General features: G+C 43.1%; 2 protein-coding genes across 2 annotated transcripts in view; one reads left to right on the top strand and one right to left on the bottom strand.

Annotated features, from left to right (window-relative positions):
• Positions 1–5,922: 5,922 nt before the first annotated feature.
• Positions 5,923–43,436, bottom strand: LOC311130624 (growth factor receptor-bound protein 2-like). The gene is made up of 5 exons (XM_084163412.1): positions 43,030–43,436; positions 20,735–20,832; positions 16,355–16,477; positions 15,147–15,315; positions 5,923–6,667 (listed from the first exon to the last, which is right to left on the bottom strand). Exons 1-5 carry the CDS (start codon positions 43,105–43,107, stop codon positions 6,482–6,484), a joined length of 654 nt encoding a protein of 217 aa, XP_084019538.1. The 5' UTR covers positions 43,108–43,436; the 3' UTR covers positions 5,923–6,481.
• Positions 43,437–59,271: 15,835 nt separating this feature from the next.
• Positions 59,272–65,587, top strand: part of LOC311130333 (melanin-concentrating hormone receptor 1-like) — a gene marked incomplete at both ends in the record, with an annotated part of 7,069 nt that continues 753 nt past the window's right edge. The window contains 2 exons of the mRNA XM_084163062.1: positions 59,272–59,347; positions 65,316–65,587. The exon at positions 65,316–65,587 is cut by the window's right edge and continues 753 nt beyond it. Coding sequence (XP_084019188.1) covers positions 59,272–59,347; positions 65,316–65,587 — 348 coding nt within the window. The remainder of the gene's footprint in view (positions 59,348–65,315) is intronic.

Here is a 65,587-nt window from a genome sequence, read left to right as displayed (position 1 = left end):
ATTTTAGTTGTCACTGTATTAGACTAAGCATAGGTGATTAGATTATGCTGAAATGTTGCAGTTGAAATGGTGATGGAATAGTGGAGGCAGCTCCTGTTTTCTTTGCGACTTGCGGTAACTCTCTGTGGTTCTAAATCAATAGTTGTTTAGTAGTCTGAAAATGTCGGAAACATTACCTTGCTTGACCATGCTGTAGGTCATGTAACAGTTTGTTACATGCAATATGTTTTGTGGACTTCACCAGAGAGATACAGGACTATTAAAGGCCCAATGCACTGCTTTTGTGAAAAAATATTTTTTGCAAAATATATGTATATATATTTTTTATTATGATTTTTCAGGGGGTGCTGCAGCACCCTCAGCACCCGTACTTCCTGCTGCTATGGGTCAATGGATACCTGCCGATTGATGCTGGTGAGCATTGCACAAGTGGAGTGTCCTCTCACGAGATAGGGTGTAGTGTCTTTTTTTTGGCGCACAAATACACCAGATTATAATATATTGTTATCTTTGTACAGTTTTTAGAATAGGTTTCACTTAATTAGTTACCAGTTAAACTTTTCCTGTAGTCGCTGTGTTCCGTTGTTTTTGTACTGTAATTATGTTGTATTGCCAACAGATGGCGCTAATAGCACAGTATATAACCTATGACCACCTGCCGGCCTTACTGGAAAGAACCAGAGGACCAAAGCCTCACAAGAGCAAAACTCTAGATAGGGCCATTGGGTCATTCATTATGCAAATATGGTATGAGTACCAAGATGCAAATGCATGTACATCATAGATAGACAGCATGTCACCTTTACACTATAGTTGACTTCTAGAGCATCGGGATACACCAGTTCCCCTCTTCTTCAACATTCACTTATCTTCTGTTTAGGTGAGTAACCTTCTCCCTATGAACACTCTGAGGGGAGTGCCAATGTGTGAAAGAACAGCACAGTCTGTAACAGACTCAGATCAAAACCTCAGATTAGATTAGATCAGGCTGGGGTACAAAGACGCCAGTGTGAGGCAGTGTATGGGTTTTTGCATGTGTTTCAGCCAGGAAGTTCATGTCAGGGAGAAGTGGCTCCTCTACCCCACACACTCACTTTGATCTGGAGATGAGTCATACATATGACTGACAGCAGGATGGCCATGAGACAACCCCTCCCAACCCAGAGAGAGACAATCTCTATTACATACACTCCAGGTAGATGCAGTGGTGTGTATTCATTGATGCCAAGGGAAGCCAGGCTTCCACAAAAAATGGACTAAGAAAAAAACACAAAATAATGTTTATTTTGTCTCTCTGTGTTTCATAAATGTCCTTCAATTCGCAAGAGGCTGAATGTATCTCACCGGAGAAAGCATCCGAGCGAATGAAACAGCACACCTCTGTCTCAGTATGTGTAGCGTATCAATCTGATACTGTCTGGTCAAAAAAGTATGAAATTGTTGCCGCCCGTAGCATTGAATGCAAGGGAACCCAGCGAGCATTTGGCCTCCCTTGATAAATTTTAAAAAGAATAATAGCCAATCAGTGTTGAGCTAAACTGAGCGAGCTCAGCTGTGAAAGGTCCTGGTGCACCAAAAGAAAGTGTCAAGGGAAGCCAGTTCGGATTTGGCTTCAGACCAATCACATCAGAAGCCAAATGTCATTGACAGAAAATAATTTTTGCATCTCGTGTCATTGTCCTCCGGTGACTAGCTAGCGAGCTAAAATCGGCCCTTTCCTAAATTAGCCATTGATGGCGGTAGGGATTTGGACTTGTGGTTTTACTTCTCTGTACTGGCCAATGATTATAATGGCGATTCTGATCCAACCATAAATTAATACATTGTGCCCGTGGCCTGAGAGAATGGAAGTTCAACATGTAACTAGATGTATGTAGTATGCTAATGTTAACTAGCTGGCCTGGTGCATCGTTGCCCATGAAAGGAAGTTAGGCTAGCGAGCAGGCATTTTAGCCAGGTAGCCTAGAACAACAAAAGCTAAAAGCGTGTACTGTATGACAGAGTCATAGACCGTTTAGGCAACATGAAAGAGGAGGATGGTATTGGTGTTTCTCTACAAGTAGGGTGAGTCAACGTTTTTTCATACTTGCACGCACACACACACGCACGCACAGAAATCAGTACCATGGACAGCCACATCATATTTAGCTTACGTTGATTGGACTAAATGGTTTTGGGTATATTTTAGTTGTCACTGTATTAGACTAAGCAGAGGTGATTAGATTATGTTGAAATGTTGCAGTTGAAATGGTGATGGAATAGTGGAGGCAGCTCCTGTTTTCTTTGCGACTTGCGGTAACTCTCTGTGGTTCTAAATCAATAGTTGTTTAGTAGTTCGAAAATGTCGGAAACCTTACCTTGCTTGACCATGCTGTAGGTCATGTAACAGTTTGTTACATGCAATATGTTTTGTGGACTTCACCAGACAGATCTTGCTCTCCGGTTTTGTGATGAAACAAAGGTGTGGTTGAATTTATTCTGCCACTTTGTCTTCTTATTGTCTCGGCCTTAGGCCTATATATCACGGTCGCAAGGTATATGAACTAAGAGGTTATAGAGCAAACAACGCAATTATCACAACACATTGGTTTAATACGAAAAATGTTTAAGAAATGTTTAAGAAATGTTTAATACGGCTATTGTTTTTTCTTGGCTTGACTTCCCCAGTGATTTTATCCACTCAACGCTACTGGGTAGAGGGAGCCTATGGGCCTGTATTTATAAAGCGTCTCAGCGTTGGAGTGCTGATCTAGGATCAGGTCCCCCCACTGTCCATATAATCATATTAATTATCTAAAAGGCTAAACTGATCCTATATCAGCAATCTTACTGTCTGGGCTGTGAGCACAGATCTAGGATAAGACTTAACATACCCTGTTTCTAATAGTAACCATTAGTGGGTACATGTCAAACTGACCTTAGATCAGGACTTGGGCATATTATCTGACTACTTATGTCACCCAGTTAATCAGCATCTTTCTCTTTTGAAACATTGTGTCAGTGTGTTGAGTGTAACCCAAGCATGACCCTTGATAAGGGCCCAATCTGCTACATTGTGCCTCCATGCTCTGTGTAGGAACTCTCTCTGTTGTGCTACAGTGGTGAAATAGTTAGAGGAGTAACCAGAGATACAGGGCCAGTTTCCCGAATGAAGTCTTGGACTAAAAAAGCATTCTCAATGGAGAATCTACATTGAAAGCGTTTAGAATTTAATGACTAGGCTTAATCTGTGTCTGGGGTACTGGCCCATAATGTTCTAATTTCTATGCGTAGAACTTCCTCCAAAAAACATTTGATTGTTCTAATCTGAAACATACAGTACCCGCGACAACAGGAAGTAACCAAGGTCACAACAGTAGCTTTTTCATAGTGATTGTTTTATTATTCTGTCTATCTACGTTCAAAGGAAATCAAATGCTGTGACAGACATCAGGGGTGATCATCATCCTCCCGTTTGAAAAATTAAATGTTTTTTTTCTTCTCCAAATACACACACATCGTGAAATGACATCGTAAAGCAACCATGTCAGATAGATATACATACAAAGACTTTCCAGCATAATGTAAACAATCACATCATCTTAGGTGTCAACCACTGTCTGATACCACTCTGGAATAATACGAGTCAGACGGCTGCAATTGAGTGGACGAGGAAATAAACCATAGAATGATACCTGTAGACTGGTTAAACCAGACTGGAGACTATTGTCACTGAAGTGAATCAATAGTGAGTGCTGAGTGCAGCGTTACGTATTATTTAACTAGGCTTAATGAATGGTTCACTTGCTGGCGACCTTCGCACTGTAATGAATGACTGACTGACCGAGGAGAGAGTAAATATTGACAATGGGAGAGTGCAAGGCTGTCCAGGAACCTAGAGACAGCGTAATTAGACATCAAAATTTTGGACTGGGTCCTATTTATCAGCCCCTTGAGAGCAGCTAAATCTACAGTCTGGTAGAAGACTGAATGCAGCGTTCAATCTGGTTTAACCAGGCAAAGAGTCAACCAGTAGGGTACCAGTCTCAACTCTGAACCTGCAGAAACATTGACCTCTGCAATCACATAAAGTCAAGGGCCAGGAATTTTTCTTGAACACGTGACATGACTAGGAAATACTCCAGATCAGATGGTCAGGTGGGCAGGAAAATTTCAGGGTCATACATGTCATATGATTGGCTGAGAATTCAGACACACCTGAAGTATATACACAAGTCTCGTACAGACAATACATACACACGTCACATTTTCGTGCTTTTTTTGACATAGTGTGACATACTGAACTTTGAATGGGGGGGGGGGGCTTTGCAACAACAGCAAGATGACACATAGCAGGCTACAGTTCATAGCGGATCCACATAAGCAAGGTCTCCCCTGCCCTTGCATTCTCAAACACCTGCAAGTCAATCGGAGTATCAGTTCATTGGATTGGCTCATTGCAGTTCATTGCAGGCTAGAAATAACATTGAAAAACTTGCATGGTCCACTCCCTGCATATTCCCTTCAGACCTGCCTCTTTGTGTATTTCAACCATTTCACTTCAAATGACTAAAATGTAAGAAACCAAAAGCATAAGTGTAGATGGGGAATAACAAGCAGAGTGAAGGAGAGATAAGATGGAATTTCTTGCATTTGAGGTCCTCTTCAAGATTCTCAAAAGGTCCAAAGTAGAGAGTTGTGGACACAGAGTTCAGAGTTCAATAGAGGTCAATGACCCACCCGTTGCGCTTGTCGTCCTGATGTAGAGTCAGCATCGTTGGTCCTTTAATCTCTTTATCAAGATGGAGGATTCCATTCTGCCTCCGTCACAAGCAGACACTGACTGAAGGATAAATAGTTAAGATGTTGCCCAGATCAAGCACTTATATTGGTCTTCATGACAATTCATGTCCCCTCTTTCAGGAAATGCTAAAACTATATTTTCTGTGACTTATTTTCACCCGCTGTCACAAATGTCCCCCTTTCGACACAAACAAATCGACAGAGAATGTCATTGCATCTAATGTCATAGAATTCCAAAAGCCCTTTTGATACGTTCCATAATCAGAGATACAGACTGGGGTTTCCATAAGGTAGCCCCTAACCAATGGCAGGCATGTGTGGAAAATGGAGACATTTCATTGGTCCCCATATCTCTGCGATCTGCCGCTTAAAACCGCTCATTGGTCAACCTGGAGAGACAGAAAACACTAGAGATGGAAAAGGCACAATCCAACTTCAACAGACGCAGGGTGAAATCAGTGAGTGTAGCGCTCTCATCTGTACGCTATTCAATCCCTTCTTTCATAGAACTGATGATTATAAGGATACTGCCGTTTCACTAGCAATCTCCATACAGAACCCTTACAAGATGATTTAGCTACGTTTAGGTCACATTGAATCAGCCCCATCATCAGTTAAGTCTATTGTTTGCGGGTGGACATAAAACTCTATACCATTGTCTCTGATTTTATTGAGAAAGATGGCTACATTTAAGAATGCAGAAAGCCCCTAAATGTCTAAACGGGTTAAAAAGAAATGACAATTTGTTCCAGCTGATAGCCGAGCTTCCGCTTTCACACCAGAACAAAGTAGAAATCCGGACATTTTCCAAATTAGATTTCCACCTTAAATATGGTTGAAATATTATTCCTGTCTTGAGCGTATTGAATAACTCCCGATCACATGAAAACCATTTAGCTTCTTGTCTCAGAGCCTCTGTGCATGATCTGGGTCATATTCATTAGTGCACAGTTTCAAAACGTAGCAAAACGTTTTGCTACGGAAAACAAAAAACAAGTGTTTCTTATTCAGTTCAGATAGTTCCTCCCTGTTTCGGTCTGTTTCCTTCCATTTGGTACCAAATGAATGTGACAATATTTAGGCCTACAAATAGAGAAGAAATCAAGTAAATGAATGAAAAACACACACACTAAAACAGGCTCAAACTACAAATATTTATAGATATACATACACATCGAAAACAATAGAATTTCTCTCCAGTCCATGGTCCTTCTCTGAGAGCCCAAAGCTGGGTTGATATCAATAACACACTAGACTAGAGTCTTTGGTCTCTGACATCTTTTTCATTGTCTTTGTCTAATAGACTGAAACATAGGGTGGTGATGTCATGCATAAAAGAAAGAAAACAAAAAACGTATAGGCAGGGAGGCCGTTGCCGGAGTCTAGCTATATCCCTTGTGTTCCTTTGCAATGCTTCTCTGTTCCGTGCGTCTCCCTCATTGCATCAAAGAATCCACAGAGTCAACTGTAGAGTCTAAGTAATGAAATCTGCCCCTCTCTCTCTCTCTCTCTCTCTCTCTCTCTCTCTCTGTGTCTTTGCAGGGTTTATGCTCCTCTTCCCATTCCTCCATTCCTCATTTAGGTCTGTGTTTCTGAAGAGTCCCTCAGAAAGTCCTGAGGGGGTGTAAATGGGCCAATGGGGGACCATGTCATTATTCACTTAGCCAATCAAATGTTTTGGTTGACGGGCGTGACGTAATCACATGTTTTGGTTGACGGGCGTGACGTAGTTGCGCGGGAACATGCCCGTCTGGCCGTGGCACGCCCCTTTCCACCAGTTGGGGTCGGAGTTGTCCAGGACCTGGATGAAGTCGCCGCGTCGGAAGCCCAGCTCGCCATCCTCCTGAGGGTCGAAGTCGAACAGCGCCTGCACATACGTTGAATGCTGGAGAGACAAGAGAGGAGAAACACATTGGTTAGAATATGTGGCGTGTGTAGTCGGGCAGGTCACTTAGAAATGTCCTTGTTTTCCATGAAAACATTCATGAAATGAGTTGGAATAGGAAATATATCAAATGCAGTCATTGACAAGGTTAGAAATAATGATTTTTAATTGAAATAATAATTGTGTTCTTCAAACTTTGCTTTCGTCAAATAATCTTCCATTTGCAGCAATTACAGCCTTGCAGACCTTTGGCATTCTAGTTGTCAATTTGTTGAGGTAATCTGAAGAGATTTCACCCCATGCTTCCTGAAGCACCTCCCACAAGTTGGATTGGCTTGATGGGCACTTCTTACGTACCATACGGTCAAGCTGCTCCCACAACAGCTGAATAGGGTTGAGATCCGGTGACAGTGCTGGCCACTCCATTATAGACAGAATCCCAGCTGACTGCTTCTTCCCTAAATAGTTCTTGCATAGTTTGGAGCTGTGCTTTGGGTCATTGTCCTGTTGTAGGAGGAAATTGGCTCCAATCAAGTGCCGTCCACAGGGTATGGCATGGCATTGCAAAATTGACTGATACCCTTCCACTTCTACCCTGTACAAATCACCCACTTTACCACCACCAAAGCACCCCCAGACCATCACATTGCCTCCACCATGCTTGACAGATGGCATCAAGCACTCCTCCAGCATCTTTTCATTTGGTCTGCGTCTCAAAAATGTTCTTCTTTGTGATTCCGAACACCTCAAACCTCGATTCGTCTGTCCATAACACTTTTTTCCAGTCTTCATCTGTCCAGTGTCTGTGTTCTTTTGCCCATCTTAATCTTTTATTTTTATTGGCCAGTCTGAGATATGGCTTTTTCTTTGCAACTCTGCCTAGAAGGTCAGCATCCCGGAGTCGCCTCTTCACTGTTGACGTTGAGACTGGTGTTTTGCGGGTACTATTTAATGAAGCTGCCAGTTGAGGACCTGTGAGGCGTCTGTTTCTCAAACTAGACACTCTCAATGTATTTGTCCTCTTGCTCAGTTGTGCACCGGGGCCTCCCACTCCTCTTTCTATTCTGGTTAGAGCCAGTTTGCGCTGTTCACTGAAGGGAGTAGTACACAGCGTTGTACGAGATCTTCAGTTTCTTGGCAATTTCTCGCATAGAATAGCCTTCATTTCTCAGAACAAGAATAGACTGACGAGTTACAGAAGAAAGTTATTTGTTTCTGGACATTTTGAGCCTGTAATCGAACCCACAATTGCTGATGCTCCAGATACTCAACTAGTCTCAAGAAGGCCAGTTTTATTGCTTATTTAATCAGCACAACAGTTTTCAGCTGTGCTAACATAATTGCAAAAGGGTTTTCAATTAGCCTTTTAAAATGATAAACTTGGATTAGCAAACACAACGTGCCATTGGAACACAGGACTGATGGTTGCTGATAATGGGCCTCTGTACGCCTATGTAGATATTCCATTAAAAATCAGCCGTTTCCAGCTACAATAGCCATTTACAACATTAACAATGTCTACACTGTATTTCTGATCAATTTGATGTTATTTTAATGGCCAAAAAAATAGCTTTTCTTTCAAAAACAAGGACATTTCTAAGTGAACAGTAGTGTATTTGTCTGCAAAATTGCTTAGTGAACTGTCGTTGACTGATAATCGGCTAAGCTGTGTTTTTGCATGATTGCTTAGATGAGATTACGTGATGCAATCTCATTAAATGATTGTCGGAGATGAGGATTTCCCTGGTATTCCGTATGATGTGCAGCGCTGTGTATACATACAGTGCCTTCAGAACAAGTAATCCCACCCCTCAACTTTTTCCACATTTTGTTGTGTTACAGCCTGAATTTTAAATTGATTAAATTGATATGTTTTCTTTGTCCTTGGCCTACACACAGACACAATACTCCATAATGTCAAAGTGGAATTATGTTTTCGAAATTTTAACAAATTCATTAAATAAATGAAAAGCTGAAATGTCTTGAGTGAATAAGTATTCAACCCCTTTGTTATGGCAAGCCTAAATAAGTTCAGGAGTACAAATGTGCTTAAGAAGTCACATAATAAGTTGAATGTACTCACTCTGGGTGCAATAATAGTTTTTTTTTTTATGACTACCTCATCTCTGTACCCCACACATACAGATAATTGTAAGGTCCCTGAGTCGAGTGGTGAATTTCAAACAGATTCAACCACAGAGACCAGGGAGGTTTTCCAATGCCTCGCAAAGGGTATCTATTGGTAGATGGGTAGAAAATTAAATAAAAGCAGACATTGATTTTTTATTTTTTTATTTTTTTATTTCACCTTTATTTAACCAGGTAAGCCAGTTGAGAACAGGTTCTCATTTACAACTGCGACCTGGCCAAGATAAAGCAAAGTAGTGCAATAAAAAACAACACAGAGTTACATATGGGGTAAAAAACATAAAGTCAGAAATACAACAGAAAATATATATACAGTGTGTGCAAATGTAGCAAGTTATGGAGGTAAGGCAATAAATAGGCTATAGTGCAGAATAATTACAATAGTATTAACACTGGAATGCTAGATGTGCAAGAGATTATGTGCAAATAGAGATACTGGGGTGCAAAAGAGCAAAATAAATAACAATATAGGGATGAGGTAGTTGGGTGGGCTAATTTCAGATGGGCTGTGTACAGGTGCAGTGATCGGTAAGGTGCTCTGACAACTGATGCTTAAAGTTATTGAGGGAGATAAGAGTCTCCAGCTTCAGAGATTTTTGCAATTCGTTCCAGTCATTGGCAGCAGAGAACTGGAAGGAATGGCGGCCAAAGGAGGTGTTGGCTTTGGGAATGACCAGTGAGATATACCTGCTGGAGCGCAGACTACGGGTGGGTGCTGCTATGGTGACCAATGAGCTAAGATAAGGCGGGGATTTGCCTAGCAGGGATTTATAGATGGCCTGGAGCCAGTGGGTTTGACGACGAACATGTAGTGAGGACCAGCCAACAAGAGCGTACAGGTCACAGTGGTGGGTAGTGTATGGGGCTTTGGAGACAAAACGGATGGCACTGTGATAGACTACATCCAATTTGCTGAGTAGAGTGTTGGAGGCTATTTTGTAAATGACATCGCCGAAGTCAAGGATCGGTAGGATAGTCAGTTTTACGAGGGCATGTTTGGCAGCATGAGTGAAGGAGGCTTTGTTGCGAAATAGGAAGCCGATTCTAGATTTAACTTTGGATTGGAGATTCTTTATGTGAGTCTGGAAGTTGAGTTTACAGTCTAACCAGACACCTAGGTATTTGTAGTTGTCCACATACTCTAGGTCAGACCCGTCGAGAGTGGTGATTCTAGTCGGGTGGGCGGGTGCCAGCAGCGTTCGATTGAAAAGCATGCATTTAGTTTTACTAGTGTTTAAGAGCAGTTGGAGGCTACTGAAGGATTGTTGTATGGCATTGAAGCTCGTTTGGAGGTTTGTTAACACAGTGTCCAATGAAGGGCCAGGTGTATACAAAATGGTGTCGTCTGCGTAGAGGTGGATCTGAGAGTCACCAGCAGCAAGAGCGACATCATTGATATACACGGAGAAAAGTGTCGGCCCAAGAATTGAACCCTGTGGCACCCCCATAGAGACTGCCATAGGTCCAGACAACAGGCCCTCCGATTTGACACACTGAACTCTATCTGAGAAGTAGTTGGTGAACCAGGCGAGGCAGTCATTTGAGAAACCAAGGCTATTTAGTCTGCCAATAAGAATGCGGTGGTTGACAGAGTCGAAAGCCTTGGCCAGGTCGATGAAGACGGCTGCACAGTACTGTCTATTATCAATCGCGGTTATAATATCGTTTAGGACCTTGAGCGTGGCTGAAGTGCACCCGTGACCAGCTCGGAAACCGGATTGCATAGCGGAGAAGGTACGGTGGTATTCGAAATGGTCGATGATCTGTTTGTTAACTTGGCTTTCGAATACTTTCGAAGGGCAGGGCAGGATGGATATAGGTCTGTAGCAATTTGGATCTAGAGTGTCACCCCCTTTGAAGAGGGGGATGACCGCGGCAGCTTTCCAATCTCTGGGGATCTCAGACGTTATGAAAGAGAGGTTGAACAGACTAGTAATAGGGGTAGCGACAATTTCGGCGGCTAGTTTTAGAAAGAAAGGGTCCAGATTGTCTAGCCCAGCTGATTTGTAGGGGTCCAGATTTTGCAGCGCTTTCAAAACATCAGCTGTCTGAATTTGTGTGAAGGAGAAGCGGGGGGGGGCATGGGCAAGTTGCAGCAGAGGGTGCAGAGTTGGTGGCCGGGTTAGTGGTAGCCAGATGGAAAGCATGGCCAGCTGTAGCAAAATGCTTGTTGAAATTCTCGATTATTGTAGATTTATCGGTGGTGATAGTGTTTCCTAGCCTCAGTGCAGTGGGCAGCTGGGAGGAAGTGCTCTTATTCTCCATGGACTTTACAGTGTCCCAAAACTTTTTGGAGTTAGTGCTACAGGATGCAAATTTCTGTTTGAAAAAGTTAGCCTTTGCTTTCCTGACTGCTTGTGTATATTGGTTCCTAACTTCCCTGAAAAGTTGCATATCGCGGGGGCTATTTGATGCTAATGCTGTACGCCACAGGATGTTTTTGTGCTGGTCAAGGGCAGTCAAGTCTGAGGAGAACCAGGGGCTATATCGGTTCTTAGTTCTGTATTTTTTGAATGGGGCATGTTTATTTAAGATTGAGAGGAAATTACTTTTAAGGAACAACCAGGCATCCTCTACTGACGGAATGAGATCTTTATCCATCCAGGATACCTGGGCCAGGTCAATTAGGAAGGCCTCCTCGCTAAAGTGTTTTAGGGAGCGTTTGACAGTGATGAGGGGTGGTCGTTTGACCGCGGACCCGTTACGGACGCAGGCAATAAGGCAGTGATCGCTGAGATCCTGGTTGAAGACAGCTGAGGTGTATTTAGAGGGTATGTTAGTCAGGATGATATCTATGAGGGTACCCATGTTTACGGATTTAGGGTTGTACCTGGTAGGTTCGTTGATAATTTGCATGAGGTTGAGGGCATCTAGCTTGGATTGTAGGATGGCTGGGGTATTAAGCATATCCCAATTTAGGTCACCAAGCAGTACAAACTCTGAGGATAAATGGGGGGCAATCAATTCACATATGGTGTCCAGGGCACAGCTGGGGGCTGAGGGGGGTCTGTAGCAAGCGGCAACAGTGAGAGACTTATTTCTGGAAAGGTGGATTTTTAGAAGTAGAAGCTCAAACTGTTTGGGCACAGACCTGGATAGTATGATAGAGCTCTGCAGGCTATCTCTACAGTAGATTGCAACTCCACCCCCTTTGGCAGTTCTATCTAGACGGAAAATGTTATAGTTGGGGATGGAAATTTCAGAATTTTTGGTGGCCTTCCTGAGCCAGGATTCAGACACTGCTAGAACATCAGGGTTGGCAGAGTGTGCTAACGCAGTGATATTTATGTGCAAGAAACCAAGACTTTTGCGATTACAGAAGTCATCAAATGATAGCGCCTGGGGAGTAGGAGTGATACTGAGGGCTGCAGGGCCTGGGTTAGCCTCTACATCACCAGAGGAACAGAGGAGGACTAGAATAAGGATACGGCTAAAGGCTTTAAGAACTGGTCTTCTAGTGCGTTGGGTACATAGAATAAAGGGGGCAGATTTCCGGGTGTTATAGAAAAGATTCAGGGCATTATGTACAGACAAGGATATGGAAGGATATGAGTAAAGTGGAGGTAAACCTAAGCGTTGGGTAACAATGAAAGAGATAGCATCGCTGGAGGCATCAATTGAGTCGGTCTCCGCGTGTATAGGGGGAGGGGCAAAGGAGCTATCTAAGGCAGGTTTAGCTAGGCTGGGGGGTCTACAGTGATATAGTACAATTAGAAATAACCGAAACAACAATAAACTAACCATGTTTGGGCTGAGGCTAAACATAAACAGGATGTAGTACCGTAAAAAGGAACAGTCCAGCAGATATCAGCTGTATAGCTGAGTTATCATAAGGTCCGGTGGTGAAGCACTAGTAAGAGGCCACGGCTAGCGTGTGCTAGCGGGCCAGGGATAGCAGATGGATGGAATCTTCGTAGTTAACGTCGTAACCACATCAGACGATTTCGTCGGCAGACCAGTCGTGTAGGATCGGCGGGGCTCCGTGTCAACACTAGGTGGTCCCGTCCGGTTGACAGAGAGGTAGATAGCCGGGAGATGGGCCTAGCTCAGGATGATTAGCCAGACCACAGCGTCCGTTTTGTTGTAGCTGGCTGGTGGTAGCTAGCTGGTAGCGATGAATCCGGAGTTAAAGGTCCAGTGATTCAGTGATTCCGGCGGAAAAACTGATATGTTCTGGGTCGATAACGCGCTGTGCAGACTGGCCGAATATCCGGTGATCAATGTCCAGTGATTAAAATTAATCCCGCAGAAAAAAATCCAATGTTCTGGGTGAAACACCGCTAGCTGTGGCTAATAGCAAATAGCAAGTAGCTAGTTAGCTGGCTAGCTAGTTTCAACTGGAGATTCTAGATTCTAGATAAAGGTAAGTCAATAATAGAATCCGTTCCACATTGAGTGAGGCGGGTTGCAGGAAAGTATATCTTGTAGAAGGATGAAAAGTCTGATAGGGAAATATGTACGAAAAATAGGGTATTTACAGGCTATTTACAGACAGACGATAAAAACACAACTGCACTACTACGCCATCTTGGACTGCAGAGTCCAAGAAGAATATCCCTTTGAGCACGGTGAAGTTTTTTTATTACACTTTGGATGGTGTACCAGTCACTACAAAGATACAGGCATCCTTCCTAACTCAGTTGCCGGAGAGGAAGGAAACCGCTCAGGAATTTCACCATGAGGCCAATGGTGACTTTAAAACAGTTAGACTTTAATGGTTCTGATAGCAGAAAACTGAGGATGGATCAACAACATTGTAGTTACTCCACAATACTAACCTAATTGACAGAGTGAAAAGAAGGAAGCCTGTATAGATTTTAAAAAATTCCAAAACATGTATCCTGTTTGCAACAAGGTACTAAATACTGCAAAGAAATTAACTTTTTGTCCTGAATACAAAGTGTTATGTTTCGGGCATATCCAATACAACACATTACTGAGTACCACTCTCCATATTTTCAAGCATAGTGGTGGCTGCGTCATGTTATGGATATGCTTGTTATCGTTAAGGACTGGGGAGTTTTTCAGGATAAAAAAATTAACTCAATGGAGCTAAGAACAGGCAAAATATTAGAGATAAACCTGGTTCAGTCTGCTTTCCACCAGACACTGGGAGAGGAATTCACCTTTCAGCAAAAAAAACGGAACAAATATACACTATTGCTTACCAGGAAGACAGTGAATGTTCCTGAGTAGCCGAGTTACAGTTGACTTAAATCTACTTGGAAAATCTATGGCAAGACCTGAAAATGGTTGTCTAGCAATGATCAACCACCAATTTGACAGAGCTTGAAGGATTTTGAAAAGAATAATGGGTAAATGTTGCACAGTCCAGGTGTGGAAAGCTCTTAGAGACTTACCCAGAAAGACTCACAGCTGTAATCGTTCCCAAAAGGTGATTCTACAAAGTATTGACTCAGGGGTGTGAATACGTACAATACCAGTCAAAAGTTTGGACACACCTACTCATTCAAAGGTTTTTCTTTTCAAGAGTGTGCAAAGCTGTCATCAAGGCAAAGGGTGGCTATTTTAAGAATCTCAAATATAAAATATATTTTGTTTTGTTTAACACTTTTTTCGTTACTACATGATTCCATATGTGTTATTTCATGGTTTTGATGTCTTCACTGTTATTCTACAATGTAAAAATTGTACAAAATAAAGAAAAACCCTTGAATGAGTAAGTGTCCAACCTTTTGACTGGTACTGTATTTAAATGAGATATTTCTGTATTTCATTTTGAATACATTTGCAAACATTTCTAAAAACATGTTTTCGTTTTGTCATTATGGGGTATTGTGTGTAGATGGGTGAGGAAAAAAATAAATGTAATACATTTTTAATTCAGGCTGTAACACAACAAAATGTGGAATAAGTCAATGGGTGTGAATACTTTCTGAAGGCACTGTACATGTATTTGTGTGTGTGTGTGTCCCCCTATGTGTGTGTGTCCGTCTGTGTGTGTGTGTCCCTCTGTGTGTGTGTCCCCTGTGTGTGTGTCCCCTGTGTGTGTGTCCCTCTGTGTCCCCCTGTGTGTGTGTCCCTCTGTGTGTGTGTGTCCCTCTGTGTGTGTGTGTGTGTGTGTGTGTCCCTCTGTGTGTGTGTGTCCCTCTGTGTTTGTGCGTGTCCCTCTGTGTCCCTGGGTGTGTGTCCCTGGGTGTGTGTCCCTGTGTGTCCCTGTGTGTGTGTGTGTCCCTGTGTGTGTGTGTGTGTGTGTGTGTGTGTTCCTGTGTGTGTGTGTGTGTTTGTCCCTGTGTGTGTGTGTCCCCCTGTGTGTGTGTCCCTCCCTGTGTGTGTGTCCCTCCCTGTGTGTGTGTCCCTCCCTCCTCACCTGTGGGACCTGCTCGATGTCTCTGAGGAAGATGGGCTGGTTGCGGGACACAGAGGTGGAACGGTGGTAGTCCACCAGGGAGTTGAGAGAGTTGAACTTGACCACCCACAGGAAGTACTTCCCAGCCCCGTCACGCAGGACCTTGAAGTGCTGCACGTCATTACCAAACCTGGGGAGAAGAAGCATAGATCTATAAGTGATTGGTTCACTTTAAACAAGGTGACCACCCTACTACTTCTATCAATCCAACCATTCCAGATCTGTGATTACCAAACCTGTGGCGGAGGAGGAGGAAGAGGAGGAGGAGGAGGAGGAGGAGGAGAAGAAGAAGAAGAAGAAGAAGAGGGAGAGAAGGATAGAATAAACAGAAAGTGAGTGATGACATTTACCATGGTAACCATCTGGGGACAGCAGTGAAAACACTGTTAAATCTACATGACGTGGAAGAGAAGGTGGCCTGTTTTTTGTGTGCACTAGTTTCATAACCATCTGTGTCAGCGCTTCCATTAATGATTTAAGCCCAGTTGGCCCAGTTTCTTTCTCCCCGCATGATAACATGAGTTTGGGATTTTTAGAGAAATACAACGCAGAAGACACACTTGTATAGCCTACTTCATTAGATTGCATTACAAATGCATTAGACAGGGATGGTTGTTTGGTACACAGCTGTGACACTAGGACAACGCAATTGTAGCAGTAGCGACACACACACACACACACACACACACACACACACACACACAGAGAGAGACAGAGAGCCTGGGACTAGGGAAAGTGACAGCTTGCAAAGCTTTGATAACAGGCAGCAGTGCCCACACCGGAGCTATCTGACAGAGACCAAAGTGCTGTAGTAGCGGATGACTGTTGGTTAGCCCCAGGTGAGTCAGAGATGACACAGCCAATTAACTTGATATGGATCTGTGGATCTGCACAGCGACTTTCCATAAAGACTAGAGTGGGAACAGGGTGGCCAGACACTGCTAGACTTAGAACAGACAGTACTTCCCAGGTCAAGCTGGCTAGACGCCACCCTGGCAAACCAAGATGGGAGCTGTGCATGAGAAAGCAAGCACTTAGCACAGAGTTGGAACAATGATTTAAACAGAGGACTGATATTGGAGAGAAATGTATGTAATAAAAAGGGAAAACGGATATGATGGGTCGATCAGTGATACAATGATTGAACTGAGTGTGTGCGTGTGACATACTTGACAGAGAGTGAGAAGTCTCCCGGTGCGCTCTCTGACTCTCGGATGAGGAAGGCCCCATCGTGCCTCTGTTTGTTCAGCATCTCCTCTGCCTTGGCCCGGGGGATCTTACCATAGAACCACCTGGGACACAACAACAACAACAAATCATTACAAACCACTAATAACTCATTCAAAATAATATAAAAACAAAGTTGCAAGTAACAGTGATAAGTGCTGTTTAACTGCAAATTAAGAAGAAAATACACCCTGCGGGCAAAACTGGTTGAAATAAGGTTATTACATGGTTGTCATTTGATTGTAATGACATTGTTTCAACCAGCTCTACCACACTGGGTGTTTTTTCTTCTTCTTAATTTGTAGGAAAAGCAGCACTTACCAGAATTTGATTGTGGTGTGGTTGTGACAGGTAGCTAGTTAGCGTTGACCTTTGAGTAACCTCAAAGCGTAGGGTCATTGGTATGACTCAATGTCATAGGAACATGGCCTTAAGCAGAGCTTGACCTCAAACCTGACCCCTGTTATTGACCGTTGTAGTGGTTGTTGTGTCTGTTGGGGAAGTGCATAGCGACCAATAACACTACTAAACAATTATATCAAAATCATAATATCACATCTATTTTGCATGCCAAATAGAATGAAATCAATGCAGTAAGTGAGTACCGGTGGGCCATTTAATTTGTCTCTTTGCATTTGTCCTAGTAGGTTGTAATTACAGGGAGGTTCCTGGTCTGATAAAAGAGCTGGTGGAGCCTTGGGTCAAGACAATGACAACTCTGTGTGGTGCCATGCCAACCGCACCTGCTACCTACTCCTCTGGCTCTGACTGGTGCCCAATACCAGCGGTCAGTCACCAACCCCCACAGATACTCCATACAGAGTGTGTGTGTGTGTGTGTGTGTGTGTGTGTGTGTGTGTGTGTGTGTGTGTGTGTGTGTGTGCGCATGCGTGTACATTGTGTGGTGGTGTGTGGGACCTCCCTTTGCTTCTGTGACTAGTCAGGTGTGGAATTTTACTGTCCAGATAAAGGTGTTATGTCACAATGTGCCAACAAAGGTGTTGCAACACACAATGTTTGCCTCCTCTATCTCCAGTGAAAGCATACACACACTGAGCTTTATCTATATAGCTTAATTTAGCAATATAGCTTAGCATTACCATATACTGTAGCTTATCTGAGCGATAGCATACCCTTGACTTACGCTTTGAACACACTGACTGCGTCATTGCGCAAAATAGTATGCAGCATCATCTAGATATGTGTGCAACAAAACTTCAACATTCACCTTCTGCTACCATTTCTGTCAACCCGTTTATGCATACAGTTTGACGCATACGTTCGATAAATCCAACGTATGCACAACACAGAACGCACTGCAACTGCCTCTGCAACACAATGCTGCAAGGCAAACGCAGCGTTCCATTGGAAATGAATGTACTAGTGGTGTACCAAAACGCAATGACGCAGTCGGTGTGTTCAAAGCGTTAGGCAATAGCCATAGCATTTGCACTAGGGCATGGCAGTGCAGGTGAACGCTAGCTCTAAGCCTCTTAGCTTGTTCGTTTGGGAACTCAGACAACATGACAAGACCTGATCAACTCCAGCTGTTCCTCATAAGGGAATGATAATTCAGCCAGGTCTCCCATCCAGTATCACCATCGGGGCAGAGTCCTCAAACAGTGTCACAAGCCGATAGTCATATAAAGATGGCAGATATGAGTAGAACAAGTTATCTGTTTATTACATGTGTATACACATATTGACCTGTTAGGTAACACTAGCATCTCTAAGCCATCGGTTTCAGACCCATATAGGTTTCAACCCACAAGCCTTTAGCATTTAGCAATGCTATTCTTTGTGCCTGGTGTTCACACAAACAGGCTTAGGGATGACAGAAGTCCAACCCCCTCATCCACAGTGCTCTGATCTCCCTGAGGTAACACCCTGAGGTAACAGTAACACTGTGGGTAGAGAGATAATGTGGATATCCTCCTATTATCCTGGTCCTTCCTGCTTTGTGGTCGAGTGCTGCTCTTTGATGTGGTAGCACTGACATCCACGGCTACCAGGCTTCCATAAGGGAGTCAAAGCCCTTTCCACAACATCGAGCCGAACCAAACCATACTGTGCTGACTTGGATATCTTCTCCTCACATGATCCTTTCCAGCATGATAACAGCAACCATGGTGGATGTAACCAGGCCAAGGCCAGCCCCATAGTGAAGTGAGTACTGTTTTTTTCATATCCAGCGCCACCATCTGCCTGCTTGCTATCCTGGACCCTCCTCCACCATCTGCTCCTCCATAGAGCAGGTGATTCCCTCCCTCCTGTATTTAGGCCCAGCTGACCAATCAGTCATAGGAACTTTAAGGCTAATGGACAGTCTCTTCCTGACTGCTATAATAGGGCCCTCTGTCTCTGATTGGTTGCAGTGTGTAATGGGCCTTTCACGTGAGAGCCCTCGCAGCCCTGAGAGCAGGTGGCGATGGTGGGGAAGGCGTTCTCACACAGCTGACGACTATACAGGACAAAGCCCCTCTTTGCTACTGTTGCGTCTGTAGAATATAAAGTACAATCCATCTCTATTTAGTGGCTCCCTCAGAATAGGATCCATTTAGTAACCTTTAAGAACAGTTTATGTAGAAAGAGCTTCTGTAGGACAGTTACAGTACAATCCATCTCCTATCTGACAGTTACACAAAAGCCCTGTGGCTCTTTACAAAATATAGCATGTTACAAACGGTGCCACATATTGATACAATAGGGCCTACAGTGCATTTGGAAAGTATTCAGACCCCTTCGCTTTATCCACATTTTGTTATGTTACAGCCTTATTCAAAAATGTATTAAAATTATTTTTTCCCCCTCATCAATCTACACACTTCCCCATAACGACAAACGAAAACAGGTTTTAAGACATTTTTGCAAATGTATTAAAGGCACATGACAGCCCGCTTGGAGTTTGCCAAAAGGCACCAAAGACTCTCAGACCATGAGAAACAAGATTTTCTGTTCTGATGAAACCAAGATTGAACTCTTTGGCCTGAATGCCAAGCGTCACGTCTGCAGGAAACCTGGCACCATCCCTACGGTGAAGCATGGTGGTGAAGCATTATGATTTTCAGCGGCAGGGACTGGGAGACTAGTCAGGATCGAGGGAAAGATGAACAGAGCAAAGTACAGAGAGATATTTGATGAAAAAGTGCTCCAAAGCGACCTCAGACTGAGGCGAAGGTTCACCTTCCAACAAGACAACGTCCCTAAGCACACATCCAAGACAACGCAGGAGTAGCTTCGGGACAAGTCTCTGAATGTCCTTGAGTGGCCCAGCCAGAGCCCGGACTTGAACCCGATCGAACATCTCTGGAGAGACCTGAAAATAGCTGTGCAGCGACGCTCCCCATCCAACCTGACAGAGCTTGTGAGGATCTGCAGAGAAGAATGGGAGAAACTCCCCAAATACAGGTGTGCCAAGCTTGTAGCGTCATACCCAAGAAGACTCGAGGCTGTAATCGCTGCCAAAAGGTGCTTCAACAAACTACTGAGTAAAAGGTCTGAATACTTGTGTGATATTTCCGTTTTTTTATTCTTTATAAAATTTGCAAAAATTTCTAAAAACCTGTTTTTGCTTTGTCATTATGGGGTATTGTGTGTAGATTGATTAGGGGAAAAAACAATTTCATCAATTTTAGAATCAGGCTGAAACGTAACAAAATGTGGAAAGAGTCAAGGGGTCTGACTACTTTCCGACTGCACTGTATGTTAAGTGGAGGGTATGTAGAAATATCCAAATAGACGAAATTGGGCCAGAGGGCGATTGTGGAGGTCTGACGCAGCAGAAACAGACTCAGAAGTCAAGACTGACGATGCCACTTGATGAGGGATTATGGGATGCCAAACCGACAACCCAGCGACCACATGGATCTCAGAGGCCTATAACCCACAAATCAGCTCTAGAAAGCAGGGCCGCTTCCAGGCTAGCTTCCAGACCACAGCAGCAGCATGAGGAGTCCTTTATCCACCTTATCTTCAGACCAGAGGAGCATTTATCCTAGCCACAGGATTTAGCTAGACTCTGGCTCAAGAGTCTTCCGAATGGTTCTAACCATGGGAACTAGGGAAGCAAAACTGTCTATGAAGTTACTTTTCATCTGATATTTAGCACAAAGAAATGCCCTTTGGAAAAAAGACATTTGACAAACTAGTACTGGAACCTTCCAACATTAGAACCTCACGTTTGATACCCCAATTTTGAGCTCCAGGTTAAACATGAGGTAATTTGGGGGAGGTGAACGTCGCCATTTTGGCTCTCCAGTTTCATGTGGACTTGTGGCAGGCTCATATAAGGCAACTGGTATCTAAGGCTGGCTCATACTTACGGGTGTCCCTTCATTTCTATGTAGTTCTTGGGGATGAAGCCTTCCTTCCCATTCAGCTCTGCCTTGTACCAGTTCTGGTCGCATTCTTCATTCAAAACCTGAAGACACAAAACAGAGGGAAGAGAGTTGAGTCAAATAGTCACAAATGGTTTTAAGCATGGTCGTGACAAACATAAGACAACAAGACTACACTACAAAAACCCACTGACATTAGAGTGGGTACATGAAAGCCAACATAATGATGTGGAAACCATTGGAAGAGCTTACCACAAATATTGTTTAAGGAAGTATCATGCAGATCCTTTATATTAATGTATTGCCATGTACATCCACTGACTGTACAAACATTAGGAACACCTACTCTTTCCATGACATAACCTGACCAGGTGAATCCAGGTGAACGCTATGATCCCTTATTGATGTCATTTGTTAAATCCACTTCAATCAGTATAGATGAAGGAGAGGAGACAGGTTAAATAATTATTTTTAAGCCTTGAGACAATTGAAACATGGATTGTGTAAAACAAAAGATTTAAGTATGGTAGTAAGTGCCAGGCGCACTGGTTTGAGTGTGTCAAGAACTGCAACGCTGCTGGGTTTTTCACGCTCAACAGTTTCCCGTGTGTATCAAGAATGGTCCACCACCCAAAGGACATCCAGCCAACTTGACACAACTGTGGGAAGCATTGGAGTCAACATGTGCCAGCATCCCTGTGGAACGCTTTCGAAATCTTGTAAAGTCCATGCCACGGTGGATTGAGGCTGCTCTGAGGGCAAAAAAGGGTGCAACTCAATATTAGGATGGTGTTCCTAATGTTTTGTACACTCAGTGTATTTCCCCCATATGCAATGGGGAAAATACTGCTTAGAATACACCATACATCTCATAACTGCCATGTACCATACATATTTCCCCCCTAATCTCCCATACGTCCATTCACAAAGCCAGGTGAAAGGATATTCCAGACAGACTGCCCCAACCCAGGCCCCATGCGTCCTAGTCTAGGTCAGTCAACCTGAACGTGATCATCTGGAGGCTCCACAGTGGGACCTGACCAGACTGCCACCACACCACACCAGCACTACACCAGACCCAGACCCCCTCCTGTCCCCACAGAGACACCATCTGTCACAACCACTCTGTTTCCGGATCCATCAACATCAATGGCTGACACTAACACTCCGTAACCGGGCCAGAGAGCTCCCTGAGAGACAACGACCAAACACTCAGTGGAGTTAAATGGGTTTTTAGGGTTGGATGGAAGAGGATTCCGGTTGATAGAACATGAATTGGATTTTAGGTGTGAGTGGGAGAAGTTGTAGTATGAGTCTTGGTGGAATTGCTCTTTCTGGATGAGTTTGTTTTGGAGTGAAAAATTGCTTATATTGTCTATAAAGGCAACTTCTACCTAGACAGATTAGTTCAAACATATGAACTTACACCTCCACTCTTTATTTCCTTGTCTATGTCTGATGCCAAACCAACTCAGCTTCAGCACGGGAGTGGGGCCTGCATCGTCTCCTACAGTGTCTCCACACTCTATGGTGGATGACCCGTCATCTTAGTGGAGAGAAATGACCTGGCTCAGTCTCTTAGCCTTCGCTGGTCTCAGTAAACACCCATTAATCTTAGCTTTCTTTCGTTCTCTCTCTGTCTCTGCCATGGGGCTATGGCGCCACTCTTCCCAGGCCACAAGTGAAATGGACTGCCACTGTAAACACGGGAAACAATGTGCACCAAGCAGGAAGAAAAGACATGGGTTATATTTTAGGCTTACTAATGTAAATAATAGTGGGTTATAAATGTATAAGCAGTTGTGATATGTCACATATTGGCCAATTTTTAAATGGAGCTAACCGCGCTAGTGATCTTCATCAACTCTACTACTGGGCAATTTGACGGTAACAGAATGATGCTGAGACTCAGAATTTTCACTTTAAAATGAATGTCAAACAAAAACCAATGATTGCTTAGTTAAACAAACCCTACAACTCTATTCACAAGGAGGACTTCTAACAATTTCCACTGAAAATGTTACAAAAACACATTTACTTGAAGAACAGTGCAGATTCAAAGTTTGGTAACAGAATGACTGCAAAGTTTGGTAACAGAATGATGGTTTGTGTCGTCATTCTGTTACCAAACTTTGAATCTGCACTGTTCTTCAAGTAAATGTGTTTTTGTCAAATGTTCTGTGGAAATTGTTAAAAGTTGTCCTTGTGCAAAGAGTTGAATGCTTTTGTTTGACACACATTTTAAAGTGAAAAATCGGAGTCTCAGCATCATTCTGTTACCGTGGAATTGCCCCACTGTATACCATAGATATTTGTTCCAAAAATAACTATAACCTGGAACCAGTGTTGTACTAGCTGACCTCCTTTTCCTGTGGAGGGAAATCTGCATATATGCAAAATATGCCCCAATTTCTGTTCTATTGAATTCAAATCCCCCATTGGCAGAGAGGAGGGGTTTAAGAGAGATAAGCAAGCATACAACACACACACACAGAAAGTGACAGATTATGAGGAGGTGGATACCCCTATTTGTTCTGAGGGAGGCTGGTGTGTGTGTGTCTCTACTGTTGGCCTCTGACTGCTTCCCAATCTGCCAATCACACACACACACACACATCTACCAGCTCTCCCTCAGTCAGTACCTCCCATAGCATGGCCAGTACAATGTGTGTGTGGCACATGCCTCTTTCGAATACTGGCCGGCTGTCCCTCTAAACTCTGCATGACCTCACACTCCAAAACACGGTAATAACCACTCACACAGGTTGAGAGCGCAGAAGATACACATACACACACAGAGAGAGAGACACTCACACACACACACACACACAGTTCCACCCCCCTCCCCCCTTCAAACACACACGCCCAGCTGCTCAGTCCTGGTGACTCACCCAGTGCTCCGTCACAGCCAGTCTGTACCCTGGGGGCTGTGTTGGCCTGAGCATGATTCTAAAGTGATAGCTACTGCTAGTGATAAAGAGAGAGTGGTGCTGTAACCTTGTGAAGAGTCAGAGCCTGTAGTATGACTCACTGTGGGCCAAGTGGCTATGACTGCATGCTGCTCATACATGAATCTCTGAGGGAGAGGGAGAGCTAATGTCTCTGTGCCAGTGTAAGTGTGTGTGTGTGTGTGTGTGTGTGTGTGTGTGTGTGTGTGTGTGTGTGTGTCTGTGGGAGTGAGTACATCCATATGTGTGTGTGCCTGTCTGTGCACTCTCATGTCTGTGTGGAAATGTGCAACAGTGTCTCTGTGTGTCTCTGTGTGTGTGTGTCTGTCTCTGTGTCTGTAGGAGGCTGGTGGGAAGGAAATGAGGGAGATAATGACTCTCCTCTGCGAGACAGGAGCTCCGGCTGCTGATAAAAGTAATTAAGCTAATGCTAGGAAACAAGGAGCTAGTGCTTTGACGAAGAGAGAGAGAGAGAGAGAGAGAGAGAGAGAGAGAGAGAGAGAGAGAGAGAGAGAGAGAGAGAGAGAGAGAGAGAGAGGAAGAGGAAGAGGAAGAGGAAGAGAAGGATAAGTAGAGAGAGGAAACGACAGAGGGGGAAAGAGAGAGACATGTACACAGAAGTAGAGGGTGTGTCCTGTATGTGAGTGTGTGTGGTTTGGGGGGCTGTATGAGGGTCATAACAGGTGGAACAACAGTAGAGTACTGGACTCTATACTGGAAGCAATGTGGTCGCTCTCCCCCTTCATATTAACCCTTCCAACCCAACCATAACAGTAAGACGTAAGAGAGAGAGTTTCTCTTAAGACACATCTAATCCATGGTCTGGAAGGCTATAACTTTGTTATCATTGTTTTTCATTCCTATAAAGACTTTGAGAGCATGTTATGAAAAAATCAAGGCCATGCATTTGGCACTATAGCAAAGTGAATTTGAGCCAGGGATTTGTAAAAGCCAAATAAAGACAAGCGCACTTCAAAGAATGAGACAATCAAAACAGACTAGTAAAACCTATCTGACACTGCATTGGGACAGTGTCAGTCAATGTCTGTTTTCTGGCTACCATTAACAGTACATTTTGTTGTACAGTACATTGTTTCATCAGTGGCTGTCTAATTCAGTTTGGACTTCCCATAACAGAGGCCGGTAATGTATTTTCAAGCTGGAAAAACATAAAACTGTCGACTTGAAATTAAATGAGACCACACCACTCAGTGCTATAATAGCATCTGCTAGTTTGATCATATCAGGCCTAGGGGCAGAAACAGAGAGGTATCCTAGCTGTCACAATAGGCTGACTGGCTGGGGCAAAGACATGCACACACATCTGTCTCTCTTAGCTCTTTCTTCCTGTCTCACACATTGATGCATTCTCTCTCTCTGTCTCCACCTTTCTTGATACCTCTCTGTATCCCGATTCATCGCAATCTCTCCCTTTTCTCACTGTACTACCTCTCCTTTTCTCTCTGTACTACCTCTCCTTTTCCCTTCAGTCTCCACTGCTCTCTCTCTATTTTCTATACAGAAGCACAATGACATGTATAGGCTATGTTATCAGCAACCATATCACAGTGCTAACGGAGGGTGAAGCTATAAGCTCCTGCTTCCCATTCAGCATGCAGAACCATAGACAGTGGCTGTATTGAATTATATATATATATAATATATATATATATATATATATCAGTATGGTAATCGCCTCACAGAGTGTTAGTGGTCGTGGCTGAGGCAAATTCTTCTGGACTGATGTCGTTGCCTTGTTGTAAACCTCTGTAAGGGCATTGAGGCTGTTACATTTACAAAATCAGGCCCCGGAGTCATCTCGTTCACAGCTGCCACACACACACACACACACAGACACACAGACACACACACACAGACACCATCATGATCATCCCAAATCCTCATTCTGCCATCTCCTAAACCAGACGTGATAGTCTTGTGATGGCCCCATTACTGCTGCAGCCACCGTGCCCTGAGGAACTAAGTGTGTGTGTGTGTGTGTGTGTGTGTGTGTGTGTGTGTGTGTGTGTGTGTGTGTGTGAAGAACCACTGTGGTTTTTCAGGAGGAAAGGACACCAGATAGGGCTGTACGTGACATGAGATAAAATGACCTGGGAGGAAGGTCCCTGTTAACACGCTTCACCATGGGAGTGGAACACTCCTGTCAATGGCTGTGGGTGGCAAAACCACATGCATGGACGCATACTAACACACATAGAGACACAAACACACTCCCACAGGCATGCACACGCACGGTTTCGCATTGAATTCACATGCACGCACACACACACACACACACACACACACCTTGCACGCCTATCCACATCTAAATATAGGACACCAATGCTACTGCACCATGTTCTCTCATATTTAAATAAAAGAAGGTCTCATACAAGAGCATGAGAGAGGAGGGGTAGAAGGAAGAGAAGAAGACTGAGGGCAGTAGAGAAGAAGGATGGAAGAGAGGGAGGGAGGGAGATGGAAGAGGGGTATTTTGCCACTGCAGAGTGTAGTCCAGAGGGGATTGGGAAGGAATCAAACTACAGGATTATAACCACGGGTGTGAATTCAATCTAGGCAAGAACTCAGCAGACACCATGCTCTTAAATCTAAAGCATATCCACAGGGGGTTCCTCTCCTCGATTCCTCTGCTCCTTCACTCCGTCGACACACTTACTGCCTTCTGCCTCCTAATTGCCCGCACTGGCAAAAACAAGAGAGACTTGTGTGTGGTGTGTGAGTGTGGAGAATTTGTGTGTGTGTGTGTTTCAGTGTGTGTGTGTATGTATACATGTGTTTCAGTGTATGTGTGTGAGTGTGTTCTGTATCCACAACCAGCCAGGAAACAAGGCATTCAGGGCGAATACTGGTTGCTGGTGCGTCATGAATATACATGAGATGGGAGACGAGAAGGAAGGAGAGAAAAAAATAGAGCATAATGAAAGAGAGAAATACAGAGAGAGAGAAATACAGAGAGAGAGAGAGAGAGAAAGCAAGAGAGAGAGAAACACAGAGAGAGAGAGAGAGAGAAAGCAAGAGAGAGAGAAATACAGAGAGAGAGAGAGAGAAAGCAAGAGAGAGAAACACAGAGAGAGAGAGAGAGAGAGAAAGCAAGAGAGAGAGAAATACAGATAGAGAGAGAGAGAGAGAGAGAAAGCAAGAGAGCAAGAGAGAGAGAAACACAGAGAGAGAGAGAGAGAGAAAGCAAGAGAGAGAGAAACACAGAGAGAGAGCGAGAGAGAAAGCAAGAGAGAGAGAAATACAGAGAGAGAGAGAGACACACACACAGGAGGCAGGCTTATCTTTCTCCCTGAGAGGTAAACAGGCGAGGTGTCTGTGGAGGCGTGTGGGGAAACAGACGGGCGATACCTGACAGAAAACTTAATGAACTATGTGAGGGGAATCAGAGTGTGTGTGTGTGTGTGTGTGTGTTGGGAATCAGAGCAGACAACAACATTGATCAACTGCAGAGGGGAACGTGCAAAAGGAATTCATTTATATCTACACTGAACAAAAATATAAACGCAGCAATCAACAATTTCAAAGATTTTACTGAGTTATAGTTCATATAAGGAAATCAGTCAATTGAAAAAAATCATTAGGCCCTAATCTATGGATTTCACATGACTGGGAATAAAGATATGCATCTGTTGGTCACATACCTTAAAAAAAAAAAGGTAGGGGCGTGGATCAGAAAACTAGTCAGTATCTGGTGACCACCATTTGCCTCATGCAGCGCGACACATCTCCTTCGCATAGAGTTGATCAGGCTGTTGATTGTGGCCTGTGGAATGTTGTCCCACTCCTCTTCAATGGCTCTGCGAAGTTGCTGGATATTGGCAGGAACTGGAACACGCTGTCGTACACGTCGATCCAGAGCATCCCAAACATGCTCAATGGGTGACATGTCTGGTGAGTATGCAGGCCATGGAAGAACTGGGATATTTTCAGCTTCCAGGAATTGTGTACAGATCCTTGCGACATGGGGCTGTGCATTATCATGCTGAAACATGAGGTGATGGCGGCGGATGAATGGCATGACAATGGGCCTCAGGATCTCATCACGGGTATCTCTGTGCATTCAAATTGCCATTGATAAAATGCAATTGTGTTCGTTGTCCATAGCTTATGCCTGCCCATATCATAACCCCACTGCCACCAAGGAGCACTCTGTTCACAATGTTCCGCAAACCGCTCGCTCACACATAGCCATCTGCCCGGCACAGTTGAAACCATGATTCATCCGTGAAGAGCACACTTCTCCAGCATGCCAGTGGCCATCGAAGGTGAGCATTTGCCCACTGAAGTCGGTTAAGACCCTGAACTGCAGTCAGGTAAAGACCCTGGTGAGGACGACGCGCACGCAGATAAGCTTCCCTGAGAGAGCATGCAGATGAGCTTCCGTGAGACGGTTTCTGCCAGTTTGTGCAGAAATTATTCGGTTGTGCAAACCCACAGCTTCATCAGCTGTCCGGGTGGCTGGTCTCAGACGATCCCCCAGGTGAAGAAGCCGGATGTGGAGGTCCTGGGCTGGCGTGGTTACACGTGATCTACAGTTGTGAGGCCGGTTGGACGTACTGCCAAATTCTCTAAAATGACGTTGGAGGCAGCTTATGGTAGAGAAATGAACATTCAATTCTCTGGCAACAGCTCTGGTGGACATTCCTGCAGTCAGCATGCCAATTGTACACTCCCTCAAAACTTGAGACGTCTGTGGCATTGTGTTGTGTGACAAAACTGCACATTTGAGTGTGGCCTTTTATTGTCCCCAAGGTGACCTATGTAATGATCATGCTGTTTAAATCAGCTTCTTGATATGCCACACCTGTCAGGTGGATGGTTTATCTTGGCAAAGGATAAATACTTACCAAAAGGGATGTAAATATATTTGTGCACAACATTTTAGAGAAATAAGCTTTTTGTGCGTTTGGAACATTTCTGGGATCTTTTATTTTTGTTCAGTATATTTCCGAATTTCACGAAGAAGCTCTACATAAACGCACAAGCATCTGCTTTGTCTCCATAACAACTTACAAATAGTTCTTTAAGCTCCGATTTATAGTAGCATACTGTAGGAATTGGTATTGTGAACAAAGTGGTGCATTTCCATGTACAGTACAGTGATTTGCATCCATTTAGACCTCTGAAACAAACAACTATGACATGTCTACAACATTATCCAACCCACTGCTTTATGAAAATAGCAACATTAAGCATTGATGCATACTTTGCATAGTAACATGGTACCTAGCGTGTCTACAACATCATCCAAACTACTGCTTTACATAAATAGCAACACTAAACATTGATGCATAGTATAATAGCATGGTGTACAAAGCAGCGGTGTATGCCCCTTACATCACAGTCACACTACAACATTACACAATCCTCTAGTTGGAATTAATCTTGCATTGCCAGTTGCCACACTTCCAAGACATTCAAGACTTCACTTGGATAAAGTCAGTGGTAATCGAGGTTCATTACGCAACCCTCTAGTTTTCTGGGATTTTGGATGGTGCCAAGAGCCTAGCATGTAGCAGCTGGGGCCTTGCTATCCTGGAGAGATGTGTGCTGTTGTGTCCCTCTCTGCCACTGTCCTGGTCCTGCCCAGTTGGCCCCGGTTCCAGCCTCTGTTTTTGTAGGGCTAATCCATGAAGTCTATTTATCCTGTGTCGGAGGAAGGGATAAAGGGTGCGACAGCTAAACCGCTAATCCAGCTTCAGCCCTGGGACACTTTTAACGATATCCCAGATTGGGGCTGTCTGGATTAGAAAGGAGAGAGAGTCTGGCTGATGTCTAGTCAAACACAATCTGGACTGCAGGAACTCCAGGGAGAGAGAGAGAGAAATAGAACGAGTGTGTGAAAGAGCAGGCCCGCTAGGTTCAGACAGGCAGTCACAACAGAGCCCACTCAGACTAGACTGGAGAGAGGCTCAGTGTAGGGGACAGGGCTCTGAGGGCCTAGTCTGCCCAGATGGCCCCTCTCAGACACTCTCTCTCCCTGGGAGGGCTTTCTATCTATGTCTGCAAACTGTCAACAACAGTAGAGTTTCAGGGTCAGCGCAGAGAGAGAGAGAGAGAGAGAGAGAGAGAGAGAGAGAGAGAGACACACAGAGAGGCGAGAGAGAGAGAGACAGAGAGGCGAGTGAGAGAGAGACAGAGAGGCGAGAGAGAGAGAGAGAGAGAGAGAGAGAGAGAGAGAGAGAGAGACAGAGGCGAGAGAGAGAGAGACAGAGAGGCGAGAGAGAGAGACAGAGAGGCGAGTAAGAGAGAGACAGAGAGGCGAGTGAGAGAGAGAGAGAGGCGAGAGAGAGAGAGACAGAGAGGCGAGAGAGAGAGAGACAGAGAGGAGAGAGAGACAGAGAGGCGAGTGAGAGAGAGACAGAGAGGCGAGTGAGAGAGAGAGGCGAGAGAGAGAGACAGAGAGGCGAGAGAGAGAGAGACAGAGAGGCGAGAGAGAGAGAGACAGAGAGGCGAGAGAGAGAGAGAGAGAGAGAGAGAGACGAGAGAGAGAGACAGAGAGGCGAGAGAGAGAGAGACAGAGAGGCGAGAGAGAGAGAGACAGAGAGGCGAGAGAGAGAGAAGAATCAACAGGAGCTTTTAGTGCAGGAGAAGAAAGCATACACGAACAAACACATGCACGTCACAAGCTAACCCCTCTACCCTGCTCTCTGCCTGCTTCACTGACAGGTGTAGTGAGTGGTATGACATCTTCTGCTTGTGAAGGAGCGCAGGGGTTACTTGGTGGAGGAATGAGTCACTCTGATACTCTGGCTGGGAAGATGAAGAGAAGATGAGTGTCCCTGGTGTATCGCTAACGCTAACTATGTCTCTCGCCTCACAGGAGACACAGCGGGCAGCCGGGCCTGGGCACGTTAGCGCTAACGTAAACAAGTTAGCGCGGTAATGCTAACTGACAAGCAGACGCTACAGAGGTAATTGCAACTGATCCTATTTTGAGGAGAACTATTGAACTAGGCTATGCTTTAGTGCAGGAGAAAGCACACATATCACGATCTGGCCCTGCTCTGCTGTGAGGTATGACATCTTCTGTGGTACTATGCTCAGTGTTTTCCACTAGCGCTGTCTATCGGCTATACAGCCGATTACTGACAAATTTTCAGCCGGCTAGCTTAAACTAGTTAGGCTACTTTCAATTCGCTAGTCAGAAAAAAAAAGTATGCAGCGCCCTCTCTCGCTACAATGAACGATATGCATCTTCTAGCGATCTATTGATAAGACAGGCAACTGTCAGTCACAAAGTGAGCGATGACGCTGAAACACTGCTGATTTGACAGTCTGCGGTCTGTCCCGCCTCTCGGTACTTGGGGGTGTGTGTTGTGTGCGCTGTGGTTGCAGTCACATTTCTTTACACGGAGGGAGAGCATGAATTTGCATGTCCCATATAATGTGAGTGAATTTGCACATCCTATATAATGTGCTAACGATGAGTCTAAATCCACTTTTAGTGAAAGTGATTTACAAAAGTAAACCTTCAATAGTGAACATACTAGCAATATGCTGGCTACTGTTGATAGTCTGTAAAAAGAAAGCTACAAAAAGAAAACTAGCATTAGCCTTGGCTAGCCTACTGTAGCCATGTCGATATGTCTTTTGGAACATTTGTCTTAAAGGGACAGTGTCCCTCTTCTCAAAATGACACACTTTAGAAACAAAAATGTATGCAATTAATACAATGCAATTCTAAGGAATAGCTTAACGACTTGCATTGCCAAATTATATTACACAGCTTTTTAATACATATAATAACCAAACGTATCCTATTAATAGCTGAATATAAAGAGAAAGCATGCCAACCTATAGGCCCTGCATGACCCCAGCGCATTTAAAGGGATACTTCGGGGTTTTGGCAATGAAGGAAGATGGAGTTAGTTTTGCAAGCTAATGCTAGGTACCAACTAGCATGCTAGCAGTTACCATAGACTTACATTTACATTTTAGTCATTTAGCAGACGCTCTTATCCAGAGCGACTTACATTATTTATATATAATTGTTTTTTTCCCTACCCCCTGTGGGAATCGAACCCACAACCCTGGCGTTGCAAACGCCATGCTCTATCAACTGAGCTACATCCCTGCCGGCCATTCCCTCCCCTACCCTGGACGACGCTGGGCCAATTGCGCGCCGCCCCATGGGTCTCCTGGTCACGGCCGGCTACGACAGAGCCTGGATTCGAACCAGGATCTCTAGTGGCACAGCTAGCACTGCAATGCAGTGCCTTAGACCACTGCGCCATTGTACTAATGCTAGTTAGCAATTGCGCTAATGCTAGTTACCAACTTCCTTCAAACTTCAGACATTCATTACCAAAATCTTGAAATATCCCTTTAAGAACTACACCATGTCTGGGCCAGTATAAATTCTGTTCGGGCCAGTAGATTTTTTGCTAACTGGCACGACTGGGACAGTGAGAAAAAAAGTTAATGTTGGACCCTGGCATGTTTGATATGCAGCCACGGAGTGGTGGCGCATTGGCTATTTACTTTGCTTTGACTGACGAACAGCAAGCTTGACTTGTTTATAAAAGGTGTCCAACTGACTGAATAAATGTGATCTCATATATCCTTGCTAGTCATAAATGATACAACGTAGTTACTGTATATGTCCATGGTATCGGGACAAGTAAACTAAAGATCTCGTTTGTATTTTTGATCTGAAGTCCATCAGGACTGGCAAGACAGTGACGTTAAAGTGAGCGACTCGTCAGTAGTCTACCGAATTGCATCTGTAAGGCCCTCCTGTAGCTCCGTTGGTAGAGCATGGCGCTTGCAACGCCAGGGTTGTGGGTTCGATTCCCACGGGGGGCCAGTATGAAAAATGTATGCACTCACTAACTGCAAGTTGCTCTGGATAAGAGCGTCTGCTAAATGACTAAAAATGTAAATGTAAGCGAGCCATTCATTTGGCTCCCTAATTTCCATACTGGTAGGCTTTGAATTGTTTTAAAAGATAATTATACTTATTTTCAAAGATATTGATATACAGTAGGTTTACTGATTTAATCTAAGTATTGACAATGGAGTAGTCAACTGCTGCTTTCTGTGTGGCAAAGCCTATGTTTAACACCTGCTTCATTCTTCAATCATACCTGAAGCCTATGGAAGTCATCAGACTCTTACAGGATTTTTTAAAGGCCCAGTGTAGCCAAAATTAAGTTGTTCCTGTGTTTTGTATCATATTGCACAACAGCTGATTAAACTAACAACGTAAAAGTGAGAAAATATTTGATCAGTGTTATTTCCGGATACATTGTATTTTCAGCCAGAAACTATTAGAATGTACCAGAGGCCACCAAAATAGAGCTTGTTCAGCAAAAATGTTTTAACCCGATCCTGGCTTGCTACATTTTTCAATTAGCACTATGCTGTTGTTTAGTGTGAAGGAGCACAGGGGTAACTTAGGGGAATGAGTCACTCTGATCGGGAAGATGAGCAGAAGATGAGAGTCCTGCAGGTTGGGGCTGGTGCCTGCCTAGCATGTTGGCACTCTAACGCCAACTGACTCACCCACGGTGATGACAGAGGCCAGCTGGGGATGAGTCAGCATGAGGCAACAGAGGGTCTACATCGTCCATCATCTTTTTGTCCCAACTAGGCAACAAACCTAACCAACTGAGCTAATTGATCAGTTCAGTGATTGACTGAATTTAACACAGCTGGTCTTCCAGGTCAGTTCAATCAAAAACTTGGCACTCAAGGACTAGGGTTGAGAGTCCTGTATGTTGGCACTCAAGGACTAGGGTTATCCCAGAGAGGAAGGCTTATTCCCAATACCTCCCCTTAGCCCTCCCCCTCGTTTTAGAGGGTCGCTCGGTGGAGGAGTGGCACTCGAAAATGGAGCAACGAGTGGTAGGGAGAGCCTAGGGAATGGGACATCACTACATAACTTGCGCACATCAGAAACTGCAAATGGATACCATGCAATTCATTGACGACGAGCCTTGTGTTTTTCACAATGCCTGTACTAGCGGCAATAATAGCTTTCCTTATATTTCTCATGCAACAAATACGTACTTACCATATGAGCAACAAATGAGAACAGCAGAACAACAATATGCACGTAATGTCCCCATCCTCTGGTTGTGGTTCAATGTGGACTACTACTGAAGCAGGACTTTCATTCCTTAGCAGTTTGACATATAACAGTCACATTTCCTTCACTCAGTCATTACCAGTGGAAGTATTGTAACTAGAACAATTAAAACCACTGTTCTGAACTAGTATTTATACCAAACGTTTTAGAGTCCATACACAGATCGTTTACATAGCTACGCTACCTGCATTGGCAAATATTTTCAATCTCTAACGTTAATGTTAAGTTTAGGGGATGTGAAAAAAAATGCGTAACTTTTAAATGCCAATTTTTGTATCGGTTTTCCGTTAAAACTATTAGAAATTAATACAAAATTCCATGTGAATTCACAATGCAGATGGTCTACATCACACTTCCTGCTGATTGAGAAAATTGGCGCGTGTAGCTTGTGGCACTTGTAGCTTGTGGCACGTGTAGCTTGTTGTTGTCCAATGACAAGTCATCAAACCGGCACTAGGCTACAGTCATAGCTAGAGGCTCCGTGTGGAAGATATCTAGGCAAATCAATGGAAGATGGAATAAAAATGACAGAACTAAAAGTTAAATGAGAAGGACAGGCTACAACACTGAGAGCCAACAGGTAGGCTGCTACTTAATAATCTGAATGGAGTTGTTATTTGCTATAGAAAGGAATGGAAAGCGCACAGTTAAAGTTATGTATAGTCACTTTACCCCTACCCTGCCTGGCTGCTGCCTCTCTCTCCCTCGTGCAGCTCCGGTAAATAAAGTAGCAAAAAATTTGGCTTTTTTCCCCTCCTACTAAATGTTACAGAATTGTTGCATTAGGTATTTGTTTAAAACAAAAAAATCCCTTTATGGTGATGATCGGGACTTGTTTGTGGTAGCACTGTGAGAAAAAAGCTTGTGAGAAAAGAAAAACAGCGCTTTTCGGTTAGGGATTTTTTCTTAACATTAACAATCCCAATTTCATTTCAACGTTTTAAAGTTTAAACGTTCACACCCCTAGTTAAGTTACTACAATAAAGAACAACGACAAGTGAAATATTTTTTTTATGAACAGCAAAACAAGCTTACAAAATTGTACAATCAATTTGCAGTAAATGCTTTAGCTAGCTAGCTAAGCTAGATTCTTTACATCAAGATGACAGCCTGGTTTCCTGGTTTATTCAGGAGTCCCTAAAACATGAAACAACACAAATCACAATTCATACAAATGTCACGCCCATATAGCAAGCTAAATGTATAGCTAGTTGGCTAATGTTAGCTAGTCAGCTTGTTAAATAGCGATTTTTGTAAATTAACTTTATGACCAAAAAATATGCATAATCCTTTTCTGCATTAACATATTCCTCTTAACTGTACATTGTTTTGCATTATTTGTTATGACGTTATAATTACTTACGTTTGCTTCCATCATAGTATTTTTGCCAGCCATCTTCCTGAAGCAACTTTACAGACTTAGGTCGCAGAGCTTCATGGCAGTTCTGATAACCACTCGATAGGAAGTCTGCATGCCAATTTGCTTCGTTTGGAGGGCCAACTGCAGGGCTAAAAGGCACTACCCCTCGCTCAAAGTTGAATTGGAACACCACTCCGACTCAATGCGACTCGAGGGATGGTGCAAAATGGAGGGGGAGGACTAAAGGGGAGGTACTGGGATTAAGCCCGAAGAGGTGAAGCAAGTGGGTTTGCTCCACCCAAAATCTGTCCACATTTAGCAGCTCATTAATTCTTAAGTAAGTGAGGAGTTTTTGTATGGGGGGCAATGAGAGAGTGTCGAATTTAGTCAAGATAAAAATGTATTGCTATTGTGATATCTAATAGACATTTTGTAATGCTTAGGTTGTTACGAGTGTACTGACATAAGTGTGATGCACGTGACATCCCGGCAACTTGGAGAAAAAAACACTTTATATCAGTTGTCCCTGTTGGAATTCGTAACAGTCTATGCATATTCATAAGGCTAGCATAGCATCTCTCTACATTGAATACAGGCGGTTGACGTCAACACCCCTCATCGAATATTCAAAAAAGTATTCAATAACGAGATGTATACACCAATCACCAGAGAGGAATAGGCAGGAGCCTGCCATTCCGCTCTGTGGGCAACGAATCCCATTGTTAAGGCGGACACACGTATCCCGTCATTATATCCAGTATCTCTGGTTATACCCAAACTCTAGTCTATACCCAGAGTTTCTGTTGAGGGTTTCTGATGAGTTTTGTGACACCACTGCCTCTTCTGAGAAGTAACAGTTACAATATTGTAACAATCCCATTACAATCGTTTCTATGCCCATTCAAGCCATATGGAAATGACACTTTGGGAACCACATAAGCAAAAGTTATGGGTGTTTTCATGCACATTAAGTTGATGATATTGTGTTCCATCACGACGGCCAAATTACAGGATGGGAGAGAATAGGGAGAGAGGAGATTGGGAGATAAATGAAGCAATCACACACACACACACACACACACACACACACACACGCGGTTCCTGAAACAATTACGCTTTTCCTGGAGTTGAAGGAAACCAGTAAATAATCCTGAAGTGAGCATTTAGCCTATTCTCTCCATTCCCCTGAAGTATATTTATTGAGCGAGAACGATCAATATCAGGAAGTGGATCTATTGGCATCACAGTAAAGACAACTGAGGTGTGAGAAGGCAACTTGTGCATCCGAAATGGAACCCTATCTTCCTATATAGCGGCGCACTACTTTTGATTGGGCCCATAAGGCTCTGGTCAAAAGTAGTGCACTATTTAGGGAATAGGGAGCCATTTCAGGGTGTTGCAATAAAAAACCCAAAGATTAGGGAGGGAAAACAAAGCTTATAGTTAGAAAGCCATCCGTTTTAAGCTAACAGGCCAGGGTATTGTATTATATGGTTGGTCCACATGGGAGAAGGTCGGTTTAGGTTTAATCAATGGTTAAAGCATTTGACTGGACTTAAGAGATGGATCTTGGAAACAGCACTGGAGAGAGGGTGAGAGGCTGTGTGTGTGTGTGTGTGTGTGTGTGTGTGTGTGTGTGTGTGTGTGTGTGTGTGTGTGTGTGTGTGTGTGTGTGTGAGAGTGTGAGAGAGAGAGAGAGAGAGAGTGTGAGAGGGTGAGAGGGTTGCACTGGGAGAGGGTGAGAGGGTTGCACTGGGAGAGGGTGAGAGGGTTGCACTGGGAGAGGGTGAGAGGGTTGCACTGGGAGAGGGTGAGTGGGTTACACTGGGAGAGGGTGAGAGGGTTACACTGGGAGAGGGTGAGAGGGTTACACTGGGAGAGGGTGAGAGGGTTGCACTGGGAGAGGGTGAGAGGGTTACACTGGGAGAGGGTGAGAGGGTTGCACTGGGAGAGGGTGAGAGGGTTACACTGGGAGAGGGTGAGAGGGTTACACTGGGAGAGGGTGAGAGGGTTACACTGGGAGAGGGTGAGAGGGTTGCACTGGGAGAGGGTGAGAGGGTTACACTGGGAGAGGGTGAGAGGGTTGCACTGGGAGAGGGTTGCACTGGGAGAGGGTGAGAGGGTTGCACTGGGAGAGGGTGAGAGGGTTACACTGGGAGAGGGTGAGAGGGTTACACTGGGAGAGGGTGAGAGGGTTACACTGGGAGAGGGTGAGAGGGTTGCACTGGGAGAGGGTGAGAGGGTTGCACTGGGAGAGGGTGAGAGGGTTACACTGGGAGAGGGTGAGAGGGTTGCACTGGGAGAGGGTGAGAGGGTTGCACTGGGAGAGGGTGAGAGGGTTGCACTGGGAGAGGGTGAGAGGGTTACACTGGGAGAGGGTGAGAGGGTTACACTGGGAGAGGGTGAGAGGGTTGCACTGGGAGAGGGTGAGAGGGTTGCACTGGGAGAGGGTTGCACTGGGAGAGGGTGAGAGGGTTGCACTGGGAGAGGGTGAGAGGGTTACACTGGGAGAGGGTGAGAGGGTTACACTGGGAGAGGGTGAGAGGGTTACACTGGGAGAGGGTTGCACTGGGAGAGGGTGAGAGGGTTACACTGGGAGAGGGTGAGAGGGTTGCACTGGGAGAGGGTTGCACTGGGAGAGGGTTGCACTGGGAGAGGGTGAGAGGGTTACACTGGGAGAGGGTGAGAGGGTTACACTGGGAGAGGGTGAGAGGGTTGCACTGGGAGAGGGTGAGAGGGTTGCACTGGGAGAGGGTGAGAGGGTTGCACTGGGAGAGGGTGAGAGGGTTGCACTGGGAGAGGGTGAGAGGGTTGCACTGGGAGAGGGTGAGAGGGTTACACTGGGAGAGGGTGAGAGGGTTGCACTGGGAGAGGGTGAGAGGGTTGTTTCCGAGGCATTAGGCAGAGCTGTGTTGTAGATCGCAGCTTTGTGGAAAAACATCATGTTGAAGAGCCCACGCTAGTCCCACTGCGGATTAGTTTTGTGTGTGTGTGTGTGTGTGTCTGCGTGCGTGTATGTTTTCCAGGGTGGGCTTCACACAGTTTTGTGTGTGTGCAAATTTGCACACACTGTGCATGTGTATCTGCTTGCACCTTTTTGTTATTTGTGTGGGTGAGAGTCAAGAAAAACATTAGCTGTGACAGGAAACCATGTCTTGCTTTTCACACTGTCGGGCCCATGATCACACTCTTAGCTAAAGAGCAATCTGATACAGGACAGAATAAGTAGCAGTAGGTAGCGTGTTGTGGTGAGCCTCAACTACTGTAGCCCTGGAGCGAATTAAGACTGGGTGAAGTCAACCCATGCAAAATGAAACTCTCTAGCAAGTTGTGAAGTCTGGAAAGTTTTGAGCACACCTGAAAGACAGACACTCTTTCCTCTTCTCCCTCGTTCCTTAGATTTTGTGAAATCTCAGTACATTCCCAACAGAAATGGAGCGAACTCGGCAGAGAGAGAGAGAGAGAGAGAGAGAGAGAGCGAGAGAGCGAGAGAGAGAGAGAGAGAGAGAGAGAGAGAGAGAGAGAGAGAGAGAGAGAGAGAGAGAGAGAGAGAGAGAGAGAGAGAGATGGAGGAGTGCAGCCAGCCGCATCCCTCACCTTCATTTCCTCATTCTGGAGGACAAAGAGAAGGACAAGAGCTGTGACAGAGAGGAGCAGATGGATTAATGATTGTTCTGTTCTTCTCTCAATGGGGATAATCACTTTGTGTCTGTTATTGTCTTTCCTTCCATCGCCCTTGTCTTGACACTCTCTGCATAGGGTGGTGATTTCACCTTGTAATGGGAGAGTTTATATACTGTACATTCGCCCTGTCAAAGGAGTCAGTGTCACCCACACATGCACGCATACACACACTCATAAGTAGACATATAGAAAGGCTATGTTCTAATGGCCTAGCATGCATGACATAAGTGATCCATAGGACGCAGCTTCTGGTGTATAAGGTCCTAAGAAACCTAGCCAGGTTAGCATCTGCCATGGGAATGAGTTCAGTTCACTAGCTAGCGTTGGCAGACGCTGCCTGTCCTTTACTGTACATTCACAGTACATCCCGTTTTAGCTCACGAGTGAGTGAGTCACACTCAAGACATCTTGGTTTTTCTCATGCATTTAGAAGGGCAGGAGAGGAGTCCTCAGTTTCTGCCAAACGGCATTGACAATGGCCATAGGATTTGGCTATACAGCAAAAAACTAATCTGGGACCAGGCTAAGGTGCTGCCACTTCCCTGAAAACTATTTAACCAGACACAATCAGGTGACTTGAGACCAAAGCTGTTTGTTGTTTCCTTCTTTTCCTTTGTTTGACCAGAGTGATGCTCTATTCTCTTTGGACTTTTCTGTCAGACACGCAGCCCTTGGCCAGGTTCCTGTCACAGTCTCAGATGGTTTTTCTTTCCACTCCTTGCTTGCAGGCTAAATTTAGACCTGATGCTGCCCGGCTTTTGTGCTGCGGCCTCAGTTGACAGAAAAAATAAAGACAGAGAGAGAGAGAGAGAGAGAGACGTTGCGTGCCCCAGAGGCATCGTCTGTCCTTCAACAACAAAAACTCCCTAAATAAAAACGGAGGTCTCCTCTCCTACCCTTCTAAATGCATGAGAAAAACCAAGATGTCTTGATGTCTTGAGTAACACAAAAAACAAGACAAGACAAAACTTCTGGCAGTAAGCGTTATTTCTGACATGCTTCTCTTCCTGACAACTCAATTCCAGAGAATAAACTCCTCCACCCTTTGTAAAGTGGGGGATGGGGGAGTTAGCCTACGTATTGAGAGGAAATAATCTCTCATCTTTACAGATTTCTAAAAAATATCCATGAGGACTTAATATCCTCTGTATTGTAAGGGTCTCTCAAGAACTTAGCTAAATCGATCATGGACATGGCACGTCACGCATCAGATTTATTCTAATTATCAGCAATTCACCAAGACAGTAGGCTTATTCCATGAGAGCTCAGTTCATCAAGAGAGTAGACCTATTTCATAAGAGCCACTTGACTGAACAGTGCCAGGCCAGAAGCTTTGAAGTGTGTGGTTAAGAAGAGGAGGCCCATGGGCTCCAAGAACCCTGTCAAAGAGCCCCATCCTCCCTCCATCCTCCGTGGTCAGAATTCAATTAGGAACGGGGGGATAGGATCACTGCCGACGTTCCTGAATCCCCTCCAGATTCTCCCTCTCTCCTTCCCGCTCTCTCCGAACTCGGAAGAGCCAAGACTGCGTCAGAATAGCGTTCCCGGCAAGTTAAAAGAACGGAACTCAACAGAAACCTTGCGCAACTCCAGGCAGAGTTAATGCATGCTGCGTTACGCAGAAAGAACCGAGCAGGGAGAAAAAGAGAATAGCCTCGGGGTGTAGTGGGGTTTTTACCGGCAAGCTGTTGCCACACACCACATACCCCATCACACTCTTGGACGATTCATATTTATGTGGTGCCCGCCGAGCGAGCGCAGCCTAAGGCCCAGGGGATGGAGCAAGCTGCTTGGCATACTCCCCATCCCCTTCTAGAGGGCTGAGTTTGCTCTCCATTGAGCTTTATTCCGTCCAGAGGCTGTGAACAAATCAGCTAACACAAGAAAGAAATCTATTGATTTGGCTGTTAGAATATAGCCTGGTCCCAGATCTGTTTGTGCTGTCTTGCCAACTCCTATGGTCATTGTCAAGCTTGGCTAATATAGGAGGGACATCCATTGGTTTGGTTGATAGAATGTACTTTATGGATAGTAAAAGGAACTTAGACTAGTGTATACTGTACGCAGTACAGCCTGCACTCACATACCTCCTATCACCCGATCGGCAATCGTCCTTCAGATGCTCCTCTTGGAAAATTGCAGACTTGTTAAGTCCATAGGTGCCGTCAGAAATGGCGTGACGAACACTGCCTCACTTTGAAGCGTGAAAGCCGCTGCATGATGAACTGAGGTTGACTCAGGCAACAAATTGACTGATAGCTTTGTTCACCGTTTTCACAGCTCGCGGTCATGTGTTGAAACTGAATCAAAGAGCAGTTTGTTTCAAGACAACAACTGAAAATGGATATTTGACTGATAACTTTGTTTGCTGTTTTTCCTGTCATGTGTTGTATCAGAGAATGTTTTGCTTTCGTTGTGAACTAAGTGATATTTCTCGAGGCCACATGAATGTCCCTGGTCAGATATGTCTCTGGTTTGAACATCTACAACTGATGTTTCTCTTGAGGAGATATGAATATGTGTGTCCTGTCCTGGTTTGCCGGATCTGTTTCTGCCTCTGAACGTGGCGTTGCTGGGGTACATTGCCGGGGTAGAGGAGAACAGAGGGAGGTCAGCCAAGCCCAGGGCCAGACCGTTATCAAAACACCAGCGGAGAGAGGGCGCTAGAAAGACTGCACACAACCAAAACTAGCCGTTTACCTCAGACACACACACTTCACTCTCAATCCTCTTTTTACTGCTTTTTTTTTGCATATGGTTTTAACCCGAACTGACACCAGTATCAGAGGATTGCTGGCCATCATGTGTCAGTGTGCAGTTCAGCTATAATATAGCTTTTATAACCATTATAGCATGTCTTGAAGCAGAGCTGTTACAGTAGAGTTCTGACACTGAAATGAAGGAGCTGTCATAATCCCAGCAAGGGAAGGGGTGTGGTTGTAAACAAACTGCCAGCTCATCCTCTGACTCTCTGCTCTCTTTCCTTCTCCCTCTCCGTTTCTGACTCTCTCTCTCTCTCTCTCTCTGAGTGAGAAAAAATGCATAGAAGCCAAGGATAATACTGGAGACTTCCTGTTTCAGCATTATCACATAACCACAGAAGAAGTCCAATATTGCTGAAATACTGAGGATAATGAAAGGATTCAATGGAAGAGCTTAAGCTTGGTTTTTAGCAAACTAGGGGGAGGGTTACTTACTGTAGCATTCTGTCTCCTCTTGTAGCATTTCTTTGACTCTAAAAATACTTCTCATATAGGCTACAAAGACTAATTTTGGGGTTGCTCATTCTGGTTCTCCACACAAAATGACGACTACGTGTAATATATGTGGCGTACAGTATAGGATGCTTGTTATAGGATATGAGAAAGACAGAATCGTGCCTGCCAAAGGTTACCGGTGCTATCCTTTTCCATATCTGCACGGAAATAATCGCTGAACTTTTCCTTGAAAACATGACACCGATTTCCATATGACTTGCCAGTGGCAAAGACATTAGCTGCCCCTCATTCAAATGTGTTGGAACCAAAGGTCAACACCCCTAAAACATGTTTTAAATTTCTATTATAACAGTTCTATTGCCTCTCATTCTGTAGGCCTATCATAATAAATTGACCTTTGAAAATACTTTTTAATTGAATATCAACCAATTAAAGTGAATTAGGGGACTTATTGTTTACTTAAGCAATAAGGCCCGAGGGGGTGTGGTATATGGCCAATATACCACGGCTAAGGGCTGTTCTTAAGCACGACGCAACGCAGAGTGCCTGTACACAGCCCTTAGCCGTGGTATATTGGTCATATACCACAAACCCCCGAGGTGCCTTATTGCTATTATAAACTGGTTACCAACGTAATTAGAGCAGTACAAATACATGTTTTGTCATACCCGTGGTATAAGGTCTGATATACCACGGCTGTCAGCCAATCAGCATTCAGGGCTTGAACCACCCAGTTTATAAAAGTTTTTAGATCATGTCCTCAAAACCAGTTAGTGTGCAGGAGTGTCTAATATGAAGACACAAAATGACACAAAAAAGGTAACAGGCTATTACAAATAGTGTAATAACTAGGCCTAATAATAGCTACAACGGGACATTATCGTTACTGAGTCAAGAACGTGCTGTCCCTGGCAAATTTCTTAAGAATGGATATAGTGAAACAATGGGCTGCTTACCTTCAACGTCTCTCCACGTTTAAAACTCAACTCATCATCTGCAGTGGCTTTGAAATCGTATTTGGCAATGGCCTCCATGGTGAGGATTGTTGGAACACCTGTATGCGGTGTTGATGAACGCACAATGACCCTTCTGGAGTCTTTCAATGGAGTTTATTCCTCCAAGGAATGTTGAAAATTATGAACAATGTCAGAAACAAAAACCCAGAAAAGCTCTGGTCCCGTTTTTTCCCTGGTCTGACCAGTCACTCCGAGTAGCGCAAAGACCCTCACTCACTACCCGCCGCTACAAACCAGTGAATAAGAACGCAGATAGAGAACATGAGACTATGTCGCAGCAATGCAACATTAACCAACACCGAAAAACAATGCACTAATATGATAGCGTGTGATGTGATGCCGCGCCCATAGACAATACTAACATTCTGAGGCTCGCGCAACCAGGGGAGGAAGGATATCATCTGATTGACGTTTCCTGAGGCCAACTAGAGCACATCATCTCCACAAGTGACCAATCGGATGTGAGAATATGGTCATATCCAATAGGTGTACTGTAGCTGTGCAAAACCAATGGGATTGCACATTTACACGCCTTGTAGAGGATTTTTGACAGGCAGATGTGGTTGTGGCTGATGACTCAAAACTCGAGCTAAATGTAGAATTTCGACTCAAAATCCTTTTACATTTTAGTCATTTAGCAGACGCTCTTATCCAGAGCGACTTACAGTTAGTGAGTGCATAATTTTTTTCATACCCCCCCGTGGGAAACGAACCCACAACCCTGGCGTTGCAAGCGCCATGCTCTACCAACTGAGCTACATTTACTGTCCTCTTTTCTAGCCTTGACATTAGCCTACATCATTATTTTGTATCAACTTCCAGCTCACTTGTGTGAAACATTAGGGAGTAAAAACAAAGAGAGCTGCGAGAGTTGTAACAATGTAGCAGATTATTGTTTCCAAGTTTGACACGCGACAGTTAGTTACAAAGTTAAAAGTAGCCTAGTTGTCACAATAGCTACAAATTACGAAAGGAGACGTGTAGGCCTACTTTAGCTCCGACAGAAGAAAGATGACGAAGATACGACTATTAGGCTATGTTGTGCTAGTCCTACAATTGGCTAATTACACAAGAATATAGGCTACATAATTTCACAAAAGCAAACGATGGTCCACCAGAACTTGCTTGAAGCTGAAGTGCAACTATTCAGGTCTCCGAAGTAGGCTAAGCCTAGTCCACTACATATTTGTAATGTTATCTTCTTTCTACTTTCTATATCTTGGAATTCTACAAAAAACGTGTTATTAGTCAACTGTGTAGATCGACATTTCGGGAATAGTTTAGTTTGCGCAGAAATGAGCCCACTCCCCTCTTCCACTGCCTCTCTCTCTCTCTCTCTCTCTCTCTCTCTCTCTCTCTCTCTCTATCGATCTCTCTCACTTTCTCGTATCTCTTTCTCCCTCTCTCAATTCAATTCAAATGGCATTTATTGGCATGGGTAACATGTTTAGATTGCCAATGTAAGTGGAATAGATAATAAACAAAAGTGAAATAAACATTCAGAAATTAACAGTAAACATTACATTCAAAGAAGTTTCAAAAGAATAGAGACATTTAAAATGTTATATTTCTGGCTATGCACAGTGTTGTAACAATGTGTAAATAGTTTAAGTATGAAAGGGAAAATAAATAGTTGAATGAATATAGATGAATATAGTTTGTATTCAAAATTGCTTTTTTGCTTCACTGGTTGCCCTTTTGTGGCAACAGGTCACACATATTGCTGCTGTGATGGCACACTGGTATTTCACCTAATAGATATGGGAGTTTATCAAAATTGGATTTGTTATCAAATTATTTGTGGGTCTGTGTAATCTGAGGGAAATATGTGTCTCTAATTTGGTCATACATTTGGCAGAAGGTTAGGAAGTGCAGCTCAGTTTCCACCTCATTTTGTGGAAACTGAGCATTTCTTAATTTTGGATCAGTCACAATGGTCAGTTATTCTGCCACTGTGTACTACTCTCTGTTTAGGGCCAAATAGCATTCCAGTTTACTTTGTTCTTTGGTTAGTTCTTTCCAATGTGTCAAGTAATTATCTTTTTGTTTTCTCCTGATCTCTCTCTCTAACACACACACAAACACACACTTCTTTCTGTATGAATATGCATGTGTGAAGAGTAGAAGACAACATTTAGTTTGGCTCTAGACCTCACCTGTTGTAGATGTGTCATAAGGTTTAGGATATACAGTATGTCTGTAGGACTAATAGATGTGTACCTCTCCATACAGGGACTACCGCGCCATCTAGTGGTACAAAAGTAGAATATATTGTGAAACGATATAGGATTAAAAAAATATATGCATATCACTTAATAGGCTAAATACAGGTAATTGCCAAAATAATGGAAACATTTGAGTAAATGTGGGATACAAAGTATATCGAAAGCAGGTGCTTCCACACAGGTGTGGTTCCTGAGTGAACATCCCATCATGCTTACGACCCTACTACACTATAGACATCGGGCGTCCAGCATTGCCATCAGCAATCAGCAGTTGAGGAAATGCTTCCTTTGAAATCAATAAAAGTTGCTTCACTGCCTGTGTTGCTCACGTTGCGTCACATCCAATGGCAGCGTCCAAGCTCAAGAATCGCCAAGGTTTAATTAAAATAAAATCAAATTTTATTGGTCACATACACATATTTAGCAGATGTTATTGCGGGTGTAGCGAAATGCTTGTGTTCCTAGCTCCAACAGTGCAGTAGTATCTAACAATTCACAACAATACACACAAATCTAAAAGTAAAATAATGGAATTAAGAAATATATAAATATTAGGACGAGCAACGTCGGAGTGGCATTGACTAAAATACAGTAGAATAGAATACAGTATACATATGAAATGAATAAAGCAGTATGCAAACATTTACATTTAACATTAACATTTAAGTCATTTAGCAGACGAGAGCGACTTACAGTTAGTGAGTGCATACATTGTTATTTTATTTTTCATACTGGAATCGAACTCACAACCCTGGCGTTGCAAACGCCATGCTCTACCAAACATTATTAAAGTGACTAGTGTTCCATTATTAAAGTGACCAGTGATTCCAGTCTATGTATATGAGCATCAGCCTCTAAGGTGCAGGGTTGAGTAACCAGGTGGTAGCTGGCTAGTGATGGCTATTTAACAGTCTGATGGCCTTGAGATAGAAGCTGTTTTTCAGTCTCTCGGTCCCATCTTTGATGCACCTGTACTTACCTCGCCTTCTGGATGGTAGTGGGGTGAACAGGCCGTGGCTCGGGTGGTTGATGTCCTTGATTATCTTTTTGGCCTTCCTGTGACATTGGGTGCTGTAGGTGTGCCCCCGGTGATGCATTGGGCAGACCGCACCACCCTCTGGAGAGCCCTGCGGTTGCGGGCGGTGCAGTTGCCGTACCAGGCGGTGATACAGCCCGACTGGATGCTCTCAATTGTGCATCTGTAAAAGTTTGTGAGGGTCTTAGGGGCCAAGCCAAATTTCTTCAGCCTCCTGAGTTTGAAGAGGAGCTGTTGCGCCTTCTTCAACACACTGTCTGTGTGGGTGGACCATTTCAGATTGTCAGTGATGTGTACGCCGAGAAACTTGAAGCTTTCCACTGCGTTCCCGTCGATGTGGATAGAGGCGTGCTCCCTCTGCTGTTTCCTGAAGTCCACGATCAGCTCCTTTGCTTTGTTGATGTTGAGGGAGAGGTTATTTATTTTTCTGGCTCCACTCCGCCAGGGCCCTCACCTCCTCCCTGTAGGCTATCCCGTCATTGTTGGTAATCAGTCCTACTACTGTTGTGTCGTCTGCAAACTTGATGATTGAGTTGGAGGTGTGCGTGGCCACGCAGTCATGGGTGAACAGGGAGTACATGAGGGGGCTGAGCATGCACCCTTGTGGGGCCCCTGTGTTGAGGATCAGCGAAGTGGAGGTGTTGTTTCCTACCTTCACCACCTGGGGGCGACCAGGACACAGGAAGTCCAGGACCCAGTTGCATAGGGCGGGGTTCAGACCCAGGGCCCGAGCTTAATGATGAGCTTGGAGGGTACTATGGTGTTGAAGGCTGAGCTATAGTCAATGAACAGGATTCTTACATAGGTATTCCTCTTGTCCAGATGGGATAGGGCAGTGTGCAGTGCAATGGCGATTGCATCGTCTGTGGATATATTGGGGCGGTATGCAAATTGAAGTGGGTCTAGGGTGACAGGTAAGGTAGAGGTGATATGATCCTTAACTAGCCTCTCAAAATACTTAATGATGACAGAAGTGAGTGCTATGGGGCGCGTGATCAAAACAATCTCGAAGCATGGATTCCGATTGGTCAGACCAGCGTTGAATAGACCTTAGCATGTGTACTTCCTGTTTGAGTTTCTGCCTATAAGAAGGGAGGAGCAAAATTTAGTTGTGATCTGATTTGCAGAAGGGAGGGCGGGGGAGGGCCTTGTAGGCATCCCGGAAGGTGGAGTAGCATTGGTCGAGTGTTTTTCTAGCCCGATTACAACAGTCAATGTGTTGATAGAACTTCGGTAGAGTTTTCCTCAAATTTGCTTTGTTAAAATCCCCAGCTACAATAAATGCAGCCTCAGGATATGTGGTTTCCAGTTTGCACAAAGTCCAGTGTAGTTCCTTGAGGGCCATCGTGGCAGTGGCAACGCATCATACAGGGCAGGTGGGGCAGAGCCCCACATGTTTAGCTAACAAAAAAGTTTGCAAACAATGTAAAAAAAAGCAATTGCTTTTTTCTGGCCACTCTTCCGTAAAGCCCAGCTCTGTGGAGTGTACGGCTTAAAGTGGTCCTATGGACAGATACTCCAATCTCCGCTGTGGAGCTTTGCAGCTCCTTCAGGGTTATCTTTGGTCTCTTTGTTGCCTCTGATTAATGCCCTCCTTGCCTGGTCCATGAGTTTTGGTAGGCAGCCCTCTCTTGGCAGGTTTGTTGTGGTGCCATATTCTTTCAATTTTTTAATAATGGATTTAATGGTACTCCGTGGGATGTTCAAAGTTTTTGATATTTTTTTATAACCCAACCATGATCTGTACTTCTCCACAACCTGACCTGTTTGGAGAGATCCTTGGTCTTCATGGTGTCACTTGCTTGGTGGTGCCCCTTGCTTAGTGGTGGTGCAGACTCTGGGGCATTTCAGAACAGGTGTATATATACTGAGATCATGTGACATTTAGATTGCACACAGGTGGACATTATTTAACTAATTATGTGACTTCTGAAGGTAATTGGTTGCACCAGATCTTATTTATGGGCTTCATAAGTACATTCTTTATTTCACTTCACCAATTTGGACTATTTTGTATGTCCATTACATGAAATCCAAATAAAAATCCATTTAAATTACAGGTTGTAATGCAACAAAATAGGAAAAACGCCAAGGGAGATGAATACTTTTGCAAGGCACTGTAGGTGTTAATTAAATAAGAACAAACATTGTGGATTTACTGAACATAAATGTAATAATGTTTGTGTATGGTTCAAAACTCAAAACTCATGTCGACGTTCATTATTATTGAAGGAGAATGCGGTTCTTATCCAGTTACATAAATCCACAAGGAGTCAATAGAAACCATATTTATTTAAGCAAGTCAGCCATAAGCTCCACTCTCGGGACAGTTTTATGTAGACCCTAAAAGTTTGTGGGCACCGTTTGTCACCGTTATAGTGCATTTAATGTATTGTTTAGAGTTGTGTAGTGTCTTCGCTGGCATGCATCAAAAAAATAAAATGGTTTGCCCCACCAAGACTGACATGCTAAAATCGCCACTGCGTCGTGGTATCGGCTTGAGGGGGAATATGCACGACTGTGACTATAACCGAAGAGAATTATCTTGGGAGGTAATACGGTCTGCATTTGATTGTGAGGTTTTCTAGGTCGGGTGAACAAAAGGACTTGAGTTTCTGTACGTTATCACAATCACACCATGAGTAGTTAATCATGAAACATACACCACCGCCTTTCTTCCTCCCAGAGAGTTCTTCATTCCTGTCTGCGCGATGTACTGAGAACCCAGCTGGCTGTATGGATGGGGACAGTATATCCAGAGAAAGCCATAATTCTGTGAAACAGAGTATGTTACAGTCCCTGATGTCTCTCTGGAAGGAGATCCTCACCCTGAGCTTGTCTACTTTATTGTCCAGTGACTGAACATTAGCAAGTAATATACTCGGAAGCGGTGGATGGTGTGCACGCCTCCTGAGTCGGACTAGAAGTCCACTCCGAATACCTCTTATCCGCCGGCGGCGTCTTGGAGCAGCTTCTGGGATAAGTTAAATTGCCAGAACAAAGGATCCAATTCGGGAAAGTCGTATTCCTGGTCGTAAAGCTGGTGAATTACCGCCACTCTGATATCCACCCGATGACTGACGGGCACGTTCATTCTATCTTGTGAATTGAAATAATTTGAAATAAAGTTGATTTTGGTTGCATATGGCCTCGACTATACACCACTGGTTATTTTAGTGAGATTTATGAAGTCAAGAAGCTACTACTATTACTAGCTAGCTACATTGACTAGCTAGGTGCACAATGTAAACAAAAGCAACTTGTGCAATTAGAGGATAATTTAGTACAACCACTAGCAACAATTTAATGAGTACTTGCGAAAAACTGTACCAAAGCTATTGTACTTATGCATAATCAGTGAATATGGTACAGTACAGTAGGCGAAATAGAATAAAGAAGCTCCTCCCCCTCTGCTCCTCTCCGCTCTCAAAACAACGTGCTCTGTGTCAAACGTCACATTGATGCAAAGCTGATGGCAAAGCAATGTGAAGCATATAGTGGAGCTGAAGAGTTAAACATTTGGTGCTTTCAAGACAACTGAGAACTCGAGAAAAAAACTAGGTCAAATCATGACATCAGTGATCTTCAGGTTGGAAAAAGTTGGAGCTCTAGAAAGATGCCTGAGTTTCAGACTTGTAATTCCGAGTTGGATGACCATTCAAAAGATTTTTCCCAGTCGAAGCTCATCTTTTTCAGAGTTCCCAGTTGTCTTGAGGGCACTGAAGTCGAAAGTCTGAGATTTACGAGTTCCCAGTTCCAAGTTCCCAGTTGTTTTTAACGCGGCATTAGTGAGGAAGTATGTGATGATTTAAAAAAAGGCTGTGTTTTGTGTAGGTTTACCCTGACGTGACGTTTTGATAACTGTGTAAATCTCTCTAGGACAAGGTGACTTTTACCAATATATTTGCCTGTATTTACCCCCACAAAATGAAATACTAATTAGCTGTCTACTTTGATGCTAATTAGCATTTTCGATTCTGAGAGTAAATAGAGCCGAATATATTGATAAAAGTCCTTGTCCGAGAGAGATTGACATGGTTAAATTGGGACAACTTGATTGGCAAAGTGGGACACTTAGTTATTTATTGTAAAGAAGGATAAATTAGAGAGTATATAAGTAATTTCAATATTTTCATGATAAACTTCAATTATTCATACAAATGAAATGGATTAAAACATTATTTAGATATTTGTATTATTATTTCTTATTATTATCATTATTGTTATTGTTTATATTATTCTGATTATACTTATTATCATCATACTTGATTATATGATGTAGCCTATATGTAATTGTATAGCCTATAAATAAAATAAAATGAACTTCATCTAGGCCTATCAGCTCAACATTCTCAGCACTCCCCTCTAGTGGACATTTTGTAGATTGCAACCAGAAAGACCTTATCCCTCAACAATTTCAATGGCTGTTTTATTGTGGCCAGAGTCAAATACAACAACATAAAAATAAATAGTAATCATTTACCTGTATGGTTATTAATATTGCTAGCTAGGATTTTTTATGTTGTTGAGGTAATATATTTTTAAGCAAAATGCAGCTATATTAGCTTTGCTCGCTGATAGCAGATTTGAGGAACATTTTATTGAACATTTGATCCTATTTAGAAAATGGATTTCTGTTAAGAAAACATGTATTTCATAATCTCCCAAAATATGTTTTCTGCATTAAAATGGCCTAGAGGAGTGTCCCAGTTTGACAGTAACATGGTGTCCCAGTTTGACAGTAGGCGATTGGCATACTGAGACACTGTCAACCGAAAACTTTTTTTCAGTCATTTTGATTTACAATTACATCCCATTACAAAATATGTTGTAATGATACACTGAATATCCTTCATTTTTTATAACCTTAACATTATGTATATGCCATTTTACTTACCATTATGCCTCTAGAGACATGTCTCATTACACGGGATGCCACGCTCACAATGATGACGTCATACCCATTGAACCCATTTTTTTAAATCATTTTACATTTAAAGTAATTTAGCAGACGAGCGACTTACAGTTAGTGAGTGCATACATTTTTATTTTTTATTACTGGCCCCCCGTGGGAATCGAACCCACAACCCTTAACTAATACTCACCCTACTCATTAAATTGTTGCTAGTGGTTGTACTAAATTATCCTCTAATTACACAAATTGCCTTTGTTTACATTGTCAACCTAGCTAGTCTATGTAGCTAGCTAGTAGTAGTAGCTTCTTTGACTTCATAAATCTTAGTAAAATAAGCAGTGATGTATAGTCGAGGCCATATTAAACCAAAATCAACTTTATTTCTCATTATTTCATTTCACAAAATAGAATGAACACTCGCGTCAGGCGTCAAGAATTGAGTCTAGGCGATTATTGAGCTTGGACGCTGCCATTGGACGTGACGCAACGCAAGCGCAAAATGGGAAGTGAAGCATTTTTCATTGATTTTAAAGGAAGCATTTCCTCAATGGCTGATGGCAATGCCGGACGCCTAATGGCTATAGTGTAGCAGGGCCGTTAGGGTCATGTATAAAAATGCTGGGCAGGCCATTATTTTGTCTACCATGGCTATGCCCCCATAGGATGACAATGTCCCCATCCACAGGGCACGAGTGGTTACTGAATGGTTTTATGAGCATGAAAGCGATGAAACCCATATGCCATGACCAACTCAGTCACCAGATCTCAACCCAATTGAACACCTATGGTAGATTCTGGAGCGATGCCTGAGACAGCGTTTTCCACAACCAGAATGCGAATTACGGGGCCCAGGGCGGTCTTAGACCCCCTGAATCAGACATAAGTCCCCCTAAATGCAACAAAGTCAAACTTAATGTCCCTAACTAATGCTAATTTAATTATTATTCAATTTGTTTAAAATGCCATTTGTACTAAATATTAAATTGAAAGCTTATTCCAAATTAAACGAACACCCCCACCTCTGTGTCATGGTTTAAACATTTTTGTTCCATTTGGCTGGGCTTATCATCCCCGGACAGTCCCGTATCTCAGCCCCTTTTCAGGTGTTCCATCTTTTCTTTCTACCCAAAAAAATATTTTGTCAACAAGACGCATCAATTATTTCAGGCTACAAGAGTGTAGTGTAGACCCAATGACAATCTGAATGTCATTACACTTTTTGGTGTTTTGTAACAAATGTCTCTTTCCATTCTCCCGAGTGGCGCAGTGGTCTAGCTGTGCCACTAGAGATTCTGGTTCGAATCCAGGCTCTGTCGTAGCCGGCCGCGACCGAGAGACCCATGGGGCGGCGCACAATTGGCCCAGCGTCGTCCAGGGTAGGGGAGGGAATGGCCGGCAGGGATGTAGCTCAGTTGGTAGAGCATGGCGTTTGCAACGCCAGGGTTGTGGGTTCGATTCCCACGGGGGGCCAATATAAAAAAATGATGTATGCACTCACTAACTGTAAGTCGCTCTGGATAAGAGCGTCTGCTAAATGACTTAAATGTAAATGTGGACGCTGGAGTTATTTTGGAGTGGGTGAACGTAGCCTACTTTTTGAAGTGATATATATATTTTTTAAATAATATTTTATGTTGCTATTTTGACAATACAAAATCATACATAGACAAAAACAATAGACAACTTAACATTTACATACATACATAAAAATAAAAATTACATCACACTTGTTTTGTAACAAATGTATCTTTCCATTCATCAAATGACATGAGTGCACAGTGCACTATATGGATGCTGGAATTATTTTGGAGTGGATGAATGTGCGAAGGTAGCCTACTTTTTGAAGTGATATATATATTTTTTAAATAATATTTTATTTTGCTATTTTGACAATACAAAATCATACATAGACAAAAACAATACACAACTTAACATTTACATGCATACATACATACATAAAAATAAATAAATAAATTGCATCACACTTGCTCAGACCTGAGCAAGTGTGATGTAATTTATTTATTTATTTATTTTTATCCTGCCCGTTTCACAATAACATTTTCTCTTATTCCTCATTCTTCGGATATCTCCAGTACCTGCAATACGTTATGCCATATGGCTTCAAATTGTACCCTCCCCCCATCTCTCCAGCATTGCACTAATGTATTTCCTTATAGAGCCTCGCAAAGGGTTTTGGAGAAGCTGCAGCACGCCTGATAAATTGAAATACATTTGCCAAAGGTATAGAGTTCCTGCTGTCTGTTCAGAAAGAAATTAAATAATTCAGAATATACACCAAGAGAAAACCTAACATTTTGCATTGGATGATAAATAGCTTATTTTAAAAATAGCCTAGATGTGGAGTGTTGCCCAATAACAAGCCATAACCTACAGTGCGGCAAATCTGTCAGTGAACAAACAGCACGCAGACAAAACTGGCCTTTCGCAATATTTCAAATAGTTTACAATCGCAGGAAAGCACAGGTTGGAAAGCAAATGGCTCCTGCTGAAAAGAGTAGACCAATCTGTCAGCTGTAGGCTACCAAAATATTTGATCAACATCCAAATGTTGTTTTACAAAGTAAAACGAGAGAGAGAGAGAGAAAGAGAGAGAGCGAGCGAGAGAGAGAGGCTTTTGGCAGGAGCTCATATGCCATCACCAGCAAGTGAGCTGTGCATCATAGGGTGAGTCAGTGAAACTGGAAAGCATTTTTAGGACTATAATTTCCTCCTCATATTGTAGCATACAATATGTCTCCACACACCTAGGCCTAGGCTATTGATGGAGCTATTGATGGATTCAAGACAAGGTCGTTTTCATTGATCTCAGATTCTCGGTTTGTGTCAAAATAGCCTATCATTTCGATCATTTGTGCTGTATTATGGTGCTTTCAAGACAACTCGGAACTCGGAAAATGAGGTCGAATCATGACGTCAGTGATCTTCAGGTCGGAAAGTCGGACCTCTAGAAAGAGGCCAGGGTTCCCCACTTGGAATTCCGAGTTGGATGACGGTTCAAAACGAATTTTCACAGTCGGAACTCGTTTTTTCCCGCTTTCCCACTTGTCTTGAACACGCTGAAGTCGGAAGTCGGAGATTTCCCTGCTCCTAGTTCCCAGTTGTTTTAAACGCGGCATTAAAAACGATTATGCCAACGTCTCCAGTCATGTAAAATGATGTGGAATTGCATTAAATGCGTTCATAAACGGCCCAACATTTCCCGGACACTAGGCAACAAAAAAAATGTCCCATGTGTGCAACTTCTGTAATGGCCTCTACTCTACTACTCTATGCCACTACGCAAGTGTGATGCTACGCATGCAATACTTTATTTTAAAGGTGATATTTTTTTCATGCGTTGCGGTACCTCAGAGCTCCCCAGGTCACCCCCCTGTCGCACTCACTTTTTGTTCCGGCACCTCCCGAGTTACAAATTAAGCACTGTATTTGATTTCCAGTTTTTAAGTAAACGTAAATGATACAGTCCAACCCATTGGGCATCTCACCGCACCCTCATATGCCATTTCTTGAAATATGCAGATAGACAGACTAAAAGTACATTTATATTGTAAAACATCTGACAGCCAACTTTCTAACTCCACCCATAACCTTTGGACATTATAGCACTGCAGAAGGCATGAATCATTGAGTCACTGTTAGTTTTACACTGAAGACATGACTCTGCTGTTGTGCTGTAGAATTTGTGAATTTTGTCTATTGTATAATACATTCTGTACATTAGTTTATACTGGATTAAGCGTACATTTAGTTAGTTACAACTGGGCCGGCTCCAGGCATAAGCGATATAAACGGTCGCTTAGGGTCTCTGGCCGCTTAGGGTCTCTGGTCCAACAAATACACAACTGTTTATTTATTTATTTTATTTTTAGGAACTCAGTCGAGAATAGTAGAATGCATAAGGTGCAAGTTCGACATTTTGTTGTGCATCAGCAGTTTTTCTCTTGTTTTGTCAGTCACTGACAATCACTCAATTAGCCATGTCAGCTAACAAGTTTTTGATAGGTAAGTTAGTCTAGCCAGTTATCTAAAATTGTAGTAATCATGGCCGAATACGGACCGGGTATGCATGACATGTGCCCAGGGGCTCTGACCTCCAGGGAGCCCCCATTGATTTTGTTAGTCACTCTCACTCAGATATCATTAACATGGCAGAAGACATGGCAAAATGTGTAGAATTGCATGACATTTGTTATAAAATTGCTACATTTGTTCTCCGCCCCATGGCAAAAATGTGTAGAACTGCAGAAAACGTTATCTAAAACTGCAAAAATGTCTCTCTGCACCATGGCAAAATGAGTAGAATTGCATGAAATTTGTTATAAAATTGCAACATTTTCTTTCCGCCCCATGGCAAAATGTGTACAACTGCAGAAAACTTGCTTTAAAACCGCAACATTTTCTCTACGCACCATTGCAAAATGTGTAGAATTGCAAGGGAAAAAAACGTTAAAACTGACATTTTTCTCCCCGCCGTCAAGACGGGGGTCACATTTATTTTTGCCCACTTGGAGAGGGGGCCCCTAAACCAAATCTCACTTAGGGCCCCCAAAAGGCTAGCACCGGCCATGGTTGGTTATGTTGGTTAAAACTCCCTTCATCTTGTGCCAATATCAGTTCTTTTTAAGTCTTGGTTCCAATAGTTTATACTAAGAGATTGTCTGTTGGATAGGCTTTCTGTAAGGTTTTGTATATCTTACCTATCATATGAGTATCATTTTCTGACTTAAATAGAATTCCCTCATATTGTTAAAGTGTTAACTGTGAAGTTGTTACATTTACATTTTAGTCATTTAGCAGACGCTCTTATCCAGAGCGACTTACAGTTAGTGAGTGCATACATTATTATTCTTTTTTTTCCCCAAAAAAATGTCATACTGGCCCCCCGTGGGAAACGAACCCACAACCCTGGCATTGCAAACGCCATGCTCTACCAACTGAGCTACATCCCAGCCGGCCATTCCCTCCCCTACCCTGGACGACTTGTGCGCCACCCCATGGGTCTCCCGGTCGCGGCCGGCTACGACAGAGCCTGGATACGAACCAGGATCTCTAGTGGCACAGCTAGCACTGCAATGCCTTAGACCACTGCGCCACTCGGGAGACACATTGTTAATGTTCTTAGCTCCATCCTTTGAAAACAGACATGTGAAAAGATTCTGGGGATGAGTATGCACATCTTCAATATCTACCCATTGTTTCCCTTTAGTGCATTTAACAATATGTCGCAAGTAAAAGCCTTGGGTGGCGAGTTGATACAATTCCAAGTCTGGAAGGTGAAAACCACCCTCAGACTTAGGGAAATGTTAAACTTTCCTATTTATTCTATGAGTTTTATTTGCCCATATAAAGTCTGTTATTGCCAACTATACTTTTTTAAATAGTGTCTTCCGTGGGGTAATTATTATTACCGAAAACAAATATACAAACTTTGGGAGCCTTGCCATTCTGAAGAGGTTTATTATACCTGTATGATTTATGGGAAAATTGTTCCATTTAATCAGATCTGCTTTCATGTTTTTGAGTAATGGGATAAAGTTATCTTTATATATTTGTTGTTTGTCATCACTTATTAAGCATCCTAAGTATGTCAGATTTTTTGTGGTCCACTTAAAGGATTGCTGTAGATCATGAGTTATTCCTTTTCTTTTTCCTATTGCCATTTTTTCAGTTTTCCCACATTGATTTTATATCCTGAAATTTTAGAGTATTCTGAAAATATTTGTAACAAGATTGCATTGAGTTTTCAATATTAGTCAGGTATACAGTGAGGAAAAAAAGTATTTAGTCAGCCACCAATTGTGCAAGTTCTCCCACTTAAAAAGATGAGAGAGGCCTGTAATTTTCATCATAGGTACACAAATATGTTTAGTTTCTACTCATGTTTACCAAAACTGATACCTGTTATGTTTGGGTCCTGTCTAATTATTTCTGCAAGCGGTTCAATTGCCAGTGCAAACAGGAGGGCAGAGAATGAACATCCCTGTCTCGTGCCTCTTTCTAAAGCAATTTCATCAGATATTGTATTATTTGTGTATATTTTTGATTTAGGATATTTATATAATATATTTATGAAATGTATTATTTCAGATGGAGAGTTGAAGTCTTCCAAAGTTTTTAATATAAAAGGCTATTCAAGATGGTCTGGCATCAACAGCCATTATTGATAAATCTACATCTTGTTTTTTAGCATATTGTATTATACTGAAACATCATGTTCTTTAATTTTTTTGTAAATTTCTATTTTTAATAAACCCTGCTTGATTCATATGTATAAAGTCTGGTAAGACTTTTGCCATTCTGTTATGAGTTTAGTGTTGCAATGTATTACATTTATGGAGCTGTAATCTGCAGGGGACTAGCCAGATCTTCCTGGTTTTAATATAACTTAAATAACTGTTTGATCCATGGAACGTGGAAGCACTGAATTGAGTGACATGTGTGTTGTCATTTGAGTAAATAGGGGAACTACTTTGTCCCAGAATGTCAAATAAAATGATATCTTCTCCACACAAATGTTTTAACAGTGTCTAATATTTATTTTTGGGTGATTTCTATTTTTAGTGATTATTGTTTTGTCTGCTGACTTTTTGAGGTGATTAGTTTGACAATAAGATTAAAACATCATGATTGGTTGTTTTCATGCCAAATTAAAAGGTATATATTTTTTTCTTCTTAAAGTTAAATGACATGTCTTTACTATTAGGCCCATAGAAATGTTTGTGCACAGGAGGTCCCGTGAAAAAAATAGAGACCCCCGAAACTCACGGTATAATTAGCACTCTGTCCACCACCATCAACAAAACACCAAATGGAATCCGTGGAAGAATGGTGTTGCATCCATAGAATTAGCAATTAGAATACTTAAGATCTCAATGGTTGCATCCCTCCAATAGAGTTCCAGACACTTGTAGGCATTGTCTGGCGTTAGATGGCGTCACTTCTATGAGACGCAATGATGCCAACCAAGGTGCATTGAAGCTGTTCTGGCTCTTGGTAACCCAACGTCCTAGTAAGATGCTTTATGTTGGTGTTTCCTTTATTTAGGTAGTTAGGCTACCTGTAAGTTCCCAATTTGTTAAAAATTGGGTGGAAAATGTTAGCTTTCATTTTGTCACAAAAAAGAACGAAGGGAAGCAATAGGGTCCGGGATTGGATATGCTAGAGCTTCAAAAATGTACAGTATGTTGGTGAAGGTACTCTTTCGGGTTAGGCTATTGGTCATCAAAGAACAAGGAGGACCAATCACTCTACATGCTATTAAAATGCCTTTATTGTGGTGCCATGTTAAAATGGAACACAATCTTTATTACATTTGAAAGAGTTTTTAAGGCTTTCAATAGCACAAAAAGGTACCTTGGCCCTCCTTGTTCTTTGATGTGGCTGTCAAAATGCATTAAATAAACACATCGACATGTGAGTCAATACAACAGATACAGCCGTATCTCAATGGTGCCAGTCCGCTAGACTTCTAAACAGAAGAGTTATCCTTGAAACTTCATCCTCAGCCAATGAAAGACGAAGAGCGCAGTCGCAAATAGACCATACAGTAGCGTCGTGCAGCTGCAGGAATTATCAGTCTCCTAGTAAAAAGCTTGAAGACTCATTGCGCGCCAGACTACACTCCATCCAGCTCGTGCAAAGGATGCTACTAATCAGTAAAGTACACAACAAGAGCGGGAACGTTTATTATATTTGATGGATTGCATGAATACAATTTAGTGGTATGCTTATTATATTTTGATGGATTGCATGAATACAATGGAGTGGTATGCTTGAAGGTATTTAATACTACTATAATACTACTATAATTTTAATGTGCAAGATGGAACTGTAAATATTATACTTTTTTATCAGTGAGTTCTAGCCACTACAATATTATTTAAAAACAGGAAGACAGTTGCATTATTAACTGCTTGAGAATTTTCCCTGAGCATAAACACTTTTCCTTCACCCAGATTTGATTGCGATTACTTCGGAAGTTATCAATGGATTTCTATAACGTGTCGGTCTTGTATTATAACCCCTCCCTGGTTGCAGTGAACTCATCTGATGCTTCAACAGGTAAGCATTTATCATGGTTTAAAATAATTTTAAAGTAGGCTATTCAGTATAGCAATTAAACAACCAGAAAGTATAAACGTGCAATGGTCACTGGAGGAAATCTTTGCGCGTTCTTAAAATGATTAATAGCCTACAATGTCACAATGATTTCACATTATCTTATTGTGGCACACATAGGCTATAGTGTAAGCTACAGTCGTCTTCTTTTTGTTTTCATTCGTTTTTCCTTGAAGAAGTTAAATGGTTGGTTTCCTTCACTGCTCCGTCTAACACTTGTTATTCAGAGGGACATGAAAATCTATCTAGTAGCTTCATGAAGGCACAGCTAGTGCCAACCTTTCCCTTTTTAAGTGACATGTTTTTCGTGGGAATGGCTTATACTGTACCTTCATCTCAAAATATCCATTTCCTGTGAACTTTTAGTCACCATACACATACAGTAGCAGCTATGTTATTGGGTATTTGTCAAAGATACTGTATATAGAACATATCAAGGGCATTGAAATATCTATTACTAGGCACTGAAAGATCTTCACAGGTTTGGTGTATGGATAGCCTTAGTCTACTATACTGTATATCATACTTTACTTACTTTATTTATCCTCTGCTGCTCATAAATTATAGTCTGGATGATACCAAACTCGAAGTCCTGACTTCAGAGTCTGGAAAGGCTGTTTTAATGTTGTCGGCAAGATGCGTTGATAATGAAGGGGGCTGTTTTCAAAACAGTTAGAGATCTCAATGAGCAGCCTGATCCCCAAGTTTACATGAATCTGGTATATACAGTGCCTTCAGAAAGTATTCAGACCCCTTGAACTTTTCAACAGCGTTGTCTTGGCTGTGTGCTTAGGGTCGTTGTCCTGTTGAAAGGTGAACCTTCGCCCCAGTCTGAGGTCCTGAGCGCTTTGGAGCAGTTTTTCATCAAGGATCTTTCTGTACTTTGCTCCTTTCATCTTTCCCTCGATCCTGACTAGTCTCTCATCAAGGATCTCTTTGTTCATCGTTGTCCCGATTGTGACTAGTCTACCAGGCCCTGCTGCTGATATCCTTGCAGCATGATGCTGCCACCACCATGCTTCACTGTAGGGATAGTGCAAGATTTCCTCCAGACGTGACGCTTGGCATTAAGGCCAAAGAGTTAAATCTTGGTTTCATCAAACCAGAGAATCTTGTTTCTCATGGTCTGAGAGAGTTTAGGTGCCTTTTGGCAAACTCCAAGCGGGCTGTCATGTGCCTTTTACTGAGGATTGGCTTCCGTCTGGCCACTCTACCATAAAGGCCTGATTGGTGGAGTGCTGCAGAGATGGTTGTTCTTCTGGAAGGTTCTCCCATCTCCACAGAGGAATTCTAGAGCTCTGTCAGAGTGACCATCGGGTTCTTGGTCACCTCCCTGACCAAGGCCCTTCTCCCCCGATTGCTCAGATTGGCTGGGCGGCCAGCTCTAGAAAGAGTGTTGGTGGTTCCAAACTTCTTCCATTTAAGAATGATGGAGGCCACTGTGTTCTTGGGGACCTTCAATGCTGCAGAAATGTTTTGGTACCCTTCCCCAGATCTGTACCTCGACACAATCCTGTCTCGGAGCTCTATGGACAATTCCTTCGACCTCATGGCTTGGTTTTTGCTCTGACGTGCACTGTCAACTGTGGGACCTTATATAGACAGGTGTGTGCCTTTCCAAATCATATCCAATCAATTGAATTTACCACAGGTGGAGTCCAATCAAGTTGTAGAAACATCTCAAGGTTGATCAATGGAAACAGGATGCACCTGAGCTCAATTTCGAGTCTCATAGCAAAGGGTCTGAATACTTTTTGTATTTTTTTTAACATATTGCCAAAATTTCTAAAAACCTGTTTTCACTTTGTCATTATGGGGTATTGTGTGTAGATTTTAGAATAAGACTGGAACGTAACATAATGTGGAAAAAGTCAAGGGGTCTGAATACTTTCCAGAAGAACAATACCTTCAGAAAGTATTCACACCACTTAACTTTTTCCACATTTTGTTGTGTTACAAAGTGGGATTAAAATGGATTTAATTGTAATTTTTTCGTCAACAACCTACACAAAACACTGTGTAATGTCAAAGCTGAAGAAAAATAAAACACTAATATATATTGATTACATAAGTATTCAAACACCTGAGTCAATACATGTTAGAATCACCTTTGGCAGCAATTACAGCTGTGAGTCTTTCTGGGTAAGTCTCTAAGAACTTTCCACACCTGGATTGTGCAACATTTGCTCATTATTCTTTTCAAAATTCTTCAACCTCTGTCAAATGGGTTGTTGATCATTGCTAGACAACCATTTTCAGGTCTTGCCATAGATTTTCAAGCAGATTTAAGTCAAAACTGTAACTCAGCCCCTCAGGAACATTCACTGTCTTCTTGGTAAGCAACTCCAGTGTAGATTTGGCCTTGTGTTTTAGGTTATTGTCCTGCTAAAAGGTGAATTCATCTCCCAGTGTCTGGTGGAAAGCAAACTGAACCAGGTTTTCCTCTAGGATTTTGCCTGTTCTTAGGTCCATTCCATTAATTTTTTATCCTGAAAAACTCCCCAGTCCTTAACGATTACAAGCATACCCATAACATGATGCAGCCACCACTATGCTTGAGAATATGGAGAGTGCTACTCAGTAATATGTTGTATTGGATTTGCCCCAAACATAACACTTTGTATTCAAGACAAGCCACATTTCTTGCAGTATTACTTTAGTGACTTGTTGCAAACAGGATGCATGTTTTGGACAGGCTTCTTTCTTTTCAGTCTGTCAATTAGGTTAGTATTGTGGAGTAACTACAATGTTGTTGATCCATCCTCAGTTTTCTCCTATCACAGCCATTAACCTCTGTGAAATCCCTGAGCGGTTTCCTTCCTCTCTGGCAACTGAGTTAGGAAGAACGCCTGTATCTTTGTAGTGACTGTGTGTATTGATACACCATCCAAAGTGTAATTAATAACTTCACCATGCTCAAAGGGATATTCAATGTCTTTTTTCCCCCATCTGCCAATAGGCACCCTTTTTTTTGCGAGGCATTGGATAACCTCCCTGGTCTTTGTGGTTGAATCTGTGATTAACATTCACTGCTTGACTGAGGGACCTTACAGATCATTGTATGTGTGGGGTACGGAGATGAGGTAGTCATTCAAAAATCGTGTTAAACACTATTATTGCACACAGGGTGAGTCCATGCAATGTATTATGTGACTTGTTAAGCACATTTTTACTCCTGAACTTATTTAGGCTAGCCATAACAAAGGGGTTGAATACTTATTGACTCAAGACATTTCAGGTTTTCATTTTTAATTAATTAGTAAACATTTCTAAAAACATAATTCCACTTTGACATCATGGGGTGTTGTGTGTTGGCCAGTGACAACAAATCTCAATGTATTCCATTTTAAATTCAGGCTGTAACACAACAACATTTGGAAAAAGTCAAGGGTGGTGAATACTTTCTGAAGGCACCGTATGAGGCTAGGTCTCAACCCCCCAGGGAAAAAATTACATTTGAGAGAACCAATCAATGCGTCCTCCTGTCCAGACCAGTGAGTCACAGCTCTACACTCTTAGAATTAGTAGTGACTTGAGGAACCCTGGAGATCCTCAAGGAACCTCTGGAGTTCCTCAAGGAACCATTGCTAGTCGATGGGTCATATTTGCACCTTTGGTTAGTTTAGGTTTTGGAGGAACCTTTAAAGGTTCAACGTAGCATCGGGTTCCTGGAGGAACCCTGGATTGGAGGCGTGGCTTAGTAGGGGTGTGTCTTTAAATTCGACATTTTGTAGTTTTAATGAGGCTGACAGAGGTGTATGAGTTGCTCAAGAGCCTATGCAAATCCCGAAGTTGGAATAGTTATTTTATTAATATTATATTTGAATAGTTACACTGAACAAAAATATAAATGCAACATGCAACAATTTCAAAGATTTTACTGAGTTACAGTTCATATAAGGAAATATGTAAACTGAAATAAATTCATTAGGCCCTAATCTATGGATTTCACATGACTGGGCAGGGGTGCAGCCATGGTGCAGCCCCACCCACTGGGGAGCCAGGCCCAGCCAATCAGAAGTATTTCTGTCTGTAATAAAGCCCTTTTGTGGGGAAAAGGCCCAGCCAATCAGAATAAGTTTTTCCCACAAAAGGGCTTTATTACAGACAGAAATACTCCTCAGCACCTGTGTAATGATCATGCTGTTTAATCAGCTTCTTGATATGCCACACCTGTCAGGTGGATGGATTATCTTTGCAAAGGAGAATTGCTCACTAACAGGGATTTAAACAAATTTGTGCACAACATTTGTAGTAAGTATGTGTACACCCCTTCAAATTAGTGGATTAGTCTATTTCAGCCACACCCGTTGCTGACAGATGTATAAAATCGAGCACACAGCCATGCAATCTCCATAGACACACATTGGCAGTAGAATGGCCCATACTGAAGAGCTCAGTGATTTTCAACGTGGCACTGTCATAGGATGCCACTGTTCCAACAAGTCAGTTCGTCAAATGTCTGCCCTGCTAGAGCTGCCCCGGTCAACTGTAAGTGATGTTATTGTGAAGTGGAAACGTCTAGGAGCAACAACGGCTCAGCCGCGAAGTGATAGGCCACACAAGCTCACAGAATGGGACCGCTGAGTACTGAAGTGCATAGCGTGTAAAAATCGTCTGTCCTCGGTTGCAGCACTCACTACTGAGTTCCAAACTGCCTTTGGAAACAATGTCAGCACAAGAACTGTTCATCGGGATCTTCATGAAATGGGTTTCCATGGCAGAGGAGCCGCACACAAGCCTAAGATCACCATGCGCAATGCCATGTGTCGGCTGGAGTGGTGTAAAGCTTGCTGCCATTGGACTCTGGAGCATTGGAAACGTGTTCTCTGGAGTGATGAATCACGCTTCACCATCTGGCAGTCCGACGGAGGAATCTGCATAATGCCAACTGTAAAGTTTGGTGGAATAATGGTCTGGGGCTGTTTTTCATGGTTCGGGCTAGGCTCCTTAGTTCCAGTGAAGGGAAATGTTAACGCTCCAGCATACAATTCCATTGTAGACGACACTGTGCTTCCAAATTTGTGGCAACAGTTTGGGGAAGGCCCTTTTCTGTTTCAGCATGACAATGCCCCCATGCACAAAGCGAGGTCCATACAGAAATGGTTTGTCGAGATCGGTGTGAAAGAACTTGACTGGCCTGCACAGAGCCCTGACCTCAACCCCATCGAACACCTTTGGGTTGAATTGGAACGCCGACTGCGAGCCAGGCCTATTCGCCCAACATTAGTGCCCGACCTCACTAATGCTCTTGTGGCTGAATGGAAGCAAGTACCTGCATTTATTGTTCCAACATCTAGTGGAAAGCCTTCCCACATCCATATTAATGCCCTTGATTTTGGAATGAGATGTTCGACAAGCATACTTTTGCCATGTGGTGTATATCTTCTCAAAGAAACTACCGGTAGATTGAAACTTGGCATCATATTTCTGTCATGCTGACAACTATAACCACCCCGAGCCTTCAGCCAATCAGCAGCCGCCACTGGTTTGAACCTTTACATTGGAGTCATTTAGGAAACGCTCTTATCCAGAACGACTTACAGTAGGTAGTGAGTGCATGCATTTTTGTCCTGGTCCCCTGTGGGAATCAAACTCAGAACCCTAGCATTGCAAGAGCCATGCTCTACCAACTGAGCCACATGGGACCTATCACATTTTAGGAACACAGGGGTTCCTCGAATACCCTTTTCAGAGAGGTTCCTGAGGAACCTTTTTCAACTGGAAAGGTTCCGCCGGTGTGGCAACCCAAAAGGTTCTTCCAGGTACCTTTCCTTCTAAGAGTGTACCACCTGTGTCGCGGCAGCCAGGCTACGTAAATTGATGCTTGACAGGTTTGATTTATGGATATATGATATATCATACTGGTACTTTAATAACATTCTCCTCTGCTGCTCTTGTGTCCCTATAGGTGGGGATCATGATGCCTACTACAACAACGCCATCTTGCCCATCATATTTGGCATCATCTGTTTCCTGGGCATTATGGGTAACTGCATGGTCATCTACACCATCCTGAAGAAGACCAAGTGCCGCGCCAAGCAGACCGTCCCCGACATCTTCATTTTCAATCTCTCCATCGTCGACCTCCTCTTCCTCCTCGGGATGCCCTTCCTCATCCACCAGTTGATGGGCAACGGTTCGTGGTGCTTCGGCGCCACTATGTGCACAGTCATCACCGCT

The sequence above is a fragment of the Coregonus lavaretus genome (genome assembly GCF_964263955.1).
Source record: "Coregonus lavaretus genome assembly, chromosome: 6".
NCBI lineage: Eukaryota > Metazoa > Chordata > Actinopteri > Salmoniformes > Salmonidae > Coregonus > Coregonus lavaretus.
This window is presented reverse-complemented; position numbering and strand designations above follow the sequence as displayed.

What these genes read in the sequence shown, in the direction of transcription:
- LOC311130624 (XM_084163412.1), bottom strand. Translation starts at nt 43,107, where the DNA reads ATGGAGGCCATTGCCAAATACGATTTCAAAGCCACTGCAGATGATGAG. An exon ending in AACGTGGAGAGACGTTGAAG is followed by an intron (nt 20,833 to 43,029) that starts GTAAGCAGCCCA and finishes TTGTGTCTTCAG; the next exon opens with GTTTTGAATGAAGAATGCGA. An exon ending in ATAGAAATGAAGGGACACCC is followed by an intron (nt 16,478 to 20,734) that starts GTAAGTATGAGC and finishes GTTGTGTCCCAG; the next exon opens with GTGGTTCTATGGTAAGATCC.